This window comes from Arvicanthis niloticus, chromosome 26, assembly GCF_011762505.2.
Source record: "Arvicanthis niloticus isolate mArvNil1 chromosome 26, mArvNil1.pat.X, whole genome shotgun sequence".
Classification (NCBI taxonomy): Eukaryota; Metazoa; Chordata; class Mammalia; order Rodentia; family Muridae; genus Arvicanthis; species Arvicanthis niloticus.
The window spans coordinates 29,463,357-29,534,240 of NC_133434.1; the positions used below are offsets into that span (position 1 = coordinate 29,463,357).

At 50.6% G+C, this 70,884-nt stretch overlaps 1 protein-coding gene across 14 annotated transcripts; it reads right to left on the bottom strand.

The window, feature by feature from the left end:
• Positions 1 to 4,465: 4,465 nt before the first annotated feature.
• On the bottom strand, positions 4,466 to 48,959 carry Tle3 (TLE family member 3, transcriptional corepressor). Of its 14 annotated transcripts, none has more exons than XM_076925441.1 (20): positions 47,858 to 48,959; positions 47,266 to 47,366; positions 46,741 to 46,804; positions 45,794 to 45,838; positions 28,867 to 28,929; positions 27,414 to 27,488; positions 20,178 to 20,379; positions 18,751 to 18,767; positions 14,878 to 14,997; positions 13,997 to 14,047; positions 13,375 to 13,527; positions 12,894 to 13,026; positions 12,189 to 12,373; positions 10,949 to 11,025; positions 9,775 to 10,024; positions 9,171 to 9,418; positions 8,227 to 8,374; positions 7,466 to 7,616; positions 6,674 to 6,750; positions 4,466 to 5,656 (listed from the first exon to the last, which is right to left on the bottom strand). In XM_076925441.1, the coding sequence occupies exons 1-20, from the start codon at positions 47,879 to 47,881 to the stop codon at positions 5,549 to 5,551; spliced, it is 2,292 nt and encodes a 763-aa protein (XP_076781556.1). In that variant the 5' UTR covers positions 47,882 to 48,959; the 3' UTR covers positions 4,466 to 5,548. The 14 variants fall into 14 exon arrangements, with proteins under 14 accessions (XP_076781556.1, XP_076781553.1, XP_076781550.1 ...); XM_076925438.1 differs by having other exon boundaries at positions 12,885 to 13,026; XM_076925435.1 differs by having other exon boundaries at positions 12,174 to 12,373; positions 12,885 to 13,026.
• Between the last annotated feature and the right edge of the window lie 21,925 nt (positions 48,960 to 70,884).

Consider the following 70,884-nt stretch of genomic DNA (forward strand, 5'->3'; position numbering starts at 1 on the left):
TTATAATTCTCACATCCATCAGCACATCCATCCACCTGCCCATACATCTATCCATCTGTTTGTCCGTCTGCCCGTCTGTCCAGCCAGCCAACTCCACATCAACATCAGTGTCTGGGAAACTCTACATCTGCCCAATGCCGGACAAAGGGGACGTCTTCCTCATCAATGGGATTTAGTGGCATTAGAGGCAAAGATCTTGTGGGAGAGTCAAAGACACTCAAAAGAACTTCGTGTGACGCTCTGAGCAAACTGCATTAAACGCTGTAGAATGTTAGCATTGCCTTGCTCACAAACTAATTCACTCAACTAACACTTCCTAAGTGCTACGATGTATATGTAGATACAAGACAAAGTCCTTCCTCTGAGTTCACTGGCTGAAGGGGGTGGGGGTGGGGGGTCAGGCAACAGTAATGGTGGATTCATGAGTGTTAAGTTAAAGGAAGCAGAGGAATGGCAACCGTGAGTGCAGTGGCTTGCTTAGAATAGGTGTGCTACCCAAACAAGGGCCTGGCGATGGTCAGCTCAGGATCTTCTAATGGCAGTCACACTGGAAACCGAGAGGTCTAGAGTCCAGCATGGACACTGACCCTTCTGCTCCTGGGCTGTACCCCTGCTCCATCTTTTCCCTAATCACCTGCATCCCTTGGCTAAGGCAGGAGCTTCTTTGCTCAAGACTCACCACCAGTCTGCTCATCTTATACCCTTAGCCTGACTTCTGGACTGGGGAACAGCGACAGGGAAGAGGCACCAAGAACTGGAGCTTGAGCTGCTGGGCTGGGGCTGGAAGGAAGCTGGGGTAAGAACTAAATTGGGTTGGGTGCCTTAGAACACACTGTTCCTTCTCTCTGGAACATTCCTCCCCACCTCCCTTTGTCATGTTACCTATATCCTTTGGGTATGATGCTCAGCCCTTGTTCCTCCTCGGCACCCTTTTGCTCTGAGTTTCTTGCCATGACATTTCACAGCATAGTCACTGTCTCTCTCAATGACTGAGAGCTCTATGAAGGGATTGTCTCATCGATCCTTACATCTTAACAACTAGATCCAGGCCTGACAACATGTAAGATTCTATCGCATAAGCACCCATTGGATGGATGGATGGATGGATGGATGGATGGATGGATGGATGGATGGGATGGATGGATGGATGGATGGATGGATGGATAAATGGATGCTCTATAGATGAGTGAAGAGTAAATGGATGTGAATAGGTAATGGATGGGTGGTTGATGGATGGATGAGCAAGACAGACGAGTTCTAGAATAGTCCCATGACTGCTCTGGGCTATCTTTCCTCCATAAGGAATCTTTCCACCAGTAGCACTGGAGAAGGCCCAGGTAGCCTTACTTGCTACATCAGAGTCTTCCAAACAAGCTGTTGAGTCCTACCCAGTGGTCCTCCACCGGTTCTGAGACAATGACCTGTGATAGGTTGAAATGGCTTGGGCTTGGGTGTAAAGTTAAAAAAAATAATAATCATCAAAGGACTCAATATAAATGCAACTTCACACACCAAAGGTCATTTTGTAATTTTTCAGAGTTAGCAGCTGGGATGCAGTAGGGTGAGAGAGAGAGACAAAATCTTACTTTATAGTCCAAGCTGACCTGAAACCCACTGGATAGTCCAGGACAGCCTCAAATCGACAGCAATCATCTTGCCCCAGCCTCCTGGGTACTGGGACTCTAGGAGTGAGACACTATACCAGCTGGTGTAAGTTTTTAAATGCTTCATGAGTATAGAATCTGCTCACTCTGTAGACTAGGCAGGCCTTGAACTCAGAGATCCACTTGCCACTCCATTCTAAGAGCTGCGATTAAAGGCATATCCCACCATACCTGAACCTTTTCTGGCTTTTGTTTTGTGTACCATATTTTATATTGTTAGTACTAAAAGATGCTTTCCAATTTCCTATTCTATATTCCCATCATTTTGAGTTGGTGACTATTTTGTGACACCTAACAACCTTGTGAAGTGACCCTTTAGGCCTAACATCCAGGTCTCCAAACCCCTATACTTTGAGGCCTTGTAAATAATCATCTGGAGGTGGGGGTATCTGGGGAGCAAAAATGGTAGGGAGAGAGGAGGACTGTGCTGAGGAGTGGTTTAGTCAGATACCAACACAGAACAGGCACTTGCATATACCCTGATGAGGAAACAGACTCAGGTTGTCTTCCCATCTAAAAAAGGTCTTGCTTTGAACAACAAAGGAAGGGCTCCAGGCCTCGTTTTTTTTCCAACACTACCCTATATCTGAACTTGAAAAACTAGTCTGATCTGCTAGGTGCTGTTCATTTGGGGTCTGAACTGGGCAGCTAGACCCACAGGCAACAAGATGCAGGAAATGCAAAGGCTGAATGCTGAGAGCCTAGTTTTGGTTGTTCTTATTGCCCCCTCCACTCCCCCCCACCCCCCCACCCCACCCCACCCCCTGCCATATGAGCAAACCAACGGGGAGTGACTCCTTTAAAAACCTAGGAAAATGGTTATCAAGGCCTCTGACCACCCTCCATCCTAAGGGGGCAGAGGTTGAAGGTGATGTATGATTTACTCCAGGTGTGTTAGGATGAACACTGAGGAAACCATGAACACACTGATTCGCCAAGCCAGAGTACAGGGCTGAGGGTGAGAAGGGCCATTGGCAAGTGGGGAAGACCTGAGGAACCCGGTGAGCACTCAAGGCTCCATGGACTCACACGAGGCTGGTGGGTGGCAAAGAAACTATGGTGTCTGCCTTCTCTCTCTGGAGTCTTGACCAGACAGAGCCAGGATTTGAGCTGTCAGAAACTAATGGGTGTTAACAGTGGCCTTCTGTCCCCGAAGGACACATCTGTCACTTAGTGGGGTTTCTGTGCTCTCCCAAGTACCAATTCCAACCAGCTCAAAGCAGCTGTTAGCTCCTCACTGTATCCTGGGTGGAGGAGAAAAGGGAGGTCTAAGCAGATGCTAGTCAGGACTGAGCTGAGAGGCTGCAGCCTCAGGTTGGCTCCTCCCACCAGCCAGTCTATCAAGCAAAATGATCCCGGTAGACAACAGTTCTTATGTAAGCTTAGACTGCTTCATTCTGAGACCCTCCCTTGTTTGGTGGCACTCTCCTTGCAATGAAGCAACAACAGGCAACCAGTGTGACAGTGACCTTGAAACAGTAATAAGTAGAGAACTATTAAAATCCTGGGTCCTCTGAGAGGCTTATTTCAGCGATGGGTATGTGAAAGCCAGGGAATTAATTTTCAGTCTCTTCTGCTTTTCCACTGCCTTCTTGGGATCATTCACCTGGCCTTGCCCTGTCTGCCTTACTCAGCATTGAAACGTACACTTTTGTGATCCAGAGACTGAACATCTCCTGTCACATCTATATCAATGAAGATCGCAAAAATAAAAATAAAATGTAGATTTTCAGGCTCTCAAAAATCATGATGCTTACTCGAACTTCTTACATGATATTCACTTGAAATATCCTAATTGTGCCCAAATAGCTTCTGTGGACAGCCATAGGAGCATGGTGTTGCCCATGGCTTGTCTGCCCTGAGACCCATTTTAGCCAGGGGTTCCCTGGTGCATAGACCAGGTAGTGGGTATAGGTAGGCTCTAGATTATAGAAAGCCAAACAGCCCCGTGCAGTCTTTTGATGGGGTGGGAGGAGAGAGGCATGGCTTTGAGGTGACAATGGGTATGTGGTGAGACACTTCCCAGGTTCCAGAATGCAATTGGACCAACCATGGACCCCACTTTCCCAGACATGACTGAGACACTGGAGGGAAAAGGTAATTAAAACACAACAATCAAACCAACCTTTTTAAATAGTAACTTTTAAAAATATAAAAAGCTTCATTACAATGACTTTTCAATTTTTCTTTTTTTTTTTCTTCAGGAATAACTCTCTTTCACCCTAACCCCCGCCCCCCCTTTCTGGCTAGAGCCTTCACAAGTGGTGGCCAGTGACCATCTGAAACCCAGAGACAGATGGACAAACTCCAGACAGGCACGACATGCCTCTCAGGAAGGTGCAGGGTGCCACAGTCTTTCCATGTCCCAACATACATCCTGTTTGGGGCAGCCGCTCAGCTGGAGCATTGGAGATGGGCAGGTTTTAGACACCCTCATTTTTCTTCCCCAACTGAGTCCCACATTATAAAATAATCCATAAAAATGCAATATAAAAACTCTCTTCCATATGCTATATCCATGGAGAGCCCACCAGCAGGGCTCACACGGGTCTTCAGCTTTTCTTGAGTAAAACAAAAGACCAAAACAAAACAAAGCAAACCTAATACCACAAACATAGGTACCCTAGGCATAGGTACCCTAGGGGTGATATCTGCAGATGACTTTCTGTCTGCCCAGCCCCCAAGCCCGCTGTCCCGCCCATCTCCTCAGACTTACGACTCTGGGGGTTACCATCTCCCCACTTGAGGGAGCACAAAGGGCTGAGAGCAGGAAAGGGGAGACGGCATCTTATCCAAGGATATCACTTCTAATTATTTTTATTCAAATTAAAAAAAAAAAAAGCACCCACACCAGTTGCTGTTTTTCTCTGGTAGCTCCCTGAGCTGAATCGCTTCGTCTCCCCCCAACCTCCACATGGAATCCTTTCTAGGCTGCGCCGGAGGAGAGTCAGAGAGGGAGGTCCCTTGAACTTCCATTCCTCATCACAATGAGTGAGTGTGCACCAAAGAGAAAGATGAGTCGGGGTGGGGTGGGGTGGAACGACAGAAAGAGATGGAGGTCAGGAGGTGATGGAGCAGAGGAACCCACAGGAAATCCTCGCTGTTCCTGTGGATAGTAGCCCAGGCTGGCTCATCCCAGTACTGTCCATTGGCTTGTCTGTCCATCTGCCTACCATTCCATCTGAAGATGGTGCTAAAACCCGTGTGGGGATATACTTCAGTCCCAGTGGGCCAGGCTGGTTTGCCCATCTCCAGGAAGCTTCTCATTCGGCTGCCCAACTCTCTCTCACTCTCTCTCTCTCTGCCTACTTTCCCCACAGAACATCTGTTTTAAAAAATTAAGAAAAAAAGAAAGAAAGAAAAGCCACCACCATGAGTGGGTTACAAATACAGCAGGCAAAATACACGGCGAGCATTGGTGGGAAGGGGCCTCCTCCCTCACTGACCAGTCAGCAACCACAGTGTCTTATTTACATTGTTCACAAACCTTGTGCACTGCACAATCAGAATGAGGCACCCCTCCCCACAAACAACAATGTCTACTCCTGCATCCCCCCCCAACCTGGAGTAGGGAGGGGACAGGTCAGAAAGGGGAGGAAGAGACAGAGACTCATGACGATGTCTGTGGGGAAACCGGAAGCAGAAGCCTCCAGAGAAATCTAATTGAAGCATCTGCCAGCACTGGTTAGGAGGAGAGGAGAAAGTCCTTCAAGTCTGTCAGACACATCAATCCATGAAGGGGCGTGCGTCCTCTCCACCTTCCGGAGGGCAGCCCCACAATGCAGCTCCCTCATTCTTCTGCCATGCTCAGGGCCTGGCAGCATCTCCCTGTCAGGGCCGTGTGGGTGTCTCCCAGAGTTTGACAGGCCTGTTAGAGTCCTTGTTCAGTAGATGACCTCATAAACTGTGGCCTTCTTGTCACCAGAGCCTGTTACAATATATTTGTCATCCGCTGAAATGTCACAGCTCAAGACAGATGAGGATTCTTTAGACTGAGGAAGAAAGACATGGAGAAACAGGAAGACATTTAGTGTGGGGAGAAAACAGACAGGAATTCATTCTGGGTACTCCCTGGCACTTCAGGGCTCTCAATGAAATCACCTCCTATCCCCGCCTCAGGCTGGAGCTGGTGCTGGCAGAAAAGAGGCCCACTTCCTCTAGGGCTTAGAGGGCCCTCCCACCTGCCTCTTCTCAGGGACCAGCTCCTGGGCTGGCTGTAGTATAACCTTCCCCGGGTTTAAGGATGAAAACAGGACACTTAGCATAAGCCATCTCTGCAAGCTTACTGATGGGAAGGAGTGCTTCAGGGCCACAGATTCATCGGGAGACAGACCCTTCAGCTGGACCAGCTACAAAGACTGGTCCTGGGGTTGGAGGCCCTCAATGTACCTAGAGACTTTCCAAGAAACATGTGTGACATATGGGACCTGACATTTAAGTAGGAAGCAGAAATGTGTGTGTGTGTGTGTGTGTGTGTGTGTGTGTGTGTGTGTGTGTGTGTGTGTAAAAGAGCAAGTGATTGTAAGAAAACCAAATGATCAAGAGTTGCTCTATGGAGGATTGTGTGTGTCAGATGGAGGGGCTCTAGATCTGTAAGTCTGTAAAAATGCACGTGTGTTCTAGCACCTTGTCACACTGATGGCTCGGGGTGGCCATCATGACCTGAATGGGTGTCCCTGGATGAAACGGCTACTCCATGGGCCCAGCTGCCCAGAGCCAGCCAAACTCACTGTTTCACTCACCAGCTGCCACATGAGTGAGTCCCTTCCTAGATGCTCTGGCCTTCAGGGATCATAAGCCTTTAGAACAGAGGGTGTGTCTTTCTCTAGTCCTCACACCCTCCCCTCTGAGGTCCTCCATCTAGTAAGGGCTAGAGGGGGTGGGGGAAGGCAGCAGGTCTGCTCCTAGCTCCAGACTCCTTCCGTCCTGCCTCTTGCTACCTTCGACCCCATCACTGTAGCCACATCCTGACTTAGGAGGCCTGGAGAGGAAGATCAGAAGGAGAGTACCTGGAAGATGCTGGCTCCATAAGGCGTCCTCCAGGCATTGAGAAGGTTGTCTTTCCCAGTGCTCACAAACCACTTGCCTGAAAGCCGAAGCAAAGGGACCCTCAGACTGTGGCTTGCTGCCTTGTGTAGCAGAACCCACACCAGCCGTGTCTGCCCCCTCATGGAAACATCCTCAGACATGCTTAACCAGGGTTTAGTGCTTGCTGTTCTCCACTCCTGAAGAGCAGGTACAAGCATGACACAAGATACCTAAAGGATGCCTTTTCCTGCTGTCCAGGGGGAGAGCCAGAACAGGAAAAACAAAATTCAGTAAACTGTGTTGAGCTGTTTCCCCAAAATATCCCTGCCAAAGCCACTCAAGTCAGCTGGTCCTTCCCAGTCTATGATGGAAGGTGAAAGAAGCACCAGAAACAGCCAAAACCCAAGAGGGCTCCCAGCGGTGGTTCCGAACATCCTCCAAATCCACATGCCCTTCCCAGCCAGTTTCTCTGAGGCTAAGAGCTGGCATTGCGTGTCCACAGCTGCACAGACACCTGTGGCCATAACCTATAGAGAAGATGGAGACCAACAAGGAAAGCCTTTGGCCTACTGTCCTGAGAGTTTAGTGTCCCAGAGTGTCATCTCTATCTGAGAGACAAGGATAGGGAACAAGAAAGGTACTTTTCTGCTCCAGGACATTAAAGGGGCACAGGCTTGGCTGACTCAAGACTGTGGGTCTCCTCATCCCCCACCTTCTACTGGACCAGGCTCCCCATGCTAGCTCTCATGCCAGGCCGGGGCCTCAGCGCTTACCACAGTAGGCAAACTTGAGGGACAGCACACAGCTCTCATGCAGGTGCAGCTGATACTTGTCGGGCTTGGTATGGTGCAGGACCTCCACATTGCTGCTCTCCATGCCCACTGCCAGCCACTCCCCAGTGGGGCAGTACCCCAGGGAGAAGATCTGCGAGGACAGACAGTTCAGTGCCCCCTGTGCCCATAGGGCTGGAGCAGCAGCCGCTTAAGCAGGGTTAGATCCTCACTCTTCTACCCTCTCCACTTACAAACCAAACCCAATAACCAGCTGTCTGCTGCCTCTCCCCGCTACCCCAGGGGTGTCATTTGTATCTCATTGAGGAAGCTGGCTCCGGGAGGGGGGGGAGGGGTTGCAATTCCCAGCCTCTGCAAGCTGTGCTCAGCTTACTGCTTTAAGAAACTGGCAACGACTATACTCCACGTTAAGGTACCGACTGTTAAAATAATGAAGCAAATCTAACAAGCAAGAAACATCAAGGCTCATGGGCGAGGTGTGCGGGAGGCTTGAGTCAGGTGCACACATCAGGGCTGGGAGAGAGCGATGAGCAAACTGCAGAGCACAGGGAGCAAGCTGTGGACCCAGGATGAGCCAGGCCTGCCCATCTCTGAGGCCATGCCTACTCCATAGCACTGCTGCTGCCTCTGACCAAGCTTCCCAGGTAGCTCGGGCTGGTCCCTGGGCAGTCAGTCATGAGCCTGTGTGGTCGCTCTGTCCCCTGACAGGTGCTGGGGCCCGAGAGACAGGAGGAAGCACACACCTGGGAGGTGAAATCGTGTTGCTGCAGCTGCCGTCCTTCACGCAGGTCCCAGGACCGCACGGTGTTGTCCAGGCCCCCGGTCCACAGCTTAGTGCCATCATGAGAAATGTCTATACAGCTGGCCCCATCTGTGTGGCCCTGGAACTGCCTATGAAGGACAAGCAAGGAAGAAGGGTGAGCCCCAGGGAATCACTGACTGCCAATCATCCCAAGGACTGGACCAGCTCTGCAGCCAAGCCAGAGGGAAACTGGAGGTGCAAAAGGCTAGATCACATGCCTCAAAACCTTAGCCAACAAGAAACAGAGCTAGACCAGGCCCCTCCTACTCCATTCAGGGGAGCTACCAAGGAAATGACCTCTGATTCCTATGTGTCTAGGCAGGACCCCGGGGAGCCCACTCCGCTCTAGAGAAGGTAATGGAGAGGAAGACAGGAAGACTCTTAAGCATTTTCTATCCTGTTCAGGTCCTGCCTTTGGGACATAATCTTCAACCCAGTCTTCACTGTCTCTTAACTTGTCTATAAGGCTATGGCCCCAAACATGCCCAAGGGTTTCATGGTAACACTGGGAAGTGACTGTGGGCAGGCACTGCCGTCCACCATCGCACAGGTGGTGTGACTCAAGAGAAAGACACCACACCACCCAGTTCACGCAGAACCCAATCGAGCTGCACGAGACATCTCCCAAAGCTCAGCCGCTCCGCTCCACCCAGGTCTCGCCATTAACCAAGGCTGCATATCCCCACTCTCTCCTACCTCCACTCCTCAAGCTCCTTCCCCAGGGCCGGTCAAAGCTCTGCCTTCCCCCAAGTTCCTAGGCTCTAGGGGTTGTCCGTGAGCTTCTCTTTGCCTCTGCACCTGACCACCCTTCACTTCTCCAAAAGAACGGAGATCATGGGCTGGGTGAGTACATAAACACCCTAGCTGCTCCCTTGCCGACCTCACCTGACCAGGGTCTGGTTGTGCAGGTCCCAAACCGCAATGTTCCCATCACTGCAGCAGGAGAAACAGACTTTGGCATCAGGACTGATGGCCAGGGCATAACAGGCCGGAGCTGAGGATGTCAGCTCAGCCTTGATGCGGGGTGTGGGCGAGGCCAGGTCCCAGATGGTGAGCGTGCTGGCCTCACCACCCACAATGAGCGTGCGCCCATCGGGGAGAAGCTTGCATGAGCGGATGTAATTGTCCCTGTTCTGGAAGGAGAGGAACAGAGTTACGTGCTATCCACTTGCTTTGTCTTGGACCAAGAAAGCCACATGAGGTAACTTATAACGTGTCTAAGCTTCTGCCAGACCACCCCACCGTCAATTCTACACCCACTCAATTTCTCATGCTTTTCTCTAGAATCTTGAGCCTAAGAGTCATCCCCATTTGCAGATGCCCCAACTAGGGCCAGAGAGGTTAGTCAGCTTACCCAGAGCTGCTCAGAGGTGAGCCTGGCCATGGGCCTAGTGTCCCTGGCCCTCCCCCTTCAACCCCGGCTGTATCTGTCCTGTTTTTCTCTGCCTCCTACACGCTACAGAAGAAGCCTGTGGTCCTAGCTTCTCACCAGGCAGTCCAGCTGGGAGATGGGACTCTTGCTACCAGGCTGACTGATGTCCCATATCTTCACACAGCCCTTGCCGCCCGTGTAGACATGCCGTGTGGGGTTGCTGATGGTCACGGCACATACCACCTCCCCGTGGCTGAGCGTGTTGATCTGCCGGGCATGCCTGGGAATGCCGGGGCCTGCTAGCGCATCATGGGGGAAGGGCACAGGCTGCATCTGCCCATCGGCACTCACGTGGAAGGAGTATGCCCTGTAAGGAGGAGGTGGGTCACTTCTGCCATCCACCACTAACGTGTCCCACAGAGTCAATGTATACACACTGTGACTTACTACCATGACTCTAAGCCCCTCTCCCACAAATCTCTTAAGTCCAGGAGCCCCTTGGTACTGGGATGGCCCCATCAGGTTGGAACCTACTTAATATTCCAACCACACATCCTTGCTCCACATCAGCTGAGGAGCGCCATGGATGTTTTGGAGCGCCCCTCCCCCTCCAATACCACCCCATCCACACACTTGAGACTATAAAGTCTCCAGACATGCCAATCTGGGAGAGGACCCAACTAAATGCCACAACCTGCCTCTGAAGTCAGTGATATTAGGGATGGAGCACCTTCCTGTTCCTCTAAAGGCAAAACCGACGAGGGTTTCTGAGCCACAGGGACTCAGCTTGGTCTGCCCATGTTACTGTGAGTGCCCTTCTCCGTGGCCATGGTGGCATGAGATCTACTACCGTACATACAAGGCAGGTTTCTATGTGGTACACACGGTTCAACCTTTAATTTCCCAATAACCCATGTAGGAAAAAAGCAGGGTGAATACTGTGCTCTACACAAGAGCAGGGCAACTGGAGGCAGGGTAGGGGCTGGGGCCTTTGCAGCAGGTAGAACCTGGAGGAGTCCCCAGGGCCCACATTGCTCCCTGGATTCTGCTTACAAGCACTCTGACCCCCCCCCCCCCAAGAGCTATCATCTTGGGCCCCTAAATTCCCCTGGTGGAGGGAGTTTCGGGGACTGACTTCCTTGGGTGATGACCATGTCTATGTGTTTCTGGAGGACAGACACCTTCCTAGAGGGCATTGTATATCTGGCAAGACCCTGTGCTCAAGGGACAGACAGGAGTGTTTTACCTGTCTACCCCATGAAGCATGCAAAAAGGATAGCCATGTGCTTACGGTTTCCCTCCAGGAATGGAGGCGAGACTCGAGGGCAGACCCGTGGCCCGCATGGGGGGGTGAGGGTCGAAACCAACCTGTAAAGAAAGGAGAGTGGCTTTGTTAGTCTGCCATCACATAGCTTCCCCCTGTTCCCCGTGGCCACCATCATCTGGGCCTACTGCACCCTGTGACTTCTCTAGAACCAGGTGACAGCACTGCTGACAGATAAACAGAGCCTGTGTCAGAGAAGGCAGATGCCAGGAAGGCCAAGTGTCCTGCCAGGACAGTTAACAGACAGGATGGCAATAGCAAACCCCATCTCAACCAGTATCCCCTCTGCTCTGTCAGACAGAGTAGGCCCTGCCCCATCTCTCCCCTTCCTGAGTGTGCTGTAAGCCTATGTATGGAATGGAGCCACCCCAGGTACAGAAGAGTAGAGGAAAAGTGTCCTGAAAAGCGAGTCCTCTCTGCTAGCCTTAATCCTGTTTGTCCACAGTAACTATCACCACCAGGACCATCTCCCAAAACCCTGCTGCCTGGCCAAAGTTCTGCTGTCTGGCTAAGTTCTTATTGGGACTCTTTCAGGGTATTATCCTGAGGTCTCAGATGAGAGGGCAGTCCAAGAGTTACCTTAAGTCATCTGAGACTGACAGGCAGGTCTGACGCCCCATAAGTAAATCCTCTCTAAACAGGTGCTCTCCCCCAGAGCAGCTGTTAGCTGCCCACAGCTCTCCTGATTAGTTTTATGTCGACCTGACACAAGCTAGAGTCATCAGAAAGGAGGGAACCTCAATTGAGTAAATGTCTCCGGAATATCTAGCTATAGGGCATTTTCTTAATTAGTGATGGACAGGGGAGGCCTCGGCCCATCATGGGTGGTAGCATCCCTGGGCTGGTGGTCCTGGGTTCTATGAGAAAGCAGGCTGATCAAAGCCATGAGGAGCAATCCAGTAAGCAGCACTCCTCCAAGGCCTCTGCGTCAGCTCCTGCCTCCAGGATCCTGCCCTGTGTGAGTTCCTGTCCTCACTGCTTTTGATGGTGAACTGTTACATGGAACTGAGTGAAATAAACCCTTTCCTCTCCAGGTTGCTTTTGGTCACGGTGTTTCATTACAGTAATAGAAACCTTAAGACAACACCCAAGAGTCCCTTCAGCATGCAGGGATATGTACTACACTAACCTGCCAGCTCCCACCCCCACCCAGTCCCCACCACCACCAAAAGGAGCCAAAAGGTCTACGTACAGCTCCAAAGCTCACCATTGGCGACCGGCCATAGGCGGCGGCTGCAGCGGCTGCGGCGGCGCTCATCTGAGACGGGATGTTGTGGAGGCCGGCATAGGCGCTTGGGCTGGTGAGGGAGCCATTCATTTCGTGGTGGCTCATCATGGCAAAGGGGGCTGGATAGGAGCTGGTGAGGGTGATGGGTGTACGCAGGGCCGAGGCTGTGAGGAGGTGAACGGGGAGGCGGGATCAGTGGGGAGGAGACATCTCCGAGAGTGGGCTCGCCCTTCTGATACAGCAAGCAGAGGACACAGCCCTCCTACATTCTGAAGCATCTACCCTACTTCAGACCTGACTTCAGAGGCCAGTGTTGGAGTCATTTCGTTTCAGAGGGCAGCACAAGGCCCAGAGAAGAGGGCTTGCTCGGGAGCTCACAAAACCATTAACAAGTGGACACAAGTCTAGGGTAACAACCTGTCAGATGCTTTCCACACACTTGGGCCAGCAGTGGCCTCGGAGACTCTCACATACCAATGTTAAAGACCCCCATAAACCCTGATATATCAAAGGTGCGGGCTTCCATATCCTTAAACCTGACAAGAAAGACCACCAGGCAGACCCGTGAAGCCCCAGTTTGGACACACTATATTGCTGGCCGCCTGTTTGGCTCCACCTAGACAGGGATCAACCTCCCCTCCCCCACCAGATCGACCTGGGCCCCATGGTGCCTACCCATTATACCTATCGGGTCCATGCCTGGAGGTTTGCCCGGCATTGACCGGAGCCCCGGGGTGGTGCTGGTGCCTGGAGTTGGGGCATCATTCCTTGGCGTTGGTGTATTGGACTTGAGCCCAGGTGTGGAAGATTTGTCATTCTGAGAAGGGAAGACACAGACCAAGAGACGCCATGAGGATTCCTTTCTCCCAAGAGCTGGGCAAAATGCCTAGCCCTGGTCCCACATGAAGCCAAGCATGGGTTGAACAGAAGTCCCTAGTTGGCAGGGACCATGGTGAAGGTTCTAATTTAAAGATGCAGAAACCAACGCTCTGAAACATTGACTAGTGTGGGTTAATTATCCAAACACAGCCAATCCCAATAGCCATGTTCTTTCCACACCCAACTCCCACCCTGCAAGCAGCAGGATTAGAGCTCTAGCCTCAGCAGGCATGCCTGTCTCTCCCCTCCCCCACCTCTGTAAGGTGCCAGGACAGACCCCACATACATGACCAAGGTCTTTGGTCTTGGAGGAAGGTGTGCTGCTAGAGGAAGCCACAGAGGCTGGGCTGGTGGGGGCATCTTTCTTCAGACCACGGGCTTTGTCCAGCCCATTTTCAGGAGGGGAGTGTGCTGGGCTCACCCGAGGCGTCGCTGGGTCCTGAAAGGACAAGTGTTACAGAGCTCTTAAGCTGCAAGCAGGTATCCCTGCCCTGGCAACAGGAAGGCAGTGGGCATGGGTGGGAGGCCATTAGCTCTGAACAACCTAGACCCTGAGCCCTCTACCTCACAGGTGGGGTGAACAACAATCTGGGGTGACCTGCCTCGGGTCACATACAAGTCCAGAACACTAACTGCCAAGGCTGCACAGGGCCTTATTGGAGACTCTCTCCAGGAAAGTATAATCTCCAACCCTGGAGAGGGAAGACAGGGCCACCTAGACAATTATGGGAATGGAAGACTGCTGCTTTCTGAGATTTTCAGTACCCACATACAAAGCCATTTGCCTCCGTTTCCCTGATGCTCCAATGCTCTCTGCTCTAGTGGCAGGCAGAAGAGATCTTACTTACAGAGTACCTGTCCTAAACCACCCCACCCAGGGGCCTCCCTACAGCTGGGCCTGCCCTTACCTCATTGGAGACATCCACCACCAGGTCGTCACTCTTGTCTCCGTCGCTGTCCTAGAAGCAGGAGAGGAACCAGTAAGAGCCCATGCCGACCCTGATCTGCTCAAGCCTAATCCTGAGCCCCAACAACTTCCCCAACCAAATCCCAAAGCCTATGCTGCTCTGCCCGCTGCCCTCTGAGCAGTGCTGGAATTCCTTCCTCCCAGTTCTCTGTAGCGCAGCCTCTGGGGCTCTGACGTGTCTAAGCCGCAGCAATGTCATAGTCCCGAGCCTTCTAACAGCAGAACCTCCTTCCCAGCTGACACTCTGGTTGCAGTCATTCATGAGGCAAGTCTCATCTTTACACCGCCATCGCCCTGGGGCAGGTGACTGGCTTCACTCTGAGGTGCAGCTGAGCTTCGTGTAACATGTTCAGAGCCACAGGGCAGACAGATGGGACAAAAAGGGCTTGGTACCAGCCTCTCTAGACTCACATCTCACCCCTGTTCAGTCTGGCAATGGAGGGCACATAACTGTGCTCCCACTGGGATCTCACAGGTCAAGGTCACGCCATCAGATTGTTACAAACTGTGTCTCCGTGCCTGGGGAGGACTGTGAAGACTGTGGGGCTCACACTGGAGGACACCAGGACACTCCCTTGGAGCATGGGTGCAGCCGAGAACTGTCTAGAAGGACCTTAAGCTCTCACTAGACTGCATGTAGGCTGGGACATTTTCCCGGTCCATTTCTCTCAATGGCTCATCTGACCACAGGGTATGTACAAACCTCATTCTGGACCCTGACACAACTACCCATCTCTCAGACTCAGAACTCAACTGCTGGAGTTGAGGCCAAAGCCAGCACACAACCCTATCCAATGAAGCCACCTGCCGACCCCTACATACGTATCGGCTCAGGCTGTCTTTCTCTTCTGCTTTCCGCTTCTTAGCTTCCATGCTGTAGTCTGCAGAGCCCCGGTGCTTCTCACTGGCCCGGAGGCTCTCTGAGGGTGACACGGAATTGTTCTGGAAGAAGAGGATCTTGGCGTCAAAACTCCATGATGAAAGTAATATATTGTATACTGACTAAGTCAACTAAGAGCAGATGACAGAGGGCCAGGAGGAGGAAGTGGGCAGACACAGACGTCTGCAGATCCAGTTTATTCGGGATGCTCCCAGGACATCTTGGGTCCCTGGGAACTTACCCCAAATATCAATATTTAGAAGCAAGGTACTGCTATTTCTGTTTCCTGGCCTAAGGTGAGGTCCCAAGAGGGTGAGGGACACCCGTCACTCAATTTAGCCAAAGGAAAGATGATGAGTCTTTTCAAGTCAGACCTGAACCATAGACAGGCATACATGTAGAACTTCCATTTTAAATCTCGCAGTGAATAAGAAAAGGCGCTGGGCTGCAGACAAAGCCCTAAGCACAGATAAACAACTCGGAGCCCTGGCTCCTCCACTGCCAAGCCTCTGGCAAACTGAAGAGAAACCAGTGTCACAAAAACACACACCCTGCAAGGCCACTAAGCCTTTCCCTTGAAAAGACAGGACCTCCCTTAGGGTGGGGACAAGTGTCCCAAGAGAACAGGGCCCTGTGTAGTTGCAAGACCATGCTAAGGTCTCCAGCAGAGGAAGGTAGGGTTTCATGCTAGGGAGCACTGGGAGTTCTCAGATCTTCCTAGGGAGGACCGGCCTGAGAAAGAGGAAGCTCTGAGCCAGGTGAGCAGCAGGGAAAGCTGGAAGTGGGGTATCCTGTGGCTGTGCACAGGGAGGGGGAACCTCTGGCGAGGGCTGTCTGCAAACCCTGAAGGCCTAGTGCCCCTTCAGGATACTATAACTCAATGGCTACCTCCAGCACCACCGCATCACTGTTTGAAAGTGAAATGTTCCACAGGACCAGCCTGTGGTCCCAGCTGATGGCACTGTCTGAGAGGTCTTGGAACCTTCTGGCCACGGGGTCTGGCTGGCAGTCACAGGGCCACAGAGGATAATAGGCGAGCTCTGATACAGCCCAGCTTCTTCCTAACTGGCTAGGATGTAACCAGTTACCTCACGCTCCTGCTTCCTCCAAGCCACAGTGTAACCACAACAGACTGAACACCCTCAAACCACGAGCCAAATAATCCTTCCTCGCTCCAGTTATTTTATCGTAGTGATAAGAAAAGTACCGATAAACCTACCCATGTTCAGACCGACATTAATGCCACGAGTGACAGAATGAGTCAGAGGATCCTGGTCTAACGACAGTGACAAGAGTGGACAAGACGCACGCTGGGGTCATGTGGGAACACAGAGCCAGACGATGTGCTCACAAAGAAGGACACTGAAGGCAGGTAGGGTGATTCTTCTCGTCTCCTTTTCCCATTTTACTAGAGGCCAATGCTGGCCCGGGGATGGGGTTCACTGGCAGGGAACGAGGCGGGGTGGCCAGCAGGTGGATGGGTTTGGGGGAATGGTGTGGGAGGGAGCCAGCCGCAGAACTTAATTTCCTTTCCTAAGCCGGTTTTCTGGGCAGCCCTTCCCTGCCAAGTTTCTGCCTGAAGCAAATTAAAATGGCAGAGTTATCAAGCCTTGAAGAAAAAAAATGGAGGTTATAATAGAACTGCAGCTCAACCTTCCCCGCAGCCGGGCGAGCGGCGACGATGCGCTCACAGCCGCAATTCAATTAGTTGCTGCAAGCACAGGCAGAAAAAAAAAAATCACCGTCATTTCATTTCATTTCCTCCGATGGTGGCGGCCACCCCGTGCTAAGCAGAAATGCTTCCAGCCCCTCAGGCTGGCTGCCCCTGCGCAGGCGGGTGATGGAGAGGAAGGGAGGGGACGGGGTGGCTGCTCGTGTTTCTCCTTGCGACCCAGTGTGAGAACAGGGAACTCTTTCTTCTCATGCAGTCAGGCTGAAAACCCTCGCCGCTACCGGAGAGTCATGTCAGGCATTTAGCGGCATCGATCCAGCCCGCCTCTGGTTGGCAGGCAGCCAAAAAACTAAGTATTTTTTATTGCTTCAGCTAGGCAAGGAAATATGAATGAAGCTACCTCTAATTGGACTCCAGACTAACCCCTCTGGGACAGCTTCCAGCCTGTCCACCCGGCCCCCTCCCCTCTCTGACACAGGCTTGTCCTTCCTGCCAGAGGCCTTGACTGTTGACAACCTGTTTTCCTAAGGCCGATTATTTCAATCTCCACCATCCAACACCATGGCCCCGAGGATGCAGCCCCCAGAAGACTCTCCATCCCCCAGCATACGGTACCCACTCTGAGCTGCCCAGCCCTAATGTCACGGGACTCATCCCTGTTCATTCTCTAGTCCCCGTGTAGAGTCGGCCTAGCTTGGACACCAGGAGCATTGGGGGGGGGGGGAGGGCTGCACACTTGGGGGTCCCTCTGGGTTTCTGGCAGAAAGCTTTCAGCAGGGGCACAAAGCCAAAAGTGAAATAGGTATGAAGAAGTGGGTGCTGGCCTTCAAATACCCACTTCCTGGGGAAGGCCCCCGCTGACCAAGTAATGAGTCCGGTTACAGTCTGGACAGGGTAATTCCCACTGGGACTCCAAGGTCAAGACACAAGACCTCATAAGGCTAAGACTGGATAGAAGCTGGGGAGGGGCAGAGGTGGGGGATGGGGTAGGGAGACAACATAGAAGAACACACCTATGCCAGCTCTACTTCTATGTAGGGAAACTGTCTCTCCAAAAATATGCCACTGTTTAAGGATCAACACCAGAGCAATCAAAATGGATTTCAGCTTTAATCATTCCTTTCTTCTGTGCCTAGCCATTCCTGAGCCCAAGGGGGATAGGGGGGTTGGATTTCTGAGCAGGCATGGTAAGAGACGGCTTGCAAATAGTCTGGATGGAGGGAGGGATTGTCAAGGAAGGCAGGTCAGGCAGAGGGAGCTTCCCGAGACAGCTGCTGCCGGGACAGCTAGTTAAAGGCATGACACCCCAAGTCCTACTTAACATGAGGTAATAAGGAAAGCCACCCTAGCAGATTAAGATGGTCCCGGGTACAAGCTCAGCGATGAGGAATAAAATAGCTCTGCTAATCGCTGGAGGATTTTTTTTTTTTTTTAAATCCAGACTCCACTGTGCTTATTCAGAGGGCTTATTCACTTGAAACAGAACCTCGGAGCCTCGGTGTGATCTGAAAGATTTACAGCAAATCTCTGAGCTGGCAGACACGCAGGCGGCCTGGCCTTAATACCTGCTCGCTAGCACTTTCTTCAACTGGGAAAAGTGCAGAGCAGGGCGAAACCTCAGGCAGCTGAGGAAAGGAGCGTTCCGGATTATGCTGGAAGCACCAACCTAGGCAGCATCAGGAACAAACCAGAGTCTGCAGTGCTGGGCTCAGGCCAATGTCCAAAAAGCCCCTTGGAGGATATAGGGGTGTGGGCTAAGTTCAGTTGACCATGTCTCTTTGTAAGGGGGACTTTAGAGGTCACTTAGCCAAGCACCTAGAGTTAACAGACTTCCCTAATTAAAGCTCGCTCAACAGAGGACACGAACTACTATACGATAGTGACTACCTCTAGTACTGGATATGGACAGGGACACTCCTGTCACCCACACATTAGTCCTGACGCCAGGTCTTCCAGCTGCGGGCACACATAAACAAACGATAAATAATAAACCCCAGCTTCCACCCACAGAGCAGAACGGGAAACCGGGGTTAGCTGTGGGTAGCACCTGCTACTTGGCAGGCCTGTAGTTCTAGGAACAAGCCTCCAGGCAGGCCCACCCTTCTCCCGTACCCACCCCTACACCAAGAACACCCTCACTTACCGTGCTGGACTCTCTCTCTGTGAGACAGGAAGGCCAGGACAGGAGGAGGGTCCAGGACCCCCAAGGAAAAAGAAAAAGGGGAAAAAAAAAACAAGGTAAAAGGTCACTCTCAGCTCAGCTAACCTTTTTGAGTCATTAAAGCCACCTCTCACTGACTCTAGTTCCTGGGGTGCAGCGAAGGCAGGCTTATATGGCAGCTCAACGGTCCCCTCCCACCAGTGCCCAGCATGGCCTGGAATCCAGGCCATTAGTCTTCTTCTTGGTGTATCAAAAGGACCTTGGTTTGCTTTTCACCGTTCTTTCTAGAATCACAAGTGGGAGCTGGGAAGGTTATTGCTTTAAAAAACACACACACACAATGCAATTTGGACATGACTTCTACTTATTAACACCATTCTCTGTGTCTTTGCCAAGAAGCCCCCAGAAGCTTGGGCTCTGGTCACAACAGTCCAGCTAAGCTGCAGCTCTCTTTGTCCTCTCCTCTGTCAAGAAGGGACAAAACAGTTGGCCTCCACCTCGGCTCCTAGGATACAGCACGGACTGGACTAGGGCTCGCACGATGACTCCTCCCAGAAAGTCCCTGGGAGCTTGAAAGACACTAACTATGTGGCCCAGTAAATACCTAAAGCCAACGAGATGTACAAGCTGGCAGCTTTACTGAGCGGCTGCATGGGGCCAGGTCCTTATTCCCTCTCATGTCCTCCTGAGCCCCAACAGTGCTACGCAGAAGGCTGGGGCACGAGCTCTGATTCCTTTCTCCTCACTTCTCTGCTGGAGCAGTCCTGAGACCCTGCACTTAGTCTGAAACAGGGTCTCAAATACCCTGGGCTGACCTTGAACTCACTGCACAAATGAGAACTGCCATAAACTTTTCACCTTTTTTTTTTTTTTTTTTTTTTTTTTGCCTCATCTCCTAGTGCTGGGCTTACCGGCCCGCACTACCACGCTGGTTTCTATGGTGCCAAGGGATGAACTCAGGGTTCAGGCATGCTTGGCAAGGCAAACACTCTTAGCAACTGAGCAACACCCCCAACAGTGCTGCCTCTTGGAAGGTTTCCGAGTGCTGAGATCCAGAGATCCAGAAAGATCCCAACAAAAGGCTACAATGAGGCCCCGGCTCAAGCTCTTTCAAGAAAGGTCCCCAATGCAATCGTGAAAGAAACTGAAGGACATACCGAGCTGGCCCTAAAGAATAGTCAGGGTGCTATAGGAAATATGGGGGCTGTCGTAGACAAACAGAATGCTTCCCTAGCAAGTCACAGAGATCTACATCAGAACTGCAGCATTTCCACGCACTAAGGACTCAACAGATGGCTCCAAGTCTTAGCTAACAACAGGTTCTAGGTGACAGTACTTGCCACATCCATTTATGGTGTGTCCTCCAACCCCAGCCCAGCTCACCCAGCCCAGCCCACCCAGAGCCACACCTCTGTGATCCAGTTCATGGTGGTTCTTCTCATCCTTCACTGCCAAGTGGGCTTGGCTTCCCAGGGCACCAAGTGCCAGCAACCCAGAGCTGCTTCCTGTCACTGGGGGAATCCCAGGAGGTTGAAGGCCTGACGGGTGGGGCGGCAACTGGACCGGGGGACCGTGCGTAGCGTGGGAGAGATGCTGTGCCTGGAGTTGCTGCTGCTGCAATGAAGTTGGTGGTCAGCCATGATAGGTCGGGGAGGGCAGAGCAGGTCCCCTCCATCCCTCCCCTCGCTTCTCCACTGGGAAGCGATGGAAAAGCATCCCTCACCCCAGAACCTTCCCCCTCAGCCCCATGCTCATCTTGCTCAACAAAATCTGTTAGTGGACTGCGGAATAGAAGATTTACATCTTCAAGCGCCATCCCCCAGCTCCAGTTTCAGGACAGAGCCTCCATGCCTGTTTCCAATCCCAAGATAAATAATGCATGCATTTAAAACCCACACGGTCACTGGGGCTTCCTTTCAATGGAGAGGAATCCATTTTAAAGCTCAGAGCTCATGCATACATGCCTTTAACATCAGCAGCCAGAGCCTCCCACCCAGAGCTGGAACCTGGGGAAAGCTTCCCTGACTGGGCTTCTAAAAGAAGCCAAAGCCTGGCTTGTAGAGTCCGGCCAGAGCAGAGAAGTCCCAGGACTGATGGAATCAAAGCTGATGTCCTTGGCCATCAGAGCAGACAGAACACAGAACTAGGAAGAGCTGGGCCTTCGGGCCAGGATCCATCTTAGTCTTGATTCTGTATGCCTGGAACAGGGACTTCCAAACCACCTAAGCCTCACATTTTCTCATCTGCATAAGGCTGGAGGCAGCACCCACTGTAGGGGGCTACGGTGCTACGGTAAGGTAACGTGGGCTTGGGCATGCAGCCACCACTCGCTGGGTTTCATGGCAGTCACTGGCATTTCTACAGGGTTCTCACAGGGATCTCCCACTGTTCGAATGACCTCAGTACTCCCAGCAACAGAGTAACATCTGTTCTCCCATTCCTCCCCACCCCCAACCCAGCACCCTGCTGCCTGGCACCCCTTCCCATTGCCAACCTCAAGGCTCCCCATCCTATTCTGCTACCGTGCCCGAGCTCAGAGGCTTCCATGCTTCCCCAGGAGCCAAGACGGAATGCCCTCTTATTCATAAGATTATCAACAACCATTGGAGTTGTAGGGCAGGCTAAATGATATCAATTATTTCTCAGGAATAAAGTATTTCTTGGGACTGACTGGGTCATTGGTTATGCTTGTCTCCATCCGTGCACTTCTAGACTAGCCCAAGAGAAAGGGACCAATACCACACCTATGTGTACATATAAATTCCTGGACACTATCTAAATAAAACCTGTTAACTCTGACAGTCACCGGTGACTGTGCCCATTTTACAGACAGCAAACTGATAGGCATTGGAAGGGTCAGCCCAAGGTCCATTACTCTACATGGGATTTTGACTCTGTCAACCACCAGCATCGTCTACAGAGTGTTCGAAGCAAGCGTGGGGGGGGGAGGGGGGAGGTGACATACACGGCAAAGATGTAGTAAGCCAAGAAAGGATTGCGTCCATCACTGTCCAACAGCGGCCCTCAAAGTCAGTGGGACCTGGGGAACCCCTACAGATACCTGGTCAAGGATTTAAAAGTTTCCCACATTCCCCTCAAGGAACCACGTCATAAATAGCTGACCTAGCTAGCTCTCCCTCCAAGTTAAGGCTGCTCCGGCTCCAGAGGCTCCATCTCTTTAGCTCTGTATGTAAGCTTGGCACCCACGGCCATTGTCCTGGACCACAGAGGACCTGAAATGACCTCCACTGCTAGGCACCTGTGCAAGCTCTTGGGCCTCAGAATGATGTGACTGTAGGTCTGCCTGTGTCCCAGCAGGTCTGCCTGTGTCACAGAGCACCCAAGCTAAGGGAGCTTCTCAGAGCGAAAACACAGGACCTCCAGTCCTCTCGCTAAGACTGGACTCCTTCTCTGATGGGACACAAACACAGCTCTCCCATTTTCCCTCCTAAAGAAAATGAATTTTTAACATCTTATTACAAAAATAACACAGGCTCACTGTAAGAATTTTTTTAAAGTTTTAAGTTTTGATCTTACTAAGTTTTGATCTTTTTAAGTTCCACCAGTCATTCCACCTCACAGGAGGCCCGCTGCCAGTCTATCTAGAATCTAGATTTTCAGATCTACAATTTTTCCATGTAATTCTTTACAAATGAGTTCTTCTTGTCTACACTGTTATATGACCCGGTTTAAAAGGTGTTCAGAAGGGAGGGGCGGGGGGACACTCTCCTTTTGAATGACTAATTTAGTATTCCATGGCATGGCTGGACCATAAGGCTTTATCTAGACATTTAGTTACAAAGACTCTCCACTGGGGCCCTGCTGGTTTTAAACTCCTTGCTGGGAAGCCCTTTCAAGTCTGCTGGTGATAATTACTTAATAAAAGCCCAGAAAGTAAGGACTTGGGTACTTAATCTGCACTGCATAGTACAGAGGAACTGGTAAGACAAGACGCTTAAAGGAGACAAAAGCGTGTGTGGAGGGTGTTACTGGCTGCTGACGTGAGACTGTGTGGGTCTCCTCTCCTGCCCTGCCCAAACATCCAGTCCACACAGATTCCCTTCCCACTCTTCTGGTCAGAAGAAAATCTTTCCCAGTTTCAAGGACTCAGACCCTGGATGCAGGCAGAGCTGCTGGAGGTGGGGACTTCCAGCTTCATCCTTTATCAGCGCTGAGTCCCTGGACAAGCCACCTGATCTCTCTGGGCCCATTTTCAGTCTGCAAAATGGACATCAAAATGAAGCTCACCCTTAGGCTGCACAGAACTCACATCATCTCGTGTAAAAGCAAAGTCTGAGAACAAGCCACCTCAGCAAGTGGGTAGAATCGTCGCCATCACCTTTAAGCAAGTGATGAGTGGCAGTTCGACAGAGCCATTGCTATCCATCCAGCACCTCCAACAAGTCCGGGCTTATCCCTCTCCCCACACTTAGTGAGTGAATTGCTGGAGAAGGTTAGCATCAGCGAAGAACAAGGCAGCAGGAAGCTTGATCCAAAGGTGACGCAGCCCTGGAAGTCCAGTTAATTAGAGGCGGCTGGAACAGCAGGGTCAGTGGTGTAGACAAAGGTGTCCTGCTTTCCCCAAATATCCACTAGTAAATCCACAGCAGAAACTTGTGACAACAGTGGCAGCAGCTACTCAGCCAACGTGACTGGTCTCCGAGACTATCACAGTGCTCCATGGCCTCATGGCCTCAGGGCCCCAGCAAGGAGTATCCTTTTTGCAAGAAGCAAGGAAGCTTCCATGAAAAAAAAAAATAGACATTTTTCATCTTCAAGCAGAGTAGCTGGCTCTGCACAGCCAGAAAATACTGCCTTGGTCTCCTTGGGGGTGGTCTGAGGGCACCATGGGGGCCAGCCCGGAAGACTGCAGACAGATGTAACTGGAATCCAGTGCCCTTTGGATGGAGGTTCTGCTAGCGGTGGTCTTGATGGCAATACAGAATGAAGCCAAGTTCTCTTTGATGGGACCAGGAGCAGCTGGCATTGATGAGATTCACAGGTCACAGGTAGGTAGGAGCATAGCCTGCGTCACCTCCTTCAGCAGGCAAGCGGATGCAGCCACTCTTGGACTGTGTTTCTGTCCTCCTCACCCGGTCATCTGGTGGCTTCGGAGAGCAAGGTACTCAAATGGTTTAATGTGACTAGGAGGGTCACACTGTTTTCAACGGGAAGCTTTCTCAATGGCAGAGAAAGTGTCACAAATGACATGGTCTGAGACCACCTGCCTCCCACCTTTTACTGCTCCTCCTAACACTGGCTCTTCTCCATGTGTGAGAAGAAAGCAAGTCAGTGACTGTCCTTCCTGGCCTTAAGCCCAGAGGCCTGAGAAACCCAGAACCAAGCATACTCCTGAACATCCACCTTAGACTATTTCATGACCAAACACAAACCACATCATGTCCCCATGGTGGTTCCTGTGCCCTCCAGCCCTGGGTGCCCAGTGCCCATAGTCTGGGACTGGCAAGCATGGCTGACAGCAGAGGCTGATGGGAAAGCTCGCTTGAGGAGCATGTGTAACCAGATTACACACCTCACGCTTCATGCCTCTGCTAGCTGATTAGATGCTTCAGTTCCGAGCTTCATTAAGCTTAGGGGAGTTGTCTAACTACTTCAATTCTAGAGTCAAATGGTCCAACAGCTGCACCAGAGGAAGTGAACAGGGTCCTGGTAAGACAGAGGATAACTTGACCTCCGAGACTTTCACACAGCCCAGCGGGTGCCGAAGGCTCCCTTGCAGCGATGGCCTCTGGGTTTGGCAGCAGTTTTTGAAGGTCACAGTGATCTTTGCTATTCCTACTTCAGAGATGGGACAGTTCCGGGGGCCAAGTTACCTACACTAAACAACAGAAACCTGAGCCAGGATCCCAACTCAGCAATCCCCTGCTTCACACCTCAGTCTCTCGGCAAAAGAAACGACAGAGCCTCTCGGTTGTTCTATCCGTTCTAAAATTCGACTGTCCAACTCCTGTTCAGCCATCCATCCTACTCGGCCACCTCCAGGCAGAAGACAGGAAGCTCTGAGAGAGCTTCACAGATCTTTGCAGTCTGGGACAAGCTACAACTCCAACCTCCCTCCTCCCTTCTCTTCTTCCTTCTTAAAGAAAAACACCAAGTCAACACTGCACATACCACCCACTAAATAATTCTCCAGGCAACCCAGACCCAGGAGCCAAGAGCCAACCACACAAGCCTGTGTGTGCAAAGCCAAGTTCTGGAAAGGAACTCCGTCTCTAGGGCTACCTTATGCAAAGAGACATGAGCTCCCTAAGGACCAGCTGGGAGCTGGGGACAGGGATGGCCAGCAGCCTAGGTCCTTTCATCTGTCCTTGCTTTCTGCTCTCCCACAAGATGTCAACCCTGTGGCATGCTTCTGGCTACAGCCATGCTCCTCATATTGCTAACAACCCAACAAAATGAAGACCCCAGGCTCCAACCTCATGTCAGAGGCCACAACCAGCCAACTGGAGCAGGTGTGCCACTAGAAACCTTTCTGTCTGAGGAAATCAAGACTGGAGCATTGCCCCTGCCTGTGCCCTTATCTCAGCAGGGTGGCTCCTCTCTTTCCTCCAGAAGAAAAGGAACAAGCCCCTCGCTGGAGGGCAGTCAAGCCCAGCTCCTCAGTCCGGGTGCCCCAGCTGTCGGCAATTCTGCCCCGTGAGGGAGGCTCTGTCAGGCGCACAGCGATTAGAAGGCTGCCTGCCTAATGACAGGGCGACGGCCGCATTCACTCAGAGCCCGAGAAGCAATTACCTTGAAAATGGGGGTCACAGGCCCCACTCGTGGGCTTTAATTGAATTCCAATATCTGCCTGGGGCCGCCTTGACCTAACTTGTAGCTTCCTAAACGCTACTTAAAGGAGCTGGAGCCAGTCCAGCTGCGCTGCTTCCCAATTTCACTTTTTCTTAAAAAAGAAAAAAAGTATTTTCATATGTGGATTTTAATTCCAGAGAGTGAGAGATGGGAGCAGACTGTAGCCCCTGTGGGTTAGAGAAGAACTTGCCCTGAAGACCTTAAGGAGAGGCCTGGAAGGGAATCCATCAGACAAGATGCTGATGAGAAAGACTTCTTGAAGACAACCTGGGGCTTAGGTCTCGCTTCTAGCACCCTGCACCACCATTATAAGACACGGGCCATGCTTAGAGATGCCCTCAGGCTGGCCTGACTACCAAGTCTCTGTGAAATGATGGTACCAGACTAAATCCATGGTTCTCGACCAGAGGCCCCTTGGCCCATGCAGATCTAGGCAACACCTGGAGACATTTTGAGTGCACATAGCGAGACTGCTGCTGACTACCAAAAAATGCACACGGCAACAAAGAATTATCAGGGTCAGACCCTGGAAACCCTAAATAAACTCAGTGAAAGGGGGAGTTGGGAAGAAGGGGTTCAGAAGGGGGGGATACAAATGGACAATGGGGGGGGGAGCGCGCAGTGAGGACGTGAAAATACTTCTTGCCAAGCTAGACAATTTAAGTTTGATTTTGGAGTCCCACGTGGTGGAAGAAGAAAACCGGCTCTTGTATGTCAACACATGCTGCGGCATGTATGAACACACACACACACACACACACACACACACACACACACACACAAGTTCAATAAGAAACGTAAACCAATACTCTTTCAGAAGAGGGTAGTAGGGGTGGGGGGGGTGAATAGGATCAAACTACACCGTATATATGATAAAAATTTCAGAAAGCAAATTTTAAAAAATACTTCTTCACCAGAACCCTGAGCTGAATGCCCACAGGAAATACTCCAAGCTTTAAAATATCATGGTTTCTCTCCCTAGGGTGCTGCCTCCCACCACCAAGCTTCTTGCCCCTCCCACATAGCAGGCAGGATTTACTCCCCCACCCCACCCCCACACTCCCAACACCAAGAATCAATGGAGGCTTAAGCCCTCCAGTCTCCAGGAGCTCCCACAGGAGCTAACACTAGAAGGAACCCTTTGAACTGCCTTTACCGAAGGACCCAGTAACTACACACCCTGACAACCATGAGGGTCCATGTCCATGGATCCCCTTGTCACACCCACAGCTGGGAAGGCTTAGAAAGATGAGCTAGTCCACCCTCTCCTTTCTCTCCACTGAAGGCCCAACAGAGCACAACACGGGATGTGTACTCCCGTGTTGGGGATGAGGTGGGGCTTCTAGAAGGTTCCATCCAGGTACACAGCTGAAATTCACAAGGACGCGTGAAGAGTGCTCAGCCATGCAGCCCAGCTCATGGAGCAGCAAGACCCCAACCCCATACTGTCACAGCAAGGTGCACATCAATAAATAGCAGAGATGGTTCTGACCCCAGGAGGCCAAAGAAGGGCAGCCTATGTGGGGGAGGGAGATGAGGAGGCAGCAACCAGGAACTGATCAGTACCTTTTGGAAGCTAATAAAGTTACAGGTGGTCTCAAGGTGTGTCTGGTACTTCTTGAGTTTGGGGACCAGGAGACAATGTGGTAATTAAGCCACTGTGTGAAGAGTCCCCAATGAATCCAAGCCCTCGGTTGCCTAGCGATGCCATGGGCCCTGGGGCCGCCATTCTTTGAGAGCACCTAAGGTCAGAGTTCATCTCTGCTCACGGTAAATGAGAGGAATAAAAGGGCTATACACACGGTGAGAGGCAGATTGGGGAGTCCACGTACCCCGATGATGGCGTTCAGCTCTGTCATGGTAACCTGCTTGGCGCGTTCAACGGCCTGCGCCACTTGTTGCTGATGCTGTTGGGAAACGAAGCATGGTCAAGGCGTGGCCACCCTCGATACCCTCCAACAAGGGGCATCAGGAGTCTCTCAGGACCCTTCCTCAAAGGAGATAGAAAGAGACCCACTCAACAGGCCCGGGACTTAGTGACGCCGTGCTCTCTACCAGTCTTTAAATGAGCATGTGCCACTGTCTAAGGAAAGCCGAGATGAATACCCAAGACTGGCCCATGACCTCCTCAACCTCAGACACGAAAACCTTTGCTCTGTGCAATAAGAACACTATCAGGTGTTACATATAAAAGTGATTCTTTTCTGGGTATTACTGTAATCACACAGGACACTGTATTTCAGGACAGGCAGCTATAGCGGCTAGTGGTGAATTCAACAGAACACGTGGGCTTTAGATTTAAAGGGCTGAGAAGAAACGTGTATCCATGGCTACCAAAAGAGCCAGCTGAGAACCTAGCTAGAAAGAGAAAGTGAGAACGACCAAAGAAATTCTAACACGGTCTCAGGTCTTCTGAATGCAACGACGTGTTGGTGTGGACTCTGAATTGATTCTCAGACACTCCAGCCTGGTGTGGAGAGGCCACGAGAAACTGCTGTACTTTCCACTTAAGTCTGCCTGACAAACCCAAATTTGCTCTTGAAAAACTAAAGTCTGTTATTAAAAATGAAGTTTTACACATCCCCGGAAGCTATGGAGTAGCAGGAACCATATCTAACTCTCAGATGTATTTAGTCAGACCTGGTTTACTACCTCAGATCCAGAACATATCAGCAAGGAACTGATATGGTCCTAGCTACCTTGGGAAATAAATGAACAGTGGGCCCTGGCCCTGCTTGTGCTGGAGTGGGATCAGAAACCACCTCTGGCAGCTCTTTGGAGATACCTTCCTCAAAATGCTCCAGAGTCCAGCCTTTGCCTCCATTTGGGGGGGGGGGGGCTGTCTCCCAAAGGGTTCTCAGAGTGACAGGACTTGTATATTGTGCCTTCTAAGGGCATTTAAGTACCTGGGGAGCAGCACCCCACGCAGGGCACCAACCAACTGGCCTTACTTGAACCAGATATATAGGACTATACCCTGGAAAGCTGAGGCCGGTGGTGAAGTCCGTGTAGGACATTGGTCACAGGGCTCATCACTGTTGCAGATGAAGACCAAGACCCTCCTCAGGTGTGGCAGAGGACCATTTTTTCCCATTGGAAAAGGAATACATGGTCCCTGTGATGTGACCCTGTCCCCAGGTGGGGGTGGGGGTGGGGGGAGAAGCAGACCTGTTAATCCTCCCAGCTGGATCAGTATGAGAGGGAGGGCGGGGCTTGGGCTTCAGGAAACTCAGGCACACTAGGCTGCCCTAGGCAGAAGAGGAAAGAGATGAAAGAAGGCCTTACCTCCTGTGACAAAAAAGGCATGATCTGTGCTAGAATCGTATTCAGTCTCTTTGCAATCTCTGTCTGCAAAGGAAGAGAGACCACAAATCAAGTCACTGAAACACTGAGACAGACAGACTCACTCTCACACTCACTCACTCTCCCCCCACCCCAATGCAGCCCCTTATCATGGGCTCTGTGATTATGTGTTAGAAAGCTCCCATTTCACAGGGGAGATGGAGACTCACGTTAGCAGCTTGACAACCTCCAGAAAGAATCCCTACTCTATCAAAACAAAAACCACTTTCGTGTTCCAGAAAACCTGTGACAAACTGAAATCTAGTGCTGAGAGAACTGCTCTGCTCAACGATCCCCCAATCTAGAGGTCAAAGGCAAGAGAGCCCCAGGGTATCAAGGAGTGAAGGGCTCTCTCAGGGCCGGCCTCATATGCAGTAGCATGTGGCTCCCCCATCCTTCACTTGGACAGTTTCTTCTGACCCCTGCAGCATGTAAGTCTTCAATCCTTAGGGCCTAGTCTAAGAATGAACCCAGTGGTTTCCTACACCCTCTTAACCACTGGGCCATCTCCTCAGCCCCTCCCTACACCCTCATACAAGCTGGTCACAAAGCATCAGATCAGTTCTCTGCCCACTCCAGCTTCCCAGCAAAGCCCATGTTTAAAATACCAAGAATTTCCAGTGGGACCATGTATAGAATGACTTAGATCCCAGATCAAGACAGCTGCTAAATGGTTAACTGAGCCCGGCAGGAAGGCCTGGGATGCTGACAGACAACTCTTGGAATTGGCTTTCTTATCTTGTCTGAACCCTGAGCAGCCAGGACGAAGGTCTCAGAGCAGCCTTCAAAGCTTTCACCAGCACTAGGCAATCTTTCTGACAAAACCATGACAACAGCCTTTTAAAAACCTGTGATCATCTGCATGTCAGATGATTCTGCATGTGAAATCTAGTGTGCCTCAGATAAAAACAATGCCCTCTGAAGTCTCACCAACAGACTCTGGCCTTGGGGAATTCCTGGGGCCAGCACCTCTTCCTAGTTTAAGAATCTGGAGGCCACTGGGCATTAAAGAGAATGTCTCCCATTTTATGGAGAGAAGGCCCTGACAGGAGCCTGATGGGTTTTATCAGCCTTGTATCCTGTGAGGCCAGATGATACAATCCAGAGAATATGCCTAGTTCTTGGGTGAGGACAGGGCCATGAGGGAACAGCTGGGTCTCCTCAGAAACAGGGCCAGTGTTACCCAGCAGGCATTGCTCCGGGCGTTTTTGTAGCAGAACAATTCGTTAAAGGACTGTCCCTCAAACTTCAGACCGTCTGTATCAGTATGGTCCCCAATTTCAAAGCTCTCTGAGAGTAGGGCAGGTAGCATTCCAGCTAAGAGCTGGTGAGACCCACATTTGCACAATGGTGGCAGACAGCAACAGAGATGACACGTGTCAAGGTTTCTCAACCTCGCTGGTCACAAATTTTGTTCGGTTGGGCTGTTCTTTGTATTGCAAGACTCTTAACCACAGAGACTCTGGCCTTTTTCAGGGATATAAGTCATTCTTGCTCTAAGTAAGGGTTCTTAGAGGATCACTTTGTATAGTCTAAGTTAGCCTAAACAAGCAGGAAGAAGTAAGTGTACCCCCCAAAACAGGACCCTTCTTACTTGCTCACAATGAATAGGGAAGGGGGAGGAAGTTCTGAAATCGCTGAGCCAGCCTGCATCTCACTATGAACTTGGCAGAGAACAAACAGGTAAGAACAGGACCTATTAAGAACAGGGCGTGGCCGTTTTGCCCATCATCATCATTCTGTATCATCAGCCCAGCTGCTGAGGAAGCACACCAGCCCAGGCACTCTGGCCTCAAACAATCAAGAGTAGCAAGGACTAGAAAACAGTAGGTGCTCAATAAATATCTGGCCAAAGAATAGCGGTACTAGTACTCACTCTTTCTCCCGTCTGTGTGCTGCATGTCTGCTGCCTGTGCACATACATGTGCATGTGTATCTGACATCTCATTAACTGAGACGGGATTAAGTGTCAGTAAATCTGGAGCTCACCACTTCCGCTAGCCTGACAAGCCAACGAGCTCCTAGGATCCTCCTGACTCTACCAGCCTCAGTCCTGGGTGGGAGATTCCCACTGACACACCAGGCTCTTTCACAGGCACTGGGATTCTGGACTCAGGTCCTCACGCTTACAGAGCAAGGCCGTTAGTGACTGAGCCATGTCCTCGGCTCCACTGTGTTTGTGTGTGCGTATATGTGGACTCCATGCCGCAGTGTGTCTATGGCTATGATTCCCCATGTGGGTAACATCCTCGGAGGGGGCTGTGATGGGCAAAGTGTTGACAGTCAGCTGGAAGGGAGATGGAGGTGGGCGATGGCTTAAGCCCTTTAAACAAGGTGAGTGTCTATGCCAAAAATGGCAAGCTCAAGCTGGCACAAGCCAGCTCACTGGGTCTCTCGCTGCCCCATGCGTTCCCCCCCGCCCCCCAGTCAGGAAGGCGGAGGCAGACTCTGATCCCTTTCAGCCTTTTGACCTACTATAGCTCTCAAGGGTTTTAGACAGAGCTTACACCCTCTACTAATCAGGTCAAGGGTCAGGGGCTTGGTGGTTAGAGAAAATTAAAAAATGTTGTATTCTCCTCCTTCCCTCAACCGATAGGAAGCTTGTGACTACTGCTTTCCGACAGGAAACTTCTCACACCTTACAGGGCCTAGAGCCCAGCACCCTCTACTCCTAAGGAAAGGGGTCTACGGCCATGTTCAGGTCAAGGCCTGGCACCCTGGCCAAGTGACCACAGCTGGATTGCTCGGGAGCCCTGTGGGTGGTTGAACTAAGCTGTCACTCCTCCTCTTCCTCCTCCTCTTCCTCCCTACCTCATCCGTCTCCCAGCACCACACAAACACCAACTGAGCACAGGAGCTGTCAGAACAACTCTCAAGAAGAACATTCAAGCCGGGCGGTGGTGGTGCACGCCTTTAACCCCAGCACTTGGGAGGCAGAGGCAGGCGGATTTCTGAGTTCGAGGCCAGCCTGATCTACAGAGTGAGTTCCAGGACAGCCAGGGCTACACAGAGAAACTCTGTCTCGGAAAAAAAAAAAAAAAAAAAAGAACATTCAAGAAGCTCATGGTATTGACACCTGGGCCCAAGCATGATAGAGAGGCCTCTGCCTGGCAGAAAGATTCTGACAAGTCACCAAGAGCACTCAGGGGGACGGGGGAGATGCACACTACATCTGGAGAGCTTTTATAACCACCAGACTTCACTGTCTTGGGGCTTGAGCTGGCCTTTGCTTCTGTTACCTGGCCTCCCTTCATGGCATGAGCTGTGTTTCCATCTGTCTTATTCTCTTCTCCACACAGAAGCATAGTCTGAGCCTTTCCCGTCTTTGTGCACAGGCTGCTGTGTACCCCAATGAGTCCAAAGAGGAACAGGACATGTACTTACTGAACGACTTCTTAGGAAGGTTGTATTAGAGCAGTGGTTCTCAGTCTGTAGGTTGAGATGCTTCCCCTTTAGGGGAGCATCTCAGATATTTTCATGATGATTCTTGGTTGGTTGGTTGGTTTTGGTTTTAGTTTTTCTGTTTTCAAGATAGAGTTTCTCTGTGTAGCCCTGGCTGTCCTAGAACTCACTTTGTAGACCTGGCTGTCCTCGAACTCAGAAAGCTCTGCCTGCTTCTGCCTCCCAAGTGGGGGTAACTGGGATTAAAGGTGTGTGTTACCACAGCCTGGCTTACAATTCTTAAGAGTAATAAATTCCAGTTATAAAGTAGCAATGAAAATAATTTTATGGTTGGGGCTCACCACAGTATGAGGAACTGTTTTAAAGGGTAGCAGCGTTAGGAAGGTTGAGAACCACTGTGTTAAACAAGGAAGGGGAACCAGCTGCCCAGACATAAGCGCTTAGAAACATCTGCCTAGCCCACGGCCACCAGCACTCTATGTACTAACTCTCGCAGCCCTGCAGGAAGGTGCCTAATAACAGTCTATCTTCCAGAGGGGGAAACTGACACTCACCCATTGAGCGACTCCACTAAATGACTTCCGGCCAGGAAGCCAAACCTCAGTAGGTTGAGACAACTCAGAGAAATGATTTTGAAAGAAAATCGACCGTCAAGGCTAATGATTGACAGCATTTCTGATTACGACAGCTGTCCAAACAGCATTTGATCCAACTCAAACAACCTTCCAGCACCCGGTCCAAAAAAAAAAAAAAAAAAAAAAAAAAAATGGGGGACAAGAATCTAGATGTGTGACTTTGGCAATTAAGACAGGTCACATACCATACTACTAGAGCTAAGGTGTGCACTAGGAAACTCCAGGCGCTCAGGCACAAGTTACCAGTGTGGCAGCCAGGGTCAGGCAAGCCTGGCCCCATTCTCCCTACCTCCTGAGCACACAGGCATGGCTCTCTGCAGGTAAGCCTGGTCTTCAGATCTACCTGAGAGGTGAGGGGAGGATGGCTTGCTTTGAACATTCTGGGGAAAGGTGTCTAGGGAGGCTGCTCTGGCTTTTTCAAAGTGCTTTTTAAGTACAGTTCAAAGGTGGCAGCCAGCATTGCAGGCAGAAAGACACTGCTGCTCCGGGCTACTAATTTCTGAGACAGATGGAAGACAGGGAAGGGCCCTAGTCCTTCCTGACACATTCAGAATCTGCACCTACCAATTGGGTGTCTGTTGAGATTGTTAGGCAAATAAAAGACAGGAAACAACATGGGGGGGGGGGGCAAGTGTCATTTCCCAAAGAGCACTCTGTTCCCTGTGCCTTCCCAGCTCAGTCCATGTCCCTCTCCTCATTAAAGACCTCCTAACATTGGGCCAGAGGCTGAGGGTTCCTGAATAGCAATCTGCTACCTGCATCTGCTCCAATTTAAGACCACCCCTGATCTATGACACTGAGGTAAGGAGGGGATGGAGTCAACCCTTAGTCCCCCCCCCAAGCTGCTGCAGGCTCTTCAGCATCCAGTCAGTCTTTGTCCAATCTGCTTCCCTTAGCTGACCATGCTTGACACAGTACACAGTGTCTCTGACAGTCACTCCACTAGACCATCTCACCGCTAGTTAGCTTTAAGCTGCCTGGTCGCTTGTGCCTGGGGACGATGAGAGCTCATTTTAACCGATGAGAGTTTCATTTTAACCTCAGCCAGACCAAAAGGGAGGGGGAGAGACCTGCCACGTTAAAGAGAGCTCGAAGGGCTCCGGAAGAATGACCCAGCTTCTACTCCCAGATGTCTCCACCAAGTTTAAGCAAACCACTTCTCTCCAGGCTTTCTTTCATGTTACTTGGAAAAAAGAAGGGCAAACCGGGCGGCCCATTTAGGTCACGGGGGCCATATTCAGACTTTAGACGGCCACACACTTCTGAATGGCTTGACTTGCTTTGTGACCTCCAATTTCCCACTTCCTCACACGGCTCTGCAAAACGGAGAGCCCCAGGAATGCCTACATGGATGAGCAATGGGGGTGTATGAAGACACACCCTGACAGCCCGATGAGTGGTGGACAGTGGACAAGCCTGCGGTGCTCTCTAAAACTGGGTCCTGAAGTCCAATCTTCCCATGAGCCATTTAGTCTGCCCAACACCTAAGCTGCAAGTAACACTTCAACGCCACACTGAACCAATGACTGTCCAACCCAGTTGTGTCTAGCCTACCACTACCATCTCAGGATCTCAGGAGAGTCAGACTCCTGTCTCTCAACACCCAGTTAATCCCTTAGACTCCTGTATTTGAGGTGGAGTGTCAAATCAGCTCTGGGGTGGCCCCCCATTTCAACCAGGTTTTACCTTCCAAGATCTTGGAGTAACTAAAGCAAACCTGTTTCATCCTGAGTTAAAAAGAGAAGAGTTTGGGGTGTAGACGGAGATGGCTCTGGCCTTTACCTTCCCAGAAGCCAGGCTCCATAACCACCCAGCAAGCATTAGAAGATTCCAGAACAAAATGGGCATTCTTGATTTGACATATCCCTTGTTATTTCCTGAGCAATTCTAAATTGATAGCTCCTCAATTACTGAATAAGATGGTACCTACCCTTGTCCCTGGCAGTTTCTCCTTGGGTTGAGACAGGTGGTATTTATCAACAAAGAAAAGAAAATCAGGGGAGGAGGAGGAGGAACCAGAGAGCTAACAAAAGCCAGGGTGGTGTTCCCAGGGCCATTGTGCTACAAACCCCCGCAGAGGACTAAGAAAGGGATAAATGACCCATTTAGCAGCCTGGGAGATGATGCTTGCTGCTTCCGGAGGCAGAGGGGAGGGAGGGGGTGCTGGTTTACATCACAGATTGCTTGGTGATAGGTGAGCCTCCTTAAAGGCCCTCTTAGCACTGACATATTGATCAAATTATATATAACTACAACACCATTAAATATTTACGCCCTCTGAGGAAGCCTGCCTGAGTCTTTTTATGCTAGGAAGACTGAGTACAGGGAAGTGCCTGTGTCTCCGCATGACCCTGAAGATCTCTGTCTTACAGGGCAAGAATGGCAAGGCTGGCCTGCCACGACAGACACCTCCTGCATCAGCCCCTGTGTCCTTCCCATGAGAGGAAGGAACAGTGAGGAGGGCAGAGAGGAAGGAAGTCACGAGGGCCACCCCAGCCAGAGAGCCTAGGGTTTCTGAGTGGTGACATGACCCTTCTAGGCACTTTCCTGAAAGCAATGAGTCTTCCTTGTTCTTGTAAGAAGTCTACATGCCAGGCAAAGCAAGAGGGGGAGGGGCCGAGGAGGAAGGAATTGCAACTCAGTCTGGAGCCTGCACCCGGCCAGGGGCTGTCCTCTCACTAGGCCTTTCTGCAGCATGGAGGAGGTGGGAGGAGGGGTACAGCACGCTGAGGGCTGTTAGAAACACAGGGGTGGGGGGAAAGCACCCCACTCCGTAAGCCGAAACGGAGCCCGATGACAGCCCTGGGCTCTAAGACTCTTAAGACTTCCATTTCACTAACCCTCACTTTCCACCCATCCAGCTTCCTGTTAACAAGATCCAATAATCTTTAAATATTTGTTCACTTTAATTTCTTGGTTCCCAAACACATTAAACTGCTTGCCTCCCACCCCCTGTGAAGGGAGACGGCTCTCAAAGAGCCTGCTTGTATGGACAGAACAGAGGGGGCTTTTCAGATTACACCTTCCCCCCAAGCTGCCCACTCATCCACGGGACTCCCCCTCCCCTCTCCTCAGTCCTCCCCTTGGATAACCCCCAGGGCCCTCCCCCACCTTCCCAGACTCCAAAGGCCAACTCCTGTGAGGAGGAAAAATTCTCAATTCATCCCTGTAGGGTTGCCATGGCAACCCCCCGCCACCTAATCTCCCCCTTGGAGCATTATGCAAATCTCCCCCTTACCCCTCAACAGGCTGTAAAAGTCACATTACCCTTGCTGAGGCAGCTCATTAAATTTTGGGGGTCTCCTCACCAGGTCAGGGTTACAAATGGAACCAACTGCTTTGACATTTTGAGGACAGGGACTCACTGGGAAACCGAGGTAGCACGCAGCAGACCGAGTAGGCAGAGACAGAGCCCTATTCTATTTGTTCTCACAAGCATGGAGCACGTCCCCCTCCTTACATTAAAATTCAGAGGGTCAGCGGGTCTCCTTTCCTCAAGTAAGTGGAGACATTTCACCGGCCATGGAAAACAAGTTCAGGCGCTGTCTCACCATCTACTGGCTCTCAAACCAACTTCTCAGACAGACAGAACATCTCCCACCTCGCAGATGCGGTAGATGGGGTCCAGAGAGAGCAAGGGATCGCTCTCCACATATCAAGGCGGAGGTAACCAAATCACCCAGGTCTAGAGCCTGATTCTTCTCTTACACCAAGGGTCTTCTAACCAGTGCTATCGGATTCTGGTTCTCGGAGGACAGGACAGTCAGCAATGTCTGCAAACATCTGTCAGGACCATAGCAGTGCTGCTGACAACCAACCAGTGGGTAAGAGTCCCAGGGCAGGCTGATTTCAACTCAATGCATGCACCTTTTTTTTTTTTTTTTTTTTTTTTTTTTTTTTTTTTAAAAACTTAATTCTTAAAAGGTTTTATACGAAGACTTCTGAGCACTGGAATCAAAGCCCAAAGTGGTTCTGAGTCAGGGATCATGATATGGCTCAGGTCAAACAGATGTGGTCCTCATCTGACCCCAACCCCTTCCAACAGCAGTGCACCTGGGGATGCTGAGGATGGGCCAGACAGAGACACTGAAATATGGAGTAGCTATGCAATAATGAGGTGGGCTCAAGAGAAGCCTAGGCAGCCCAGGCCCTTCCCCTCCTCTTCATTCCCTTCTCCTCAAAGGCCTTGGAAATTTTGAGGCTTTGGCTGTCCCAGTGTGAGAATCCCCATGGCACTTCCCAAACCCCCAATGTCTAGAAAGCCAGGTGCCACACAGGGCCTAGTTCAACTGGATTTAAATCAAATCTAAGGCTCAGTTCTTCGGCCACCACAGGGCCACATTTCAATTGCTCAACAGTCCATCCACGTAGCTGATGGCGACCATGTTGGGCAACACAGAAAACACAGCACTTGCATGGCTGTGAAAATTCTAGACAACTCTGTTACTCTAGCAGGTAGCATCGTTACCCATCCTACCACTCACAAAATCTCACAGGGGGCAAGCAGCTGTCCAGAGTCACACTGGTAGGGTACAGAAGGCACAGACACCCATATTTGTGGGACTCGAAAGCTTCACTCTAGCCATCCAAAGAATCCTATCCCCCAATTCCCAAGCTCCTGGTTCTCTCTCTCTCTAGAGGACCTGGACTCTCTGAGAGAAACTCCAAATCTGCTGACACCTCCATTCTCACCTATATAAAAACAGGCTGTCAGAAACCCTCCCCAATCCTGTAGGCCTGGGAAATGGCCTCAGGCTTTTGACATAGGAGTTTAAGGTGTCTGCAAAGAAGGGGTCTCTTGAGAAGCAGGGTAAGATTCAAGTGAAAGAACAGGGTAGGGGAAAGCTAAAGGCTACAGAACACCCCTCCCCCTTTAGGCTATGACATAAAAGCTTCTGTCAAATCCACACAGGGGGACCCTGGCAGCAGAGGGCAGCTGCTGGTGACTCTGACTCAAGGAAGTCCTTCACTTCCTATGGGATGACGCGTGGGATCCCTAAACCTGACTGGCAGAGGCAGGAGCTGTTAGGAGCTCAATTCCTCCAGGCTGGCCCCAGGACTTCTACTCTGCGGCAGAGCTAAACTGGGCTGTAGTCTCCTCCTAGAGAGACTGCAAAGGAAGGGGCTCTGCTAGGAAAAATGGTGAGGACCCATGACACCAGTCTAGGTTAAACTGCCTTCCTCTTCCCCTGGCTCCTGAAGCAAAGTTCGTGTTGCCTGTCTGACCAATGTTCTTGGTTTCAAACCTGGAATCAAGAAAGACCTTATGGTCTTGAGGAGTGGAGGTGACCTTGGTCTCTCTTCTCCTCTCTTTGACTGACATGACTACTGGACTGGGTGAAGTTCAAAGCCTTCAGTCAGCCAGAAGGAGGTGTCCCGCCTGACCCAGGTTGTACTGCACAGTCCCTTGAGACCATGGGATAGGGAAGAACCCTGGCTGACTTTGTGTCTCCATCTGAGCGAAGATGGACCCTTCCAGTACAAACTGAGGAAGTTTAAACATGGTCAGAGAGTCATTCTCAGAATTACAAGCAACCAACCCAAACCTGGAAGGGGTTGTAATGCCAAGATAAACAAAGGCCAAGCCCTAGGAACTCCACCACCAAAAGCCAAGCAAGGTAAGGCAAGCCTCGTGTTTTCCTGCTCCTTCTCACAACCCAGACAGGGCAGTGTCACCTGGCGCTTCCTCATTCCTGTCTCCACACCTCAGCTTTATCACCACTTCTCCCATCTTCCCCTTCTTCCCCCTTTGACTTGATATGAGATAGCAAGAAAAGCAAACAAAATACTTTCCAAATCAAGGTGCAGGTCACTGACCCCCCTTTTTTACAACCACAACCTTGGTCAGCATACAATCAGGAAGAGAACCCTAGACCACAACCTCCAAGTCACCTACAGAATGTCACCTCACTGCCAGGCAGGCAGCAAAGGCTCAGTCAACACAAAACATTCCTGTTCTTCGGTCCTGTGAACACCCTCCACACCCCCACACCACACCCCACCCAAATTGACAGGCAAGCCCCCTCCAGGCACAAACAGGTCATCTCCACGCCCAGCTCTTCAGGTGTCTGAGACGCTTGTTCTGGAAGCAAACGCCCCAGAATTTCCGAAAAAAAATGCCTCATCTGCTTGGCAATCAAGCGCTGCGGGAATCTCAAGTGGCTGTATTACTCTCATCTGTGACATTTGCACGATCACCAGTTTTGTGTCCATATGCAAAGAGGTAGTAATAGCTATCTCAGAACTTCAGACTGTCACTCAAGGCGTGCGTGGGTAAAGGGAAGAGACCCAGGCTCCAATTTCTTTTATTTATTTATTTATTTATTTATTTATTTATTTATTTATTTTTTATTTGCTAAGAGAACTTGTCTATGGAAAGAAGTGAGGACCACTTACAGCCAAACTCCAGGTGCTAACAGCGCTTCCCTGCCTCTCAACTCCTACCCTTTCCATAGCTAGGTACTTGGGTTGGTACTTTGCCAATGATGGTGGAAGAGCTGAAGAAAGAGGGGACCTCTTGCCCAGTAAAATCTGAGATCAGTAAAACCAGAGATGATCTCTGGCTCCCTCAAGCTTGATACAACCTTTCAATTAAGAATACCAGCCCTACACTGCCCACCTTCCTGGTTTCCAGACAAGACCCTCAGACCCAAGGGCTCAGCAGAAGGGTGGGCCTCCTGGAATCTGACCAGACAGGGAGACCTGGCACCCAGTCTGGCTCCAACAGGCTTATCTTTTCTCTATGCCCTGTCATGGCAGCCTCTGCACTCAGCCACAGCTCAGTAGTCGGAATCCCCTAGTCTCTGACATGCAACATGCCCAGCCAACAAAAGGACTTGAAAACTCTATGCCAACCAGCACGAGAGTCTCTGGTGTCAGCAGGGAAAGGCTGACCTTGTGGGCTTTGGGTCTGCAGTGGATAATGATGCCCTAAGCGAGCCTAACAGCGGATTTCTGCCACTGTTCTCAGAGTAGCTCATTCCTCTCCTCTAAGTTCTCGCGGCCCCAGCTGGAGGGGAGCCTTTATTCTGAAAGGCCAGAGAGAGAAGGAGCCGCCAAGAGGAGGAGGAGAGGTACGAGAGAAGGAAGAAAGCGTCTTGGATGTGTCTCAGAGAGCGTTTGTTGAAAACAAGATATTGTCCCTTTAAGCATATAAAAACAAGGCCCTTGAGCATGCAGTTCTCACTCTGGTACACAATTATGGGTGCTTTCAGCTGTCTACCACTGCCTCAAGTGCGCTCTTAAGCCAGACTGTCAATGGCATGTTGAAAGCTATTTTGCTGGCTGCTATCATTAATAGCAAAGTGGAGAGCCCGGCTGATGAGAATTAAATATGGGGGAGGGGCAGGTCATACCCAGTCATTACAGAATTACCAGTATGAGAAAGGAGACAATGCCACTTTGGGGAATAGAGTTTAAACCAGAGCAGGATGGTGGGGAAGCAGACCGGGGGGGGGGGGGGAGGGCGCACATTTGCAGGGAGCCTCCACCCCCCAGATGGACCGGGGCCAGCCCTAGAGAACCATATGGGGACAGAGGGAGCCACTGAGTCGGGCATGTGAGGGTGGAAAGGCCTTCAGATAATGCTGTCCTGAACACTAGCCACCTTTCTCAGTTCTCAAGTGCGGGAGGGAGGGTGCCCTCCCCCAATCCACTCTTCCTGACTGTACTGCACTGCTGTCCCAGGAGCTGTTATCACCTGGGAGGAGCTCTGGCTGCAGGCTTCTGCCTATAACAACTCCCCTCCCAACCCTCTCTGTAAGGCTCCACTCAAGCAACGGTCCTCCTGCAGGGACATCCTCTGACAGGCTCCGCTTTCCCAGGAAGAGTGAAGCAAGTGTTGTAGAGGCCGCGTTAGCGCTTACCTCACCGCATCGCAATTACTTATTTAGAGGCCTGATGCCCCAGTGGAGGGAATGGTGTCTTATTCGTCTGTGTAACCAACCCCAGCCCACACCCAGCACATCTCAGACCCCTAATAATCGTTTCGGGAATGGCTCCAACTCTCTCATTTTGCTGATAAGGAGACTGTATGCTGAACCACAGAGAGAGTCTGCAGACCAGCAGGCAGCCCACAATTACAACCCCCCACTTCCTTCCCAGGGCTCTGTGCAGTGTAGGGCCACCCACCTGCCCACAACCCAAAGAAGGAAACCCCACGTGCTTACTGAGCACCTATTACAGTGTGTGCTTGGCAACGGGGCATGCACCCTCCATAGCTCTGAGAGAGTGTGTTGTGCCAGATGACAGGGGCAAGCCCTGCTGAGAGCAGTTTATCACCTCCTGGCTCCTGGTGTCCTGGGATCTTATACTGTGATTCAGAAAAAACATTTTCCTATATGGAAAGACCTATATTCTTATATTCCTCGTACAACTGTCTCTCCCTTCAGCAATGTGGAATAGAGGACCACAGTAAAGGAGCCCCTAAGTAAATGAGACCCTTCCTGGATGGAGGGAGGACTCCAAAGAAGAAATTCTTGGTAAGCAGACAATCCTGCTTCGGAAGAGTTTATGGAATAGTAGATTTGGGAGTAGGGTTTTCCAGCAGGCTTGTCTACCTTCATCTAGTCCTAGGGTCGTCTCAATGGTCAGATGTACAAGAAGGAAAAGACTTGGGGGGAGGGGGGAGTGCAGAAGTACACTTCTATTGTCTACTACAGACAAGGGATCCACTGAAGCCTGAGATGAGAGGCAGCCTTGAGAGCTAGGTCACCCTCTAGCCAGATGGGACAAAGTAAAAAGAGCTTCAGGCTAAGTAGTTCCCAAGGTATGGCAAGGATGGTACCCTGCTGGGGCGATCACACAACCCCCCATGATTCCAAGGAGGAGCCACAAGGTACCTCAAGTCAAAGAACAGAGTGTGGGTGAATGAAGGCGCTTCCAGCAAAGGAGTAAATTTCACAGCTCAACCCAGACGCCACACAAACCAGTGCCTGCATCCCCATCCTATTGCCAGCAAGGTCTGTCAACTCTTTGGCATGGTCTTTCCAGAAAACTGTTGCCTGCGGTCGGTCTTCAGTCCTCAGCCCTGTGTAGATGGCCACCTTGTGGCCAGGGTAAAACAGTCAAGAGTTTTTTACTACCCTCACCTCATCTGTGAACCTGCCCTCTGTCTTATTACCAAACACACAATCATTAGTTGTGCAAATAGCTGGCAAATGGGGACAGGACTGTGGACACAGAGCATTCAGCTGACACGGTTATACAACCCCAAATGGGGTACTTTGGACTCTGGTGTAGTCAAGTTTGCAGTCTGAGCCTGGCTGGATAATAGCAAGGGACAAGCAGAGGTAATTAAAGACACAGCGTGCTGTGAGCTACCAAAAGGGGCTGCCTCCAGAGGAGTCTTGGGGTAGGGAGGGCAAGTCTGCAATAACAGCATTGGTTCCGACCACCTGTGACTGTGGAAGTCTGGGTATGCCAGCTCCAGTCTCCGAGCCTACTTCCCCATCCATGACTTCAAAGGTTTGGATAAGAAGCCAAAAGCGCTCCCTCTTCCAGCTCTGGGGCTCAGAGACTTGCTTGGGTTACTGAAAATAGTGACTGTCTAGTATTAGCATGATGCTGCCCCCAAATCAAAATACCTCAAGTCAGCCTGCCAAACATCAGTGCTCACCAACAGAGGGTGAAAGGCCAGCCTGCCGGCTTCCCCAAGCACCATGTCTCAAAGCCACTGCATGACAGTTGCTCTGGAGTCTGTTTCTAAGCTGGCTTTGTCATCTGCTGCTGACACTGGAAAGGCGCTGCAGGAACAAGACGGGAACTGATGAGCCGGTCAGCCATCATCGCCTCCCTGGCCCTGGCTGAGCTGAATCATCCTTGACACTCTGCCTGGAAGCAGGAGCCTGGGGGAGGTGGTGACCTCTTCAAGTCACAGGCCAGGCCTGTGATTCTGTAATCTTTGCTTTACCATAATTAGGGAGGGAGGCAGAAGAGTGGGAGGACCCATTTATTACTTCTCTGAGATTTGACAGCTTGGAAGAGAGATGGGGGGGGGGCGCCAAGGGGGAGACAGAAAAACAGCCAGGGACAGAGCCAGCCACAGTGAGTTTAACCTCTCAGTAAAATAAAAAAACCGGGCTGGACGTACCTCATCAGCTGCCCACTGTCAATACTAGGGACCATCTGGCAGAACGAAAGGTTCTCAGCTAATTGGTATTTCCCATGGAGCCAGAGGAGCTTTTGAAAAAAATATGTGGTGGTGGTGAAGTGTGTGTGTGTGTGTGTGTGTGTGTGTGTGTGTGTGTAGGTTGAGGATGACCAGATACAGTTTTCCCAAGGTGCTAGCTCTGTAGACTATTATATAAAAGTACATACAGTCCCCACCCCCACCCCTACTCGCTTAAAGATGAAGAATCCAGCCTGTTTGTTCCAGGCAGATGTAATCACACAGTCAAGTCTAGAGGGCAGGACACTGCATGAATAATTCAAGCACTCCAGTCACTTGATTGTGTGTGCAGATAAAACACCAGTCAACCGCTAAACAGGTCAGCTGATAAACTTGTTTGCTCAGGCCTAACCACCATCCGCCAAATGTACCCGAGACCCACACTACAATTAGTGGCAGGGTTTTCTTCTACAAAACCTTGCAAGCCTAGGGAGTGGCCAGCACGCCATTAGGTCAGGGGTGTACTGCCCTGTTTCCCAGTCAGGGTTTCTCCACCTCTTTGCCTCTTTGTTCTGACACAGCCACGGGGTGAGTTCACCCAACCCAAAGACTGCTCAGCCAGCATTCCTGCTGGGAAGGGGCTGGAAGGCAAAGGTAAGGGGACCTGGAGCAAAGGGCTTAGCTGCAGAACCCTGAGGCCCTGAAGTAAGCCCCTAGGTCTTGCCATGCTGGCTTCCTGGATGCCTTGGTTTCCCAAGGTATAAAAAAGGAGGGCAAAGATTCCTCTATCCCACCACTGGCTGAGAAGATTAAAGACAATGTGGCCAGATCTCAGGCACTCTCTCATCTTAGAACCCTGTTTGAGGAATGGCCAGAGATCCCAGATGAACACAGCTGCTCTGTATATAAGTCCCACTACCAAGAGAGCATTGAGATGCTTAGCTCTTCTGAGTTCATAGCATCCCCAGGGCTCAGAATAGCTTTGCTCTGCCAGCCAAGGTGACTTCTTTGTGCCAAACAACCATGTGTTCAGATGCAGGCAACACCACCCATGCAGCCCTCAACATGCAAGGACATATTACACCTTAATTAGAAGCTCTTACAACAACAACTACTGCTATAAATTTTGAACCTGGGTGCAATTACCCTCTTTAAAACACGCCCAAGATACTATTCATCACGAAGGAGGGGGAGGACTGGAGAAAGCGAGGAAGTGATGGTACCTTGCACTGTGCATAAATAACCCCCAAAGTCCTTAAAACACCTGAGACTCTGAACCAGTTCTACCTAGAATGAGGCAGAACCCATTTCTGGTCTATCCTCTCCAGAACCTTCTTTACAGATAAAGCCATGTCTGTTTATTACTTCTGTGGGCCAAGAACCCAAAATGTGGCAGCCTCCATGTGTGCATGCCTAGGGAACCAATTCCTCAGGAAACCACAGCTGGCTTCCCACATCACTCACTAAATGCTGACCCCTCTCTGGCTACCCTTCACCCAGCGGCAGGACTCCCTACAGGAAGGGAAAAGAAACTAAATTCAAAAGCATCTCTAAGAAGCCAGTGGAGCAGGCAGGAAGAACTTCCCCTTGGGGTCACCTGTCCTTCTCACCTGCCCTGGGCCCTACCCACTTTTAAAGAGCAAAATTTAAACCTTGTAAGTGACTGCTAATTTAGAGCAGAAAATCCATTCAAGTCACTGGTCACCAAAGGCTAGAGTGAGTCAACAGCCTTCTGAGATTTCAAGAACACCAACTGTTAAAAAGAACAACCAGCCTGCGCCATTTATACGTGCCAAGTCGAAAGCTAATCGTCCGCCAAGCCAAATTATAGGTAGCCTCTCCTTGGAACACAAACAGACAAACAGGCCTCTCCCACAGCCTGGCCTAGCTCAGGAGCTACTGATATGCAGGAGATAAAGAGTGTTTGTATTTGCTGGGTTTGAGGTATACGGTTATTAGAGGGTGACAAGGTGAGGTAGTTTACATATCCATCAAAGGATACCACACTAGCTAAACTGGTTTGACTTCAGGATTACAAAGCTGAGCTCAACTGCCAGCCGGCTCAAAAGGCCTGGTGAGGCTGGCCCCTGGGCAAGTTACTTCACCCCTGGGCTTCAGCTTCCTCCTGTGAAATGGGACACAGCTGCCTTCAAATAAAGAAGAGTTGAGAAACTGGCTCCTAAATGCAAGGGATTGCATTTCACTCTGGCTTTAAGTTTTTTAGGCCGTTAGTGGCTTCCATTCCCTTACATTTCAACAGCTCAGCCCGGCTTTTAAGGCCCTTGAAGTGAAAACTTAGCAAGGCAGTACCCCTCCCCTCTCTGCAAGAAAAAAAAAAGGGGGGGGTGGTACGAGAGGAACTCTGCCTATATTTCAGTTTTGAGAATTTTACACTGAAACAGATAAAAGCAGACAGCCAACTCTGTACCTCCAGGAGTCACACAGATCCCAGGGGAGCTACAGGACAACTTTTCCTCTGGTCCTTTATCTACTCAGATCCCAGACCAGGTCTAAGTTCACAAATGCTAAAAGCTCAACAGAACCCAGCAAAGCCTAGGCACCAGGCATTCATTCAAAGCACTCACAGAACATTTACCCTTCAAGGCCAAGTGGGAATAACAAAAGAACCAGGCTCGTTTTCAAGTGAGAGGCCACCCCTACAAAGAAACCACAGACATCTCATAATTTAAATATATATTATTTACATAAAAAGGAAAGCACTCACCTGCTTGTGCATTTCAATATTCAAGCCATAGGACATCTCATAGTACTACAAAATAAAACAAAAAGGGTCATTAACAGGCAACAGGGGACACTTCGAATTTTACCCCTCCCCCCCCCAAGGCCTTAACCTAACCATTCTTTGGGTCCAAAGTCAATAAAGTCCACCCACCCACAAAGGCAGTCTATGGGAATGTAAAGCTGACAGTAGGAAGTAGCCTCCACTCAGATCATTACACACAAAAATAAGAACTGGGCCTCCCCTCCCACAGGCACCCCATGTACCATATATGCTGTTTATACAAGGTGCGGGCTCTACAGGGAAAGCTGTATACCCGCCTCCTCTTGTCCTCTTGAGAGTTGGTTAGCACTGGGTGGAAGGTCTCTTATGTGGAAAGCCTGCTGCCCTGATGCCGGCCTGCCCTTAAGTGGCTCCCATACCCGCCCCCAAAGATGTCAACTTGAACTCCGGGTTAAAAGATGATTTCGCTAGGGGAGAAGGACCAGACTCCCGACAGAAGCTTTAAAAGGCTCCTCCAAACTGGAAAAACTCTGGGGGAAGGAAAGTAGGCGCTTCTGTCCTAGCTAGACCCCAGCTGCCACACAAAAGTTTCCGAACACTCCCAGGAGGGCTCCAAGAGGGATTTTTATACAACCCTGACACCGGCTCTTCCAACTCTTATGTTACTAACCAGTTTAAGGCAACCAGCCCTCTGGGAAACCTTCAAAAACACAACTGAAATGCTCTTTACAAAGGTGGCCAGGAATGTGGGTTTGTTTCTCTTTCGGCCGGTCCTCCAAGTGTCGGGGAAGAGGAAGCTGAAGAGAGGAGTCCTCCAGGGGGCTGTCCTGAAGCTGGGCCTAGCTCTAGCCTGCGACTGTCCCAGCTGGACCCAAATCCTGGGTGCCCTGCCCTGCCCTCCCTCCGCCCTGCTGCGGGCTGCCTCTCACCATCACATAATGGCGCTGCATCTCTGTCTTCTCGTTCGCCAGCTTGTCGTACTCCACTTTGAGGCTGTGAGGGTAGGAGGAGACTCTCAGGCACGGCGCCTTACACGGCCTCCTCCCAGACCCGGACCCTAGGGCCTCAGAGACCCACTTCACTTGCCCGGCACCCTGAGTACCCCCATTATCCAGCATCCTCGGGGCAGTGAGGGTGGCTGCCCACCACCCGGAGCTTGGTAGTACCAACTCCAAACTTCCCTTGATCCGGCGAGGGGACCTGTCTCGGCCACGCGGGGGCAGGCCCGGACGCCCAGCGCAAGACCCCGAACCCTCGACAAGGCGGGCTTTGGGAGCTGGGCGACCGCGGAACGCAAAGGGTTAAGGCTGCGCGCTCGGTGAGGGGAAACAAAAGGCGGAGGCCCAGCCGCCCCGCAGCCGGGGGTCGACGTCCCCCTCGGCCCCGCGGGGGGTAGCAGGAGCGCGCAAGGCCGCCCTCCTCGCCAGCCCGGGGCCACCCCCCACCCGCCTTACCTGTGATACTGAGCTTGCAGGAACTGGAATTCGTCTTTGATCCTGTCACAGGACTCGGCCACAGTGAATTTAAATCCCGGCTGCCCGGGTTGATGGGGTGCCTGGAGCCCACAAGGACGACATAGGGGAGAGGAGTGGGCACATCAGAAGGGCTCCACGCGGCCCCGTGCCTCCTCCGGGTCCCTGGCCCCTCCCCGCCGGGAGTCACGGGCAAGGCCACCACCCCGCAGCCCAGAACCTTCCCAGCAAGTTTTTCAACGCTCTCCCGACGGGGCCGGGAAGCCGGCATCCCGACCACCCCCAAAGCCAAAAAGACTCCCGCGGCCAAGTGCTGAGGGAGCGAGTTGGAAGACTTAGGAGAGGGGCCCGGGGCGGGAGCCAGCGTCCCCCTCCAACGCAGGCCGCCCGGGCCACTCGAGCGCAATTACCCTTGGCTCTCTACGGCGCCCCCACCCACCCAGCCCCTTTGTGTGAGCGCACACACGCGCGCGCACCATAAAGGTAGCAACAAGCAAAATGGAGGTGCTAGATAAACTGCCTCGTTTACCCTGCCATGATAGATGCTTAAATAAGCCTAGTTGCAATTACTCACCGGATGTCTGCCTTGCGGATACATGGCAGGGAGGGGTCGCGATTCCGAGAGCTTGGAAGCGCTGAGAGCCCGAGCCGGGGACGTGCGGGGGAGGGGGGAGGCGAGCCCGAGCGGGGGGCGGCCGGGGAACCGAGAGCTCGCCCCCGGCCCCCCCAGCCCGCTCTCGCAGCGAAATCCCAGAGTCGGGCGTGCGCCCCAAGTGCAGACAAAGAGCGGCGGAGCGAGCGGCAAAGTCGTCGGCGGGCTCGCGCTTTGTGCGCCTAGGGCTCGGCCGGCTGCGGCCGGCCGCCTTCCCCAGGCTGCGTGGACAGTGTCAGAAGCCGGGTCTGCGTGGACATCATCGGCACCCTGGCGGCTCCAGTGCGGGATCCCGAGGCCCGGGGGCTTGGGGGAGGTTCTCCTGTCCCCTTACGGGTCAGTCAGCACGATGAGGCTGGAGGGGGGCGCGTCTGGGCAGCCCGGGAGCATCCGGGGCGCGCGGGTCAGATCCCAGAGGCGGTCGGGCCCGGAGATCGCGGCGAGAAGAGATAGGAAGCAGGCCACCGAGGTGACGGCTTGAGGACCGTGGGTGAGGGCTAGAGCCCAGCGAGGGCGCTTCGACGCCCCCCCCCCCCCCGGAGGGGAGAGCCTGCTGTTCCGTCTGCTCCTGCCGCTGCCGCCAGCCCTTCCCAGGGCCGAGGAGGAACTCCGGGCTCAGTCGGTGCAAATAATACGCCCTGGCATCCTAACTCCAGCCGGCATAGGAAACCTCGGCGAAGGGGTCCTCTCTGCTCTCAAGTGGATCGGCCGCGTCTGGCGAGGAGCGGTCGGCGTCTCTGCCGCCTAGGAGCGCGCAGGCTGGAGAGCACCGGAGGGGGAGACGCAGCCCGAGCCCGGGAGCTCTGCGGCTTCTTTCCTTCCTCCCAGCCTGGCTCTCCTCTCCGCGCCGCGACAAACCCCCAAAACACACAAACACACGCACTCAACACACACACACGTACACGCACTCCAAAAAAAAAAAAAAAAGTGCCTCGGACCTGCGGATACCACACACAGACAGGCGAAGGGGGCCGAGCACGAGGTCTGAACTGCCGCGAGAGCAGTTCCAAATAGGGACTGAAAAGTAACAAAATAATGTGGCGGCTTCGCCTAGCGTTGGCCAATGGGAGTGCGAGGCTCCCACGTGGGGCCACGGGACTCGGACTGCGACTGGGCGCCGCCGGGCACGACGTCACAATGCCCTCTTGTGTCTAAAACTATGCATGAAAAGTAGCAATCAGGCCCTACCCGCTGGTGACTTTCGCTTGGGAGTGAAAAACAGCGCTCCTCACATCAGGAATTAACCGAAAGACATATAATAAATAGATATATATTATAGTCCTGGGCTGCTAGGTTTTTTCCTCTTCTTTTCCCACGATCTACTAGCAAATAATTATTTGGCGGGAGGGAAGAAAGAAAAAACGAATAACAACAAAAGGGGGAAAAAAAGGACAAGCTGTACAATCCTTAAAACCTGTGGCTGGTAGTAATGGATCAGTTGATTCGGCAGAGGCGGCGAACGATTGCCCCCCTCTAATCTCATTAGGGTTGCAAAGCAGCCCAATTAGATACTATAAAACAAACAGAATCACTTTGTCAGTTTAATGTTTTCACTTCAAAAGATTTAGAACCGATAAAATGCTGGCTCCCAAAGTTACCTCCGACCTCTAAGACTGTTCTCCAAACTGAGTTTCTCTTTCTTTTATCCGTTTCTGCCCCCTCTCCCACCCTTGGGCGCCCCGCTTTTCTCCTTTGTTCATTCGCCCTTCTTTTCAGAAAGCCAAATAAACAGCGCCTCTGATGCACAGCGGCTGCTGGCGAGGGGGAAGTCTGAGAACTCTGGTTTGGCGGGCCGCGCAGATGGAAGGGCCCGGCTGTCTGCGGACAACAGGCTCAGTAGTGCGGCTAGCCTCATTTGGGGCTCTTGCCCTTTGGGGACAGCTACGTCCGGGCTAAGCCTTGCCAAGGCGGGATCCTCAGCTGTGTTCCGGGCCCGAGATGGTGTGGAAGGGAATGCACAGAGTTGGGGCCCTCCTGGCTACGACCCAGCGTGCCGACCCCGTTTCTTGGCCTGCTGGCCCGCCGGGGCACATGCATCGGCAGCCACCCGTGGAAGAGAGACTGCGAGCCTGGAGCGTCCATGGTCACCAGCCTCGACACCCAAGGAGGCGTAGACATTCGACTCTGGGGCCCATCTGCTCGCAGACAAGGGGTCACGTCGGGGCACACTGCCCACCCTAGGTCCGCGGGCCTCGGAGAGCCAACGCCGAGTGGGCCGCCCAGGTGTCCTCGGATCCCTCCCCGCTTTCCCACCGAGCTTGCACGCAAGCACGCGCTCCTGGCCCGTTGCGGGCGCGCGCGAGCCGGCCGCGCGCCCCCGGAATCTATATTTTCCCCTCATTAGGAGCCTGAGTTTCGCGTTTGCATCTTAATGAGTAGCTGGGAGCGCGCGGGGACCTCCACGTGAGCGGCCGCCCCGAGATGGAACCTCTCAGCGCCCGCTCCGGCCCCGACTGCTCTCCCCTCTTCATTTATTTATTCTCCTAAATAAAAACATAAATCGTGTACGATGCGCACCGAAAAGGGGAGGGGGGCAGGGAGAAGCCCAGCTCGACAGATGCGAGCATCTGGCCAAAGCATCCATTAGTCTCAAAATGGCTCCTCTTTGGAGCTTCCCTCTCCCCTCCCCCTCCTCTGCCCTCCCCCTTACGTCACGGGTGGGCGCACCCGCTTCCTACCCGGCCCGCCCCTTTCTCGCTCAAGTCCCCACGTGGGGCGCGCCGGCCACGCCCCCGAGCAAGTCTAGAAACCAATCACAGACCACTAAAGAGACTCTCGATTAGTAATTGGTGGAGATTCCCGGAGCTGTCAATCCTTGGCCGGAGCTGTCAGTCAAAACCACGAGGGGTGGGGGAGCGCTGACAAATGCCGAGGCTTCTGAGCCTCCCGCTTGCAAATAGTGCTTGGAATGGCTGCTTAATTAGCTTTGAATGGCTTTTCCTTCCAGCTCAAACAATCTGTCACTACCATGTGGTATAAAGGAGCCATGCATAAAAAAGTAAGCAGAGGCTAAATATCAATTTGATTTTGTGTATCAAAGGAATATTTTATTTTTCTCCCTAGTAATGAAACGTATCAATTTAAATAATAAAAGGTAAAAACACACACACAAACCCTGTAAAAAAAAAAGAAGAAGAAGAAGAAAAAGGAAAGAAAAAGAAAAAAGAAAGAAAATCAAAACCCAAACTCCACGATGTTCCGACTCCTGCGCACGTCTCAAATAGGTAATTTCTATGGGCCGCGTTCAGGAGGAAGTCTGAGATTCCCCCTCTCCACCGCCCCCCTTTAAACTTGCATTTAGTTTTTTTGTTGTCCTGGTCTGCGGAGTGCTGGGGGTGGGGTGTCAAGGGGAGGAGAGGTGAGGTTGGGGAGAAAGGAGAACTTTAAAGGGATCTCTTTGAAGCTGCTAATCAAAGTGCAGGGGTTTTAAGACCCCTTAAACTGGGGGTCCTACAGCAGGTCTTGATTTGGGAGCCGAGAGGGGAGGGGAGCGGGTGTGGTTGTCGCCCAGATTTATTAAACACAATGCCTTCAAGATGCCCAAGCCAAGGCGCCTCACTCGGCCTCGCTCTCTTCAGTCTCCCCCCGGACTGGCTCGGACGGCGCCCTCCTGCTGGCGGCCGCCGATGCCTTGGGCTTTCAGGTCCAGTCTACGCGGACTGTGTACAGAAAAGCGCCGCAGCTCTGTCTCCCGTCTCCGCGTCTCCTGCCAGGGCAGGGGTGCTCCCAAGGACCCCACTAGTCAGCGTGAGCAAGGCAGACTCCACACTGAGTTCTCCTGTGAACCCAGGCGCCAGCACCCGGCCTGCCACACGGAGGATGAGCGTGATGGATGCGGTTTTGCCGAGCGCCGCCCCCACGGCAGAGCCGAACTGCATGCAGCAGCGCTCCCCACATTGAGGAAGGACAGCCCTTGAGCGTTTAATAGATACAAAGCAGGCCATGGTTACCCACTACGTCCTCACTTCACTCCCAAGGCCTGGCTGACGGCCGGTGTTATAGGGTAGAAGAGAGGCTGAAAACAAATACACAAAGCTTAGTAATAGGCCGCGAGCGAGGCAGAGAACTTAGAATTGGAATCCAGGACAGCCAGATCCATGGCCAAACTCAGAAACTCCTTTGTGCAAGCCGAATCTATGAGCATTTACTGAAAGACATTCACTGAATCATTCATTCATTCATTCATCCATCCATCCATCCATCCATCCATCCATCCATCCATGCATCCATTCTAACCCTGTCTGAAGGTCTAATTGAGGAGCCTCTGGCTCCCAGTTCGCTGTATCACCTCGGCTTTTTTTCCTTCTTCTGTTACCTGAGCCCCTAGGTTCAGGTCCCTTAAGCTCAAAGCTCGCTACTGCTCAGAACCCTCACCCCCATGGCACCCCACAAATTTTGTAAGAAATGGAAATGAGTTTATTTTATGCTAGAGAAAGATGCACACAACACACTGTCCGAAGCGCTTGACAATTATTTTAAAGAAGGAGGGGACTGAAGAAAAAGACTTCAAACAGTTCTGTCTCCAGTTCTAATTGGAAGCGTTTCAACTGTTTATGTTACAAGAAGTGTCAGGGTCATTTGCTACCGGAGAGCTGACTTTTCATTGGCTGCTTAATTGAGTACCTCGGAGTCCACCCCACGTGGGAGAGGAATTCCTGGCACATTAAAAAAAAAAAAATAGTCACACGGTGAGATGGAAAGCCCGGGATGGATCTGCAGCAGCGGAGGGCCCCCAGCTCGTTTGGGATGTAGGATGACTGTGGGAACTTGGGGTAGGGACAGAGATGCTTCTCTGGTTCCTTAAAATAAATCCAAAAACACGTTAGATGAGTGTTATATGTTTTTCTCCGGAATTAAGAAAACTGCCTCTGGCTAGCCACCAGACTGTGGCCTGTCCTTTGAGGAACTGATCTCAAGGCCTAGAGTAGGGTTGTAAACCTCCCCTCCTGTCATTCCCAACCCCCAGCAACTACTGGCCCGGATTTTTGGAAAGCCTCTGTTGGAGCTGGCCAAAGAAGAGAGTTTTCTCCCTCAAGGCCAACCACCTCTCTTTGGTTGATTCTGTGGTTCCCTTCCTCCGACCTGTACATTGCTAGAGCAAGTTTGCTCCTCACACACACCCACCTCCACCCCCATCCATCAGTAATCCCAGATCTTCCTCTACAGGCTAGCGCCTCGATGTGGGGCCAGAAGAAGGGGAATTTGGTATTTGTTTAACAAACTTAACATAGCACTCACTCTGCACCAGATTCCAGTCTAAGCGCTGGGCAAATATTAACAAGTTTAATCCTTACCCAAAGAATGAGGGCAGTGCCACTGATGTCACCCACACTGAGCAGATGGGTAATTGATACCTCTCCGCGGTACAATGACTTCCTCAAGGTCACTATGAGGGTTGATGGACTTGAATCCAGGCAACTCAACTCCAGAGTCCACAACTTAATAACACTTGCCCTGCCAGTCAGGGCCTCAGGAGGAGCCCAGCTCACTTCAGCAAAAAGGACTGAGGCTCCTGCTGGTGAAGGGACTTCCCACAGTCTCTTAAACCCTCTTCCAACTCTCTAGCTAGGTCAAGCTTTGTGATTTTGGGGCACTTGTGAACTCTTTCTAAGCCTCTATTTCCTCTTCTATTGAGTGAAGAGAATAGCCCTGCCCACCTTGGAGTATTGCTTCTCAGATCAATGGAAATTGTTCAAGTACTACTTGGTATAGCCCTGGCACATTAAGTGATCAATAACAAGTTAGCTATGGTGGCCCTGATGAAGTATCAGCAGCTGGGGGATACATTTCGTGTGTGTGTGTGTGTGTGTGTGTGTGTGTGTGTGTGTGTTTTATGTGTTTTCCAGCCAGAGGACACGAAAGTCAACCATGGTCCTGAACGAAGGCCATTAGGAACACCCAGCTCCCTTGAGCCTCCAGGAAAGTCCCAGAGCTTGCACACCTATCTCCTGGCTCTGGAATTTTCATTCTTTTCCACAATCCTTGATAACCTTGGATATCCTACCACCTGTTGAACCCGACTGGGAAAGCTTGGGAGAAGACTGGAAGGAAAGAATAGGAGCGGGGCGGGTATCATTCAGAACTAACCTTTGAGGGGATGGGGATGGGTAGAGGTGGAGAAAAACCTGACTACCACCACAGCACTGTTCTCTGAGAAAAACTGCGAGTGAGTTCGTAAAAAATATATAAAGTAGTCTGCGAGTGGTGTGAAGGGACTCTCTGAGGACCTGTTGGTAAGGTAGGGTTCGCGCTCAGCCCAGGAGTGTAGACAAAAGCTCTTGTGGGCAGAAGAGACCAAAAGAAGCCTTCTTTCTCCCGCAGCCTTCCACTCTTCCGTCTTTAGAGCCTTTCTTTTACTGCCTAGCAGGCTGTCATTTGGTCTTGAGGAAGACACTAAGCACTGGCTTCTCTAAAAACTAAACAAGACAAACAACAAACCCCCATCCTCATCCCACACCCATCTTAGGAGACTTCTCATCCAGTAGAGGATGTCCCTGAAGGCTATTTAAATCAGGAGTGCAGAGTCCACTCCTCCAGTCTCTATTTCCACAGCTGTAAAATGGGAAGAATGGTGTCTGAGTGCTAGTCCACCAAGAGCTTACTGAAAGCCTACAGTATGCAGTACCAGAATGTGAGAGGAAGCCTTTTGGATAGACACAAGGCTATCCTGGTCTAGGCTGCGGGCACAGAGCTGCAGCGTTAGGAATCGGCACAGGAAATAATACTGGGCAGAAGAGTTGGAGTTGACAATAGGGGTAGCTGCTTGTGAAGTGCTGTGACCTTGGTTGACTGAGAGTAGAGTTCCAGACAATAATACCAAGGCAGCTCAGCTGAGACTCTCTGGAGAGTCCTGGAACATTGGATCTGCTCGGTAGCTTCACTACCTCTGTCCAGAAAGCTAAGGCGACCAGACTACCAGGTGATGATTTACAAATAGATTACCATGTCCACCTGGGACTTGATGGGGGCAGGTGTGCGGCGTAGGCATGGAATGTGTTTGTTCACCTGTCTTTAGCAGGATCCGGAGACTGGAAACATTCTCCCGACACCTCCTCCCAAGCTAGGCTGAATTGCATCCTGCTGTTCCCAAGGTGCACTTTGCTGACCTCTATTGACTAATGGCGCCGGGTTTCCATGCCTCATGCTGGAACCGGGTAAATATTTATCGAAGTGATTGGGCGTCCTAATTAAGAGATTTGTGCCGTTTCTCTTTCCTTTTTAAAGATTCAAAGCTGAGGCTTAGGAGATTAAGAAATAGTTTGCTGGTATTAACGCATCCATCTTAGCAAGGGTGGAGAAGAATTACCCATGCCAGTGGCAGTGGCGCAGGCTGGGAAGGGGGTGCTTCAGGGAAGCAGGGAGCCTGGATGAAGGCCTGGTGCAGAACTCTGACCCAGTGTACATGCTCTGTGATGGTGGGACTGAGCTGCAGTTGGAGGAAGAGAAGAGGGTCTTTCTGTCCGTTTATTAGCGGATTTACAAATGTGTTTGTCGTGCATACATACACAGTGACAGTTTGATTGCTTATCAGGTTTGCGTACCTGCTGGTTCTCAACTGAGGGTGATTTTGTCCTCTAGGGGACATTAGGCAATATCCAGAGACATTTTTTTTTTTTGTTGTCATAGCTCAAGAATAGGGGCGCGCTGTTATCTGGCTTGTGAGTGTTACTATTATTAGTAGTAATTTGTTTATTTTCTCTCACCATTTCTTTGTTAGTGTGTGTGTGGAGGTTAGAGGACAACTTTTGGGAATCAGTTCTTTCCTTCCACACTGTGGGTCCTAGGAATAGAACTCGGGTAGTCAGAGTGAAGGCTTCTAAGTATACTACAGGGCCGAGAAAAGCCACCACAGCAACAAGTTATATGGCTTCTAACGCTAACAGTGCTGAAGCTAGGTGACTTGCACACTCCATAGTAGTTCCTTTGTGTTGCCATGACAAAATGAAGACAAAGGCAACGTAAGGAGGGAGGAGTTTCTTTTTGGCTTGTTGTCCGAGGGTCTAGCCCTCCATGGTGGGGGGAGCACGGTGGTGAAAGTCAGGTCCTCTGGCACTGAGACTGACTCTTTCCGTAAACCAGTCAGGGTTTCCAAACAGAGCTCCGGGAAAGTCCTGGGACCTTCAAAAGATGATATGGCAGGGAGAAGATGGGGAAGTAGAGATTGTGACCTCAGAGACACCCCCACACACATACACACACATCTTCTATCAGAAGAGCTCTGATTTTGATCTTGTCATGTAGGTTAACTTCTCTTAAAGTTCTTTTTTGAGGGGGTCCAGGTGGATTCCTGGGGCTTTAAAAAAACAAGTTTTAGGGTTTCTGAACTTCCTAGCATCAGTACAGAGGTTCTTGGTGTGACTGCTGAATTCAGAGAGCAGGGCTGTAGCTCCAAGAGTGGGCATGTGTCCTGGGTGATTCACATCATCGGCCCTTCTGCTGTCTTCACACATAAGGAGTCTGCTTGTTTGAATTCAGCAGCAGCAGCAGCACCAACTCCTGTGTAACAAGGGAGGGTTCCTGAGCCTTCACTCCTGGAACTATTGATAGAGAAGTGGGGGTACCACTCACTCACCCCAAAACTATTGCTGGAGAATAGCTCAAGCTCAGGGTTCTTTGTTTTTATCATTAGTCTTTGTGAGTGTGCACATTCGAGCTGTGTATGCCACTTGTGTGCAGGTGTCTGTGAGGATCAGGCAAGGGCATCAGATCCACGGACACAGGGGTTTACAGGTAGCTGTGGGGACTGGGACTTGAACTCTCCTCTGCAAGAACAATGAGCACTTTTAACCACTTAGTCGGTCTCCAGCCCCATGGTTTGTTTTGTTTTGAGATAGGATCCCTTAGAGCCAAGCTTGGCCTTGAACTCCCAATTCTTGTACCTTTGCCTCCCAAATTCACTAAGGCAGGCCAAGCTCAGGTCTGATATGAAATGGTTAGGTGGCCTACAGAGGTAAAGCCATGGATTCCATAGAGGAGCCAGCCTTTTCTCTCACCTTTGACAGAAGAGGTTGAAGAAAGACCTAGGCTGGAGTGACCTTTGTGGGAGATCAGGGTTTATACACCGGCCGTGTAGTTACAGAGCACATGCCCATAACCACTGCACTACCCTGCTCCGCAGCATCCTGCCTCCTTCTCGGTACAAAAGATCCTAGTGAAACAGTGCCATGTTCTGCTAAGCAAGGCCTGGTGCTCTCTGTTATATCCCTTAATACCCTTGACCTCCTGGCTTCATCACCCACTCCAACCCACACAAACATACCAGCAAGTCAATAAATGAACACAATTTAAAAAAAAAAAAAAAAGGAGTCCTGGACTGGCGGCACGCGTCTTTGATTCCATTGGTGGGAGGCAGAGACAAGCTGATCTCTGTGAATTTGAATCTAAATGTGATCGAAATGAGTTCCGGGCTAGCCAGGGCTGTATATCTAAACCCTATCTCAGAAAAATAAAAAATTACTTTAAAGTAATAAACAAAAATAAGGAGGGACCAGCAAGATAGCTCAGAGTGCAAAGGTAATTGATGCATAAGCCTGAGACCTGACTTCAGTTCCTGAAAGCCATAGACACAGGCTGTCCTTTGGCCTACAAATATGTGCTGCTTCCATCACACACACACACACACACACACACACACACACACACACACACACTTACACTAATAAATAAATAAATAATAAATAAAATATGCTTTAAGTCTAACAGAAAATGTCAAGTGTCACTGTGGCCATGTGGAGACCCTTGTGTGCTATTGGTGGGACTGTGAAGTTGGGTGAGTGTCCTGAGGTCAGCGTGGGCAGTTCCTTAAAGATGTTAAAAAAAAAAAAAAAGTAGAATTACCATGGGACAGGGCGGTCCCACTTCTTTTGTATCTACCCAAAAGAATTGAAAACAGAATCTGAAAGAGACAGTGACCCAACTGTGTGGGCTATTGCGGCATTGCTCAGCAATGAGGAAGAGGTGGAAGTAACCTAAATGCAGGCCAGAAAGCAACCTGAAAAAGAACGTGTGACCCATATATACAAGGAGAGATTATCCAGCCTTTAAAAAGAAAGAAATCCAGGCATGAGCTACAGTGTGGATGAATCTCGAGGCTGACACAGAGGGGAAGGCAGTCATAGACAAATGTTTTATGAATTGGCTTTAATGATCTACTAAAGTCGTCAGGCTCAGAGAAAGAGTAAGGAGAATGCTGGTTGCCATGCTGGGGAGGGACCCGCTGGAGGTGGGCCGGTGCTTAGGGCTACAGAGTTTCAGCTTGGCAAGATGAAGAAGTCTGAAAATTAGCTTGTGGCTTCTGTAGAGTGACACTATTCTTTGTACATTTAACAGTGGCAGATTTTATATACTATGTTTTTTTAACTATAGTTAAAATAATAGAGGTACCCTTCTCCTCCTTTGATGGATGGGTTCTCTGCCATTTTAAGATCAGTTTCTGGAGATCATGGCCCTAGCCCTCCCTTCTAGCCTTCTATCAGCATAGTCTGTTTCAAACAGGAGAAATGGACTCGGTTTCTGAACCTGGTGCCTGGCCTGGCCTCATACAGTGTTGCTTCTTCAAACACATTCTTTATCAAGAGAGAATATATCATCTTTCCCTATTTTTAAACTATTTTTAAAAGTACATTTAATTTACTTGGAAGGGTCACATCTGCATACACACACACACACACACACACACACACACACACGTCAGAGACCTCATGATAGTATTGCCAGAAGCACAGGGCTGCAGGCTAGTAAGGACTGACACATGGACTCATCAACACATGGGAACTGGGAACTCAGAACCCAACATACACAATTAGGAAGGGCTCCCCAAAAGGAGCTGAGAGCCCTCAGAGGCATATGCCTTGGCCCTGGGCTGCTAATGGCTAAGCAACTTGGCCTGTGTTCACACACTATTAAAATCAATAACAACTGGGTGGGTGTCAGGATTGGGCTTGGACATATTTGCACAACCACCCCATGGGAGACTACAGGCCAAGGTTGCAGAGTTGTTGCTTTGCAGCACCACTGGACCAGAAACCCTAGGGACAGCCTTCAATAGAAGACAGTTGCCTCATCCAAGCTCTTGTCCCCTGCTCAGGAAAGCCAGCACCCAGGGACTGCAGGTCAGGGTGCACATAGACAGGACTGCAACCTCTCTGTGGTTAGAGCAACTTCGAAAGCCTACAGAGCTCCCAGCTCCCAGTGGGAGGCCTCTGTGTGATGTCACCAATCTTCCCCTCCCCCAATCCAGCTTTTTGAAATGGCACACAGCAAACCTTCTCCACTTTGCTTTGCCCAGGTTTAGCAAATCAAAATGCAGGGCCTCTAGTTCGGTCAAAATTCCTTTAAATAATGATTAGCTGTTATTTAGCACGGCAGTATCTCAGATATTGCCTGGGACAAATTCATACTAAACCAAGAAACAAACCAACCCATCTATTTAACATTTTTGATTTGACTGCTGCGTGTCCTTGTTTCCCTGGCAGCCCTGCTCTACCCTTAAGTCTTTTCTGGGGGACCTGCTCTAAAACAACAAGTGGCACCCTCATTTTAGATTCCGAAAACTGAACGTCAGAGTTGTGGTTCTACGTGTGACTTTGGTTACTATGGGGGAGCAAAATGAAAGCAGGAGTTTCAGGGGTTGGGGTGGGATACAAAAACTACCCAAGAATGTTTAAGGCACCACCTGTGTGTCTCAGTGCCACCCACCCCTCAGCTCCAGGAAAGAGCTCCACCTCGGGTTTTCCAGGCAGCCTTCCTAGGCAGGGCTGAGCAACCCCCTGGAAGAACATTTTAATCAGCCACCTCGTCTCGGCCTCTCCTGGCCTTTGCTTTCATTGTCAGAGTCTGTGTCAATAGCTGGAAATCCAGGCACAGCCCATGGAGACATCTCCTCCCATCCCAAGCAGAAATCCCACAAAGGGCAGGACTCCCTCCCCCCCCCCCCTTTATAGGGAAAACAAACAAGTCTGGGGTCTCCCAGGGACTGTGGGCTTGGGGGAGGGGAGCAGGCAGCCAGCTGGCTCAGGCTGGCCCAAGCTCCCACCCTCTGTAGCTTCTCACTTCCAGCAGAAGTGGATGGGGGCGGGGGGGGGGGAGGGGGAGGGGGGCGAGTTGGAATCTCACTCGGGAGTTCAGCCCCAGCCAGCCTCCAAAGGAGCCACCCCTCTGGGTACTGCTCTCTCAGCCAGGGTGACCTCTGAACAAAGTAGGCACTTCCACTTTCCAGCTTGAAACCCTCCTATAGGTCCCTGTAGCCACCAGCCAGGTCCTTTCACATCCCTGGCCTTTCACCTGGACCCTGCCAGGCAGGAAGAACCCTCTACCCCTCCATTTCAAGGCCCTTTTCTTCTAGAAAGTCTTTGCAGAACCTCCTTGGTCAGAAAACTCACTTGTGCTACCCAGGTGTCCTTGTTTGTATGTGATGACTTAACTCAGGGTGTCCTACCCTCATGAAGCTGGACATCTGTAGGTCCCTCTTCTAGGAAGTAACCATGGGTAAAGGTTTATACTGATTGTCAATTTAACGGGGATCCAGAATTAGCAGGAAGGCAAACCTCTGGACGTGTCTATGAGGCAAATTCTAGACTTGGTTACCCTGAGGAAAGAGACTCACCCTAAATGTGAGCATCACTGTTCCATGGCTGCAGACCTGGGCTGAGGAAAGAAGAGAAGGCAAGCTGAGTGCCAGCATCATCTCTATCTGCTTCCTGGTTACTTCCTTGGTGTCCCCTGGTCACCAAGGGCTGCCTGCCCTTGCCACAGGGCCTAGGTTATAGCTTCCAGGTCAAGATTACAGTGAGTATCAAGAAGCAGCAGCGTCAAGCCCATGGGATAACTAGTGACTCTGACAGCCCCATTTGTCTTCCCAGCCTCCACACTTAGTCTGCTACTCGTGGAGGTTGTGGGCATCACGCCTCTGAGCTGCTCCAATCCCTGTACTGGCTTCCCCATTCTATCTGAGAAAAGTTCAAGTCCTTATGTGGTCCGGCAGGCCCTTTGGACTTGTCCTGGTGTCCTCTGCTCCCATAACTGGCTGGGCCCCCTGTGTGCTGGACATAGCCCTCCCTACAGACCTTTGTATTGGTTCATCCCAATTTGTAAGGTTCTCTCTCCAAACTCACTGAGCTAACATGCACATTCTCCCTCCCTCCCACTTCTACCACATTCCCATGGACACCTCAGCTCTGAGCAAGGCCTACCCTGGTCACTCATTGAAGACCCAAGTCTGCCTCAGTTTGTCTTCCCACTCCTGGCCCTCACGCTCGCTCAGCCTAACACCTTGTGACTTCATTTCCGATGAACCATGGAACTCCCTCCAATTAGCTGTCTGTCCTGCGCCCTGGAGGGTCAGCCCCACAAGGCCAGTGCCTCCACCTTGTTCGATACTGGAGCTCTAAAGCAGCCCTGGGTGTAGGGGATGCACTAAGTAAAACTTGTAAGTCAAGGCGGGGACTAAATCAATGGAGGGCTGAGGCACCTTACTTAGATAAAGTGCATGCCATGTAAACTTGTGATACTTGCACGTGTCAAATGCCAGATGTGGGTGGCACATTCTAGTGCTAACACTGGGGAAGTAGGGACAGGAGAGTCCCTATAGTTTATTGGCCAGACAGTCTACCCTGATCAATAGGCCCCAAGTCCTAGTGACAGATCCTGTCCCAAGAAGCAAGGTGAATGGTCTTTAAGTAATGATACTCTAGATATTAGAACACACACACACACACACACACACACACACACACACACACACACAGAGAGAGAGAGAGAGAGACAGAGAGAGAGAGACAGAGAGAGAGACAGAGACAGAGACAGACAGACAGACAGACAGACAGACAGACAGACAGACAGACAAAGTAGGTGTGAATCCATTAGTGACACAGAGTCCAGCCTGGCCTTCAGTAAGTTCAGAGGATGTTGGATGTTATAGGATTAATACGCTAAAATGGATGGGCTAGGAACATGGAAGGCACAAAAACAGCATCCCTACAAGGTGTGGGAGGGCTTCTACATTCTTCTTTCCTGTTCAGAGCTGGGGACAGGGCTGGAGTGAGCCCTGACCGGACAGAGTCCCAACCTTCTACTAACCCAGCTTCTTCCTCTGCCCTGTCTATCCAAGAGAGCAGTGGAGGAGGCTCCTTGGCTCAAGATCCTCGGGTATCTCCCCCTTGAAGAAACTTGGAATTGTACTGGTTCAACCCCTGTGCTTAGTTGTTTAAGAAAGAATCAGAGCCCCATATGGAAACAACTAAGGTCACAGAGGCCTTGGTGGTACCCAGCAGCTCAATATCCAGACGCCCATCTGGCAGAGGACCTTCAAATCAGCCCGTCAGTGACATGTTTTAACACGGAAAGCATTTTCAATCTTTCCATGACTGTGTTTGTATTAAATCACCTTTGTTGTAAGGAGCAAGATGACAGGAAATCTGAAGTGCCTTGAAAAATCTGGCGTCTATTTGCATCTTCCATGTTGGCAGATGTTTATTAAGGACGGACTACATGTAAATCTTGGAGATATAGAAGAGCAAGACATAGCCTTTGCCTCCCAAGAACTCTTCGGTGAGACTGGGAGATGGTGAGAGTTATCCTTCAAAGAGCACCGAGATAGGACTGCAATATATCTCAGTGACCAGGGCTTACCTAGTGTGTGTGAGGCCCAGGTTCTACTCCTTCCATCATAGAAGCAAAACCAAGCAACGGCATGATGCTCAACAATCAGCCAACCAAGTTGAAAGCTTGTGTTCTGGAAATCTGCACACAGATATGCCCAGCAACTTTCTTTTTCATTTATTTACAACTTCCCAAACTTGGAAACAAACAGGATGGATGTCCTTCAAGACGCAAATGGCTACGCTGCGGTACATACAACTCATGGAATGCTATTCAGGGATGAAAAGGACATATACCACCCAGCCCTGAAAAGACAGGCAAAATACTCAGAAATGCAAATCACTGAAGGTGGCCCCCCAAGTTTGAAAGAGCTGCACATAGTGATCAGAGAAGGCAAAATGGCGGATGGTGATTGTTGGTGCAGAGGAAGAGGAGGGAAGGGGCAGAGCATGGGGGGATAGGTTAGGGTAATAAACCTGCCTCCTGTGAAATTGTGACAGCTGTCTCAACCATATAGTAAGGTACCAATGTATGTCATGTGCTTGTCAAATAATAGAATGTGCCACACATTTGTCAAGCCCATAGAAGTATTTCCAAAAGGAGTCAGAGAGTGTATAACTCCTGTGTAAATCATGGGCTCAGATGATAATGGCTTGTCGGTGTGGACTGAAGCACAGACACTATCTCTAGGAGATGTTGATAATGAGATAAGGGGTGTGGGGGAGTCTCAGGGTATCCTCCAAATCTTCTACTCAGTTTAGCTTTTAATATATATATATATATATGCTGGAGAGTTGGCTCAGGGTGTTTAGACTGCGTATTGCTCTTGCAGAGGACCTGGCTTTGAGACCTAGCACCAACATGGTGGCTCATAACCATCCCCAGCTCCAGTTTCAAAGGATCGAACGCCCTCTTCTGACCTCTATAAGTGCCAAGCATGCATGTGGTGCATATACATAAAGGCAAAAAAACTCACCCATACACATAAGATAAACAGTTTTTTAAATGTATTACTAAAGGGAGTTTTCATTTCGAGTAGCATGGTTTCAGAGGTCAGAGGACAGCCCCATGGAGTTATTCCTCTCCTATCTTTGCGTGGGTTCTGGAGACAGAACTCAGGTTTGTGCAGGAAAAGCCCTTACTCACTGAACCGTCTCAGGAGACCTAACTCACTTTTTCTACAAACCTAAAAAGGTCTAAGAAAAACTAATGTTTATTAAACTGTTTGTTTTTGAGACAGAATTAATAGAAAGAAGCAAACTGGGAAAGCCAGAATAGATAAACTTCACAGATCCAGGAAGAGGGCAGATTGTAAAGGCCTCATTTTCCCTATGTCACTCAGTGGCCATAGCCTTCATGAAGGGTTCCCTTGCAGCTACACTTGTTATATATAAGCTTGGTTCCCTTGCAGCTACATTTGTTGCAGGCTTCTTCACTACTGAGGCAGACCTTTCTGGGGATCTCCATGCGTTAGATATTAAGGATCTTACAAGGATAGTACCTGTATAGTTCCAATAGCACTGAACTGAGCTTGAGGCTAGCCTGGGCTACATGAGACATTGTCTCAAAAAAAAAAAAAAAAAAAAAAAAAAAAAGCCACGAGCATTTCTTATGAGGCACTAACGTATCATCCATTCTCTCCCAGTTACTTAACATCAGGTGCTCTGGGCAGAAATGTGACTTTGCAAAGCTCTATGTACAGCAGGCTATCAGATGGTTAGCTTTAATTGTCAACATGATACAACCCAGAATCACTTGGGAAGAGAAACTTAATGAAGAACTGTCTAGATTAGGCTGGCCTCTGGCCACGCCTATGAGGATTGCTTATAAGGTGGGATGGTCCACCCTGAATGTGGGCAGCAGCATTTCACAGGCTGGGCTCTGAACTGTGTAAGAGTAGAGAGAGCAAACCAAGGGCAAACATGTGGGCGTTCCTTCTCTTCAAGTTCCTGCTAACCTGACATCCTCCATGATGGACTGTAACCTAGAACTGTGAGCCACCACAGATCATGTCTCCTCTAAGTTGTGTTTGTCCACGGTTTTATTACAGCAACAAAGAAGAAACTAAAGACAGCCGTGGAAGAAGCAGAGGCCTGAGGCCACTGCCTGCGCATGCCACCTACTCACTAAAAAGCACATGGCCTCCAAAGACCTACAGGGCCCACCCATGCCAGCAGCTCTGATGTTCTTCTGTGTTGTGGCTCAGATCCCAATACCCGTCCATTTGTTTAGCCCAGTGGTACTTACTGCAGCCAAGTGATAGACTGGAGAGGGTTTTACACCACAGTCATGGGCAGACAGGTAGGGAGTCTTCTGCTAGGAACCCATTTTTTTCCTTTGGTTCCACCTCAGCTCCAAAGGGACTTCCCTTAGAGACATACTCTGCTTCCCAGACCTGGTCACACCTGCCTGTTTCAGGCCAACATGGATGGATAGTGCATGTCAGACTTCTGAGCGGAGTAGATTGTGGAGTCTGTGGTAGAGAGTCAGGAGCTGCTGAGGACCTGAGTTCAAATCCCCAACACCTACAATAGAAATCTGGTTGAGGTAGTTATCTTAACACTGGGTTGGGGTGGGGATGGAAAGGTTAGTCAGTCTGGTCAGTGGGTGAGCTCCAGTTTCAGTGAAAGACTGTCCTGGTTAGTTTTTTTGGTGTTTGTTTGTTTGTTTGTTTTAGATTTATTTTATGTATATGAGTACACTGTAGCTGTCTTCAGACACATCAAAAGAGGGCATCGGATCCCATTACTGATGGTTGTGAGCCACCATGTGGTTGCTGAGAATCAAACTTAGCACCTCTGGAAGAATAGTCAGTGCTCTTAACCCCTGAGCTGTCTCTCCAGCCCCCATGTCCTGGTTAGTTTTATGCCAGCATGATGCAAGATGTGGGAAGAAGAACTCTCAGTTGAGAAAATGTCCCAATAGGCTACGCCCTGTGGGCAAGTCTGTGGTACATTGTCTTGGTTAATGATTCATGTGTGTAGGCCCAAATCACTGTGGTGTATGGTACCACTGTTGGGCTGCTGGTCCTAGGTGGTATAAGGAAGCAGGCTGAGCAAGTCTGAGGAGCAAGCCAGCAATACTCCCCTGTAGCCTAGGCATCATTTCCTGCCTCCAGATTCCTGCCTTGAGTTCCTGCCCCGATTTCCTTCACTGGTGGACTGTGATCTGGAAGTGTGATCTGGAGTGAAAGAAACGCATTCCTCTCCAAGTTTCTTTGGGTCAGGGTGTTAATCAAGGGAATAGAAACCCTAACCAAGACAGAAATCCTGTCTCAAAACCAAACCAAACCAAACCAAACCAAACCAAACCAAACCAAACCAAACCAAACCAAACCAAACCAAAGCAAAGCAAAGCAAAACAAAGCAGAGAATAATAGAGGAAGACAACTGACCATGACCTCTGGCCTCCACTCACACACACTTGGATGGGTGCACATGCTTACACACACACACACACACACACACACACACACACACACACACACACGAGAGAGAGAGAGAGAGAGAGAGAGAGAGAGAGAGAGAGAGAGAGAAGAGAGAGAGAGAGAGAGAGAGAGAGAGAGAGAGAGAGAGAGAGAGAGAAGAGAGAGAGAGAGAGAAAGCAGGAAGGGGAAGCCTGACAGGTGGAAGAAGTGCCCACTTGGCGAACACTTGCCCGACCCTTTCTCTGTCTGCTCTGTTGTTTGGGGCTCTACCTTCTCCCTGCATCTCCCAGGGACAGATGATTCCCAGTTTCAGCCTTGCCAGCTTCAAATCCTTGCCTGTCTCTAGGAGCTGCAGCCGCCACACATCCTTCCTGTCTGTCAACAGAAATATCTTAGCAGCCCTCCAAGCCCAGCTCTGAGTTTTCAGCAAAGCTCCTGGAAATTGCAACCCACATTCTTATCTCTGGCAAGACCTCCCCATATTTCTGAGCCTTCTCCTTCTCCAGAGTCTTTTCCCTCCCTGAGAGCTCCACTCTTGTCTTCCAATCCCCTCTTCCCTGCCACTTGTTGCTTCTGAACTGGGACCTGCTGGTGGTGGTCACTTACACCTAAGTAAGAATGAGTGGCCAGCCAGCCAGAAGCAACTCTCTTTGGGAGTTCTGCTCAAACCTTCTTCATTAGAATTGTTTTTATTCCTGATGGTAAAACTTTGCCTATCATCCTTATAGTCTTGACAAGTTGTGATATTAATTTACTGTTTCCCGGCTTGTCTGTTTGCTAGACTGGCTCTTACAGGGTGGGAACAACTCTGACTTCTACATCCTTGGTAGGCCAGTGCCAGCCACTTCAGTCTCAGAACATTTCTCCAGACTGCCACAGTGATTGAGTGCTGCCCACCCCAGCTGTCACTGAGGACCACTCCCTACCCGCTGTGCCTCTTCTTTCTCATCTGTAAATGGGGAGTGCAGTGCCCACCTGCCCTGTTGGGTTTCAAGCCTGTGGTAAGGATCAGATGTCATGAGCTGTTAGGGTGCTAATGTGTGTTAGTCTTTGCGACTATCAAATGCCACTTAGTTCCCCCATGTCCCTTCTCTGTGAAGAGGCAAAAGGCCTTCCAGATGGCAGAGAAGCAGAGAGAGTGATACCTGTTTAATAAAGATCACAGTCACAGCCAAGTAATAAGAACCAAATGTAGCCTTTACTAAGTACAGAGTCAGATGCTATCCCAGACTCTTTGCTCCTCGAAAAGCCCAATTGTGGCCCCTGTTTTACAGGGAAGAAATCAGGCAGAGAAACCAGCTTGTCCCAGCAGCAAAGATGGAGTCGAGTGTTAGGCATGGTTGTTGTTTTGGACCAGATCTCATTAGCCTAGGTTAGCACTGAACTCACCATATAGCAGAGGGTGACCTTGAACTTCTAATGCTCCTACCTCTGCCTTCTGGATGCTGTGACACTACACTCCGTTTATGCAGTACTGTGGACAGAACCCAGAACTTCCTGCATGCTTGGCAGGAATTCTGCCCAAGGAACTCCATGCCCAGCCCGGCTGTTAAGCTTTGATGGGACTTTGCCAAGGCCCCCTTAATCTAATAACTTTACCAGTTCATTTCAAGACTGTTGAGTTTGCATCTATTATGACTTTGCCCCAGTGGCTGGCAGGCACTGGAAGTCCAGAGGCAAATGAGATTGATCCTGGAGGTACCAGTGGGGGTGGGACAGAAGAGGTGGACTTCTGTCTGAGCTCCAGCTGCCCTATCCAACTTTGTACAGTGCTTCAGGTGTGTGTGGTGTGTGTATATGTGTGTATGTGTATATGTATACATGTATGTGTGTATATATGTATGTATGGGTATGTGTGTGTATGTGTGAATGTGCATATGTGTGTATATGTGTTTTTATACATGTGTATGTACATGTGTGTGTATGTGTATATATGTGTATGTGTGTATGTATGTGCATGTATGTATATGTGTGTATATGTGTTTTTATGCATGTGTATGTGTATGTACATGTGTGTATGTGTATATATGTGTATGTGTGTATGTATGTGCATGTGTGTGTATTTGCTTGCATATTTGTATGTATGTGTGCATATGTGTATATGTGTATATGTGTATGTATGTGTATATGTGTGTGTAAGACAGAGATAGAGATATATGGTCATTGGAAACTCTTGAGGTTCCAGAGGGATTGTCCTTGCTATTTGTGCTAATCTGGGACAGACCTAAAGTCCTAGAACCCCAGAAAATCAGACCAGAGGCAGCTTCCTTGTCTCCAGATAGTCCTAGGTTACTTGCATTGGTACCAGGCTCTGGGCTCAATGTTAAGGATATTATGGAGTCAAAGTGGCCTAGACCTCCCACTGCCCCTTTCCACTCCTCCACTTGTATCAGGAGCCTGTGGATGCTGGGCCTCCTTCTTGTAGAAACTCGGGCTGCTAGTGGGTGGGTATAACAGGGACCCAGGTCACACTCAGGTCATGCGCTTTCAGCCTGTGGGTCTGCCAGGGAAGGTGTAGGAGAGGGCACCCACCCACTCCCCTGCCCTTGCTGGTTCTCCTTTCTACCTGATTCTAGGAGCCAGGATCTCATTATCCCCAGTGGTGTTGGGGGATAATAGGCTACATTTGAAGGCTGCTTTTCATCTTCAAAGCCCTTGGCAGACTGTTCATTAGCCTCTCCACCCCCACCCCACCCCCAGCCGGCCCCATGATAGAGGTAAGTGCTCTTAGGTTAGGAGGGGCACCCAAGGGAGGCCAGGGACTTCCCCTAAGGATACAAGGCTGATCAAAAGTCAGAGGGGAAAGGCATAGAGCCTTGGATTCTGGAACTTCCTCTTTGTGGACCCTGAGTCCCTGGGCTCCTTCTTTCCTGGTAGGAGGATGAGATAGCCTGGGGCAGGTGGAGGTCAGATTCCAAGATGACTGAGGAAGGATCCAGTACTAGAGATGCCCCACCCTGACATGACAACACTGTTGCATTTGCCAAGTTCAGGCTTTACTGCTGGGCAATCAACTTATAAAAGAAAAGGTATCTTTTAAAAGAAATCCTCATATTTTAAGCAATTTCATGACCTTGTATTGAGTCACCTTAGCTGTCCTCTGATGTATGTGGTTATTCTGACACAGCTTGGATAAACCTGCTGTTTAGCCTGCTGCTTCTTCTGTAAAGTGGGGTCGATGTCTAAGCTCTGACTGGATCAAGGCCAAAGAGGTGACTGGCACTTCTCTTGGGGTTTAGGATGGAGAGCTGTGAATATTGGTGTGGTGGGGTGGCAGAAATGTGATGATTGAGAGAGACCAGTTGGGTGGGTATAGGTTCAATACAGAGACAGGCTCCTGTGCTTCTCCACCTGTCCCAATCCTTAACCCCAAGGCCAACATGAAGTATTGTTTGCACGTTGCCAAGGGAAGTCACTTCTGTCTGCCCAGCCTCTCTTATTAAGCCAGAGAACCAAAGCAGATAGAGGTCCCAGGCAGGTCTGACTTTTGAGTCTCCCAGAAATGGGTCTCCAACACACCACTCACTCAGAGACAAATGAGGGAAAGACAACGCAGCCCCAGGAGGATCGAGCAAGGTTCCTTGTGTGGCATCCATGTTGGCCTGAGTTGCAAGGAGCTATCCAAGGACCTGAGTCAAGGGATGTGGGATGAGTCCTCATGTCCTTGATCACTGTGGGGGAGGGGCTTAGGCAGTGGACACTGCTTTACCAGCCTCTGTCATAGGTTGCTATGGGGCCCAAAGAGGAGAGCTGAGAAATGTCTCCCATCCTCGAAGGTCATTCCTTAACATTCTGGTACCTTCTACATTTCAGAGCAGAAACTGCTTTGCACTCATCTTTTGCCCTACACAGGGCACCAAGGAAGTTATGTAATAATAACTTTAAAAATATTTTTACATTTAGTTATCTTATTTTATGGGTATCAGTGTTTCATCTGCCTGGATGTGTGTGCACTATGTGTGTGACTGGTTCTTGAGGAAGTCAGAAGAGGGCTTTGGGTCGCCTGGCACTGGAGTTACAGAAGGCTGTGAACCACTGTGTGGGTGCTGGGAATCGAACCTGGGTTCTCTCCAAAGGGAGCAAGTGTTCTTTAATTGCTGAGCTATCTCTTCAGCCCATTAAAGATAATTTTATTCTTCATGCTCTTTCTCCAAGCCCACTGAAAGCACGAATTAAATAAAATGTGGGGCACACATCTGTAATCCCAGCACTCCAGAAGTGGAGACAGGAGAAAAAGAAGTTCTAGTTTATCCTTGACAACCTAGTGAGTTCATGGCCAGCCTGGGTACTTGAGAAACTTTACCACCAAGTAAATAAATAAATAGTAAGGAAATAAGGTCTCTGCTTTCCCCATCTTTCCCCCCAAATCCATCTCAGTATCTCAGTCACAGTAGGAGATCAGTGTTTGTTGAATGAAAAAAAAAAAAAAAACCTCCACTGGCCAGTATACAAGACCACTCCCAGGCATATTAAATGAGAATACAATCATCAATTGAATGGGCTTCCTTCAAAAGAGCCATATATCCTGGAAGCTCCATTCCAGACGCCCAGATGGCAGGGCCTGGGAGAGTTCCGAGTTATTCCTATTGAAACTGTTTCCTCTCGGAGGTCCAGAGTTCAAAAGCAAGGCATTTGCCACAAACAATTGGGCCAGTGTGAGAGGATGTGGCTGGCAGGGCTCCAAGGCCTCGTGGGACTTAGAGCAGTTACTAATGCAAATAGAAGGGAAAAGACTTATCCCGGGGGCAAATGTGGTCACCCAGAAATGCAGCCTTTGGCAACAGAAGGAGAAAGAGGTTAGGTTCCACGCTTTGGGGAGAATGTCCTGGGACTTTGGAGGGGACTCAGGACTTCAGTCAGAAGGTGGAGGCCTCAGCAGGGGGCTGGGTCTCAGATAAAGGTTTCTATCTCTCTCACCTTTGTC

What these genes read in the sequence shown, in the direction of transcription:
- Tle3 (XM_076925426.1), bottom strand. Translation starts at nt 47,881, where the DNA reads ATGTATCCGCAAGGCAGACATCCG. An exon ending in ATATTGAAATGCACAAGCAG is followed by an intron (nt 28,930 to 45,793) that starts GTGAGTGCTTTC and finishes CTTCCTTTGCAG; the next exon opens with ACAGAGATTGCAAAGAGACT. An exon ending in CAATGGTGAGCTTTGGAGCT is followed by an intron (nt 11,026 to 12,173) that starts GTACGTAGACCT and finishes CTTTCTTTACAG; the next exon opens with GTTGGTTTCGACCCTCACCC.